Raw genomic sequence first — 72089 nt, forward strand, 5'->3', positions numbered from 1 at the left:
TAATGAACACAGCGTTGTCGTAGCAAACGAAAAATATGCCTATTCAAAAACTTTGATAAAAATTCACTTGACGCCTTTCTAAGAGGCAGTCTCCACTCTTTCCAAAATAATAATGTAAGTGTAGAGATATGTGGCTTGAATTCAAAGAAACAGTTTCGGCAGCTCACCCTCGTTGGTACACAAAACGAGTCAGAACACTGTTGTAGAAAGAACGATAAAAATATGCCAAATGTAAATTGACGCAAAGTCTCCAAGACTGGCGATCTTTTACAGAAGGTCGAAATTTAGCGCGGACTTCAATGCGAGTTGCTTATAGCAGTTTCCACAACTACATTTGTCTCGAACCCCTGCAGAAAATCCAGAGACATTCTGGTCGTATGTGAGGTATGCGAGCGGCAAGACACAATCAGCGCCTTCTTTGCGCGATAGTAATGCAAACATTATCAACGACAGTGCTGCGGAAAAAGAATTACTAAACACAGCCTTCAGAAAGTCCTTCACCAAGGAAGAAGAAGTAAATATTCCTGAATTCAAATCAAAAACCGCTGAATACTTGAGTTACGTAAAAATAAATGCCCACGGAGTAGTGAAGCAAGTTAAATCACTTACCAATAGCAAGTCATACGGTCCAGACTGTGTACCAATTAGACACCTTTCAGAGTATGTTGATACAACAGAAAATCCTAAGATATTCTAGTCGTATGTGAAATATGTTAGCGGCAAGAAATAATCAATGCCTTCTCTGCGCTTTAGCAATGGAGATACTATCGAAAACAGTGCTGACAAAGCAGTCACTAAACGCAGCCTTCCGAAATGCCTTCACAAAAGAGGACGAAGTAAATACTCCAGAATCCGAACCAAGAACAGCTGCCAAAATGAGTAACGTAGAAGTAAATGTCCTCGGAGGAGTGTAGCAACTTAAATTACTTAATTAAAGCATGTCTTCTGGTCCAGACTGCATACCAATTAGGTTTATTTCAGAGTATACTAATGCATTAACTCCATACTTAACAATCACGTACAACCGTTCGCTCAACGAAAGGTCCGAACCCAGTGACTGGAAAGTAGCATCGGTCACGCCAGGATTCAAGAAAGGTAGTAGGAGTTATCCACTAAATTACAGTCCCATATCATTAACGTCTATATGCAGTAGGATTTTGGAACATATATTGCTATTGACACACCGTCAACACGGATTTAGAAAACATCGTTCTTGTGAAACACAGCAAGGTCTTTAGTCATACGAAGAGCTGAGTGGTATTGACGAGGGGCTATAAATTGATTCTGTGTTTCTAGATTTCCATAAGGCTTTTGACACTGTAGCACAAAAGTGGCCTGTAGTGGAATTGCGTGCTTTTTGGAATATCGTCTCAGTTATGTGACTGGATTCGGATTTCGTGTCAGAGAGGTGCCGTTACGCGAAGTCATCGAGTAAAACAGAAGGGATTTATGGCGTTCCCCACGGTATTGTTACAGGCCCTTTGCTGTTCCTTATCGATATAACGGATTTAAGAGACAATCTGAGCAACCGTCTTAAGTTGTTTGCAGATCATGCTGTCAGTTATCGTCAAGTAAAGTCATCAGAAGATCAAAACAAATTGCAAAACGATTTTTAAAAGTCATCTGTATGCAAAAATTGGCCATTGACCCTAAATAACTAAAAGTGTTAGGTCGTCCACATGATTGCTAGACGGATCCTATTGAACTTCGATTTCACGATTAATCAGTCAAATCTAAAGACCGTCAATTCAACTAAATACCAAGGAATTACAATTACGTACAACTTAAATTGGAAGGAACACATGAAAAATGTTTTGGGGAAGGCTAACCAAAGACTGTGTTTTATTGGCACGTCATTTAGAAAATGTAATAGATCTACTAAAGAGACTGCCTACACTACGCTTGTTCGTCCTCTTTTAGAATAGGACTGACGGAGTGCATCGAGAAAGTTCAAAGGAGGGCAGCACGTTTTGTATTGTCGCGAAATAGGGGAGAGGGTGTCATTGAAATGATCAGAATTTAGGGTGGAGATCATTAAAACAAAGGCTTGTTTCGTAGCGCCGGAATCTTTTCTCGAAATTTCGATCACCAGGTTTGTCCTTCGAATGCGAAAATATTTTGTTTTCGTTTTTTCAGCGTTATTCGAGATCGTAATAATAGAGAATTATTGTGAAGGTGGTTCGTTGAACCCTCTGCCAGGCACTTAAATGTGATTTGCAGAGTAATCATGTAGCTGTAGTTAGATATATTAGCCCTTTGCGGTGCTGGAGATATTGGCTAGTCTCCGTGTTCTTTTAATCTACCTGTTAAAATATATCGATTAACAAATACCGAACTACACTATTTTGAGACAGTGTAGAATGCGTCAGTAAAATTATGTTTTGAAATCATTTTCTTTGTAACATCGTGATCACAAGATTTTATTATTTCCTTCAGTCATCGTTTTATTTCGTTGCCAACAGCTCTGGACAATATGTCATAGGAAGCAATGTGTGCACACGTCTTCCAGAACGATATGTGATACAACTATTGTGTTCCACCGTACACATAAATTAAACAAATTTTTTAAAGATTCTACCACATTCATCACTTGATCAGCATGTCCCTTTGAAAGAACATACCTTCTTTGTACTTTCCATATTACACTACTGGCCATTAACATTGCTACACCAAGAAGAAATGCAGATGATAAACGGGTATTCATTGGACAAATATATTATACTAGAACTGACATGTGATTACATTTTCACGCAATTTGAGTCCATAGATCCTGAGAAATCAGTACACAGAATAACCACCTCTTGCCGTAATAACGGCTTTGATACGCCTAGGCATTGAGTCAAACAAAGCTTGGATGGTGTGTACGGTACAGCTGCCCATGCAGCTTCAACACGATACCACAGTTCATCAAGAGTAGTGACTGGCGCATTGTAACGAGCCAGTTGCTCGGCCACCATTGACCAGACGTTTTCAATTGGTGAGAGGTCTGGAGAATGTGCTGGCCAGGGCAGCAGTCGAACATTTTCTGTATCCAGAAAGGCCTCTACAGGACCTCCAACATGCGGTCGTGCTTTATCCTGCTGAAATGACGGGTTTCGCAGGGATCGAATGGAGGGTAGAGCCACGGGTCGTAACACATCTTAAATGTAATGTCCACTGTTCAAAGTGCCATCAAGCGAACAAGAGGTGACCGAAAAATGTAACCAATGGCACCCCATACTATCACGCCGGGTGATACGACAGTATAGCGATGACGAATACACGCTTCCAATGTGCGTTCACCGCGATGTCGCCAAACACGGATGCGAGCATCATGATGCTGTAAACAGTACCTAGATTCATCCGAAAAAATTCGTGCACCCAGGTTCGTCGTTGAGTACACCATCGCAGGCGCTCCTCTTTGTGATGCAGCGTCAAGGGTAACCACAGCCATGGTCTCCGAGCTGATAGTTCATACTGCAGCAAACGTCGTCGAACTGTTCGTGCAGATGGTTGTTGTCTTGCAAGCGTCCACATCTGTTGATTCAGGGATCGAGACGTGGCTGAACGATCCGTTACAGCCATGCGGATAAGATGCCTGTCATCTCGACTGCTAGTGATACTAGGCCGTTGGGATCTAGCACGGCGTTCCGTATTACCCTCCTGAACCCACCGATTCCATATTCTGCTAACAGTCATTGGATCTCGACCAACGCGAGCAGCAATGTCGCGATACGATAAACCGCAATCGCGATAGGCTACAGTCCGACCTTATCAAAGTCGGAAACATAATGGTTCGCATTTCTCCTCTTCACACGAGGCATCACAACAACGTTTCACCAGGCAACGCCAGTTAACTGCTGTTTGTATATGAGACATCGGTAGGAAACTTTCCTCATGTCAACACCTTGTAGATGCCGCCACCGGCGCCAACCTTGTGTGAATGCTCTGAAAGCTAATCATTTGCATATCACAAAATCTTCTTCTTGTCGGTTATATTTCGCGTCTGTAGCACGTCATCTTCGTGGTGTAGAATTTTTAATGGCCAGTAGTGTACTAAGTGGAGAAAAAATTAAGTGACATTAACCTAGATTTTAATTACAAGTTAAAAAATTTAACTTGAGAATCTATGTTTACAAATCCTCCACCTCACAGTAACCCTGAACAGCACTTAAACTTAAGAGTGTATCTATTCGTTAGCAAATCATCAGCTCACAGCCATTGTGACGGTTCGTTACAAAAATGGACATTTGGAGAAAGGGAAAGATGTTTTTTTTTTTGTTTTTAATGAGACGTGTGAATTACAAATTATTCCAAGACTGTGTACGTGTGCGCGATGTGTAACAAATAGTAAAGAACGTAAGTTATTATTATCAAAACACAAATATCGATGAAATTAACAAAACACAGCTTTTTTGTATAATCTCTGAGTAACATAGGCCATGAAGATCAGAGAAAATTCTTGGACTGAACTAGCTCTCCTGTTTTGTTTCGTGTAGCGGTAGGCCCCCATTGTAGTGCTGTCTGATAATTAACGTAAGTTTTATCTGTATTTTTGAAAAATATAATAGAAATTGTTATTAGAAAGTGTGTATGATTGACTTAGTTGTCACCTCTCGTGATTGCAACCATTAATAACAAAGTTTTTACAGGACTTCGTAGTGGAGGGTGTTTATCCCCCTTGGCACGATTTAGTCAGCCATTACGCTGACGATTCATGTTATTAAATGTAAATGCGAGAGACCTCTCAGTTTTGATCTTTCATTAATTTCGAAGTTAAAATTAATTTCAGTTACCAAAATTCACAGCACTTAATGAGTTCAGTGTGTTTCATCTTGTCCGCCTAACGGCAGACGAGATTCTCTCGTTTTGCCTTGCAAATAATGAACAAGAAATATTGAAAATCATTACATTCCGCAATATCTCAGTTAAACTTTGCGTAATTTGGTACATAAATAACCAGTAGCCCTTAGACCCATATTAATAATTACAGTTTGCATAAGAATACGCATATTTTCTTTTCTAAATAGCAGCGCTCACGCAAACTATTTATTAGAAGGCGGTGAGTCGCGCGCTGTGTTTAAAAAATATTATATCGTACGTACTTCGGGGCAGCCGATGTCCGTACGAGTGTTATCGCGGTATAAGTTAATTAAAAGTTTAATGCTAGCCCAGATTATTTAAAGCCACCCCAACCAAAATCATTAAATATATAGTTACAAAAATAAAAATATACACTGATACCGTGATTAGTGGCGCCCAAGAACGCGGGGCTCGAATTTTTATGTACGATCACTATATACAGAAATATTGAGTACATAAAATTAACTGAGGTATAGTTGTATTTATAAAAAAATTGACCAAAATAATAGTAAATATTTACATATATGTAATGATGTGTATGATGCAAGAACTAATACCATGTATGTAAAATTGTTCCATGTACCCTATATACAAACTTTCTCCTGTATGAGACTGATGCTGAATCAATACATAAAATTGTCTCAACCAAGATATATTCAGCAGCAAGCAATACTAATCACTACAGGTAAGGGTATAACAGCATGAGCCTCTGGGCTGGAATCGAGAAGAGGAAGGAATCCGGGGGCCATACACTGTGCTAACTTTCTTGGCACAAATTTGTCATAATTGTGTATTACGTTCTTTTACCACATTGAAAATTTTGTCAGATTCATTTACTATAACTTAGTACTTATAAGTGAATCACTGGTAGAATTTGCTATACAGCGAATTGTATTTGAAATAGAGGTCACACAATCAGCTGTGTGGATTACAGATAAACTCAAGCCCAATTAACAATAGGTTCACTTGTGTGTGTACTGACACCAAAACAATATTTCTGTAGAGATATATTTCTTGCATTACACAAGAAGTATTTGAAAGGATTACGTCATAAAGTGAGTGTAAAAGGGTAGGTGATAGCTTCATTTGTAGTAATTAGTAAGCCTTAATTAGATTATTTCAGTATTTTTGTGTGTGTTTTGTATATTTTGTGTATTTCTTGTGTGGGTGACATTTTGGGGGAAACAGCTTTCTGTGTATATTTGTGTCCAGTTAGTCAGTGTAAATTTGTTCAAACATGGTTAAGACACGGTTGGTTGGTTAGTTTTGGGGAAGGAGACCAGACAGCGTGGTCATCGGTCTCATCGGATTAGGGAAGGATGGGGAGGGAAGTCGGCCGTGCCCTTTCAGAGGAACCATCCCGGCATTTGCCTGGAGTGATTTAGGGAAATCACGGAAAACCTAAATCAGGATGGCCGGACGCGGGATTGAACCGTCGTCCTCCCGAATGCGAGTCCAGTGTCTTACCACTGCGCCACCTCGCTGGTTAAGACACGGAAGGATAAACTAGTAGAGAGCGAGAATATGTCTGGCTATGATATAGATGATAATGTACAGGAACTTCCAGTAAATAATCCACTCGAAATGTCAGGTTCTGAAATTCCTGGACAGGAAGGTGAGCAGCCAGTGACAGATAACGTATCATGCAATGCTGAGGATCAGGCCCAGATGAACAGAGAAGGTCACTCATCTGCTGAGACAGGGAAAGATGATGCTACTGCATCAACAGCTAATGTAGTTCAAGTACCTGCGCCAACAGCTGATTTCTTGACTGTACTTATGGCGCAATTAGATCTAAGGGAGAAGCAACGTGAAGAAAAGGAAAGACAAGAACGCCTTGAACGCGAACGCAGGGAACAGGAGCGTGACGCTCAGTTCCTAACAAAAATGAATCAAATGTTTGATCAACGTGACAAGGCGCTAGTGTCATATTTGTCACAGGAGATCCATGTGGTAAAACAACAAGTCGCAGTATTGGTTGAACAAATTAAAGACATTCCGCAACAGGTAACACAATTAGACGAACGCGTAGATCAATTAGACAAAGCGTATAGCGTCTTAGAAATTCAAGTGAAGGATGTTGTTAAAACGGTGGACGAAATTTTATGCAATTTAGATCAAAAGATTGACGATTGTGTCACGCAAGCTGTGGCTCGGCTGGAGGTCGAGGCATAGTCATCGATCGACGCGACACCTAGCAACAAAACACATTATGGAAATATACCACTTAATGTGGGGTAGAAAAATCAGACTGTGACAGAATGAAACCGCTCTCGCCGATGAATTATACAGGTCGCTGCAAACGAGGCTGGAATACTACCAACCGTAGCACAAGTAAAACATGAAGAATCGTTAATCAATCACCAGCAATTTCAAACATTTAACGTTGAAAAGAAATGCGTACATCCCGTGATTATCGTAAAGAGTTATAGAAACGTGTTACTTGTTTCATGGACTGAACATCAAAAAATTCAGATCGCGATTTAATTTATTACGGGAGACGCAGCACAGTGGGCGATGGAGATCGCGGAACGATGTCCGACGTTCTCGGAATTTGAAAGCAAATTCCTAGCCAGGTACTGGTGTAGATCTGTACAGCAGAGGCTACGTAAACAGGTGTACAACCCTGAACCCTTTAACCCTCGCTGTGGAAACCTAAGGAAATACTTTGAACGATGTTTGAACAAGACGAGGTATTGGGATGAACCCATGCCCGTGACAGATGTTTTACGAATACTAAAAAGCAAATTACCATTAGCGATTAGGGAAAAATTAGTGCACGTACCTGATGCCGACCTGGAACTGTACATGGCAACAATAGATTCTTTGGACTTAATACATGAGAATGCCCAGCAGAATGAGCAAGGGAACTCAAATACCGGTCAAGGTAATAATAAAGCAAGAAATCAGGGTAATAATAGCCCTCGTAAAAATGGTAATGGCAAAAATAACAAATATTCGCATGGAGAGAAGCTCTATAAGAAGGCGAACTCAATTAATAATGGGCCGCCTGCTAATAACAAGTGGAATAGCAATGGTTATAATGCGAACCAGTGTGCCAGCATGAATCTGTCTCCACCAAAAAAGTGGGGGGAGAATTATAACCGAAAGAGACGGGGCAAAGGGAGAGGAAACTCCTACTTCGTAAACAAAAATATGAGAACAATTAATGACCAGTGGCAACGGACAGGGCCAGTGAATTGACAGGCACAACAAGCCAAGCCAACAGGTCATGTGCCTGCCAATCGTATTAACGTTATTCCGATGGCTCCGCCCCCACATCAGCCACCGAATAGTCAGCCACATGAGTATGTCGCGCATGGTACATCACAAACTGTGACTGACGGGGTGTCAATCACAGGCGTGACAAACCGAGTATCGGCAGGGTGCGACAGACCGTCAAATTCTGGCCGACCTCTGTAAGTCCTTCCCAGACGGTCGGCAAGGTTAAAGAGGGGGGCAGCAGAATGTGGGTGTGCATTTACTCCGTTATAATGACGGAGGTGATGTGAGGGAAGAATTAATAGTTGATCCGCGATCTGCGGAGCAACAGGAGGTAGAACATGTACAGGCTCCATTCAGAGCAAAAATAAATGGCATAGAAGTGACAGTAATACTTGATACAGGGGCGAGTGCCTCTTGCATAGATGAGCTGTTATTTAAATGAATAGATCGTGTAAAGAAGTTACACAGTTTGCCAGAGGAAAATTGTAAGGTCGTAGATGCTCTACGGAGCAGAGTGCAAGTGATAAGGAATCAGGTGCAGGCTGAGATTGCCATGGAAAAAGAATCCATACTATGCTCATTCCCTGTGGTTAAAAATCTTACAGTGCCTTGCATCCTGGTACTTAATGCTGCCGGAAATGAAGGATAGAATTGACCTCTCCCGGACAAACTGCACTTTATCCTATCGCAACCGGCAAATTGACCTGGAACTGCTAAGGACTCCGGACGTGTATCTAAACTACTGCCTGAATGTCCGAGTAACTGTAAATGATCCAGATACATTGAATATCAATCACTGTATCATTAATCAAAAGAGTAATGAACAGGAACCCGATTGGGAGTCGGAAGCTGTCACTATCAAACAACAAATTGAAGGAAAAGTAACCGCATCATCTTACTTAAGCCTGTCATAACAAGCTGACTTAAATCAAGTATTAAGCCAATTTGTAAAAGTGTTCTCAAAGAAACCAGGAATAATTATGGGTATGAATTTGACATGCAGGTTAAGACCCATTAAACATTCTGTCGTGCTACCTACTCTGTACCATGGTATAAAAGTCCGACCGTAGGAAAGGAGTAAATACATAGTTAATAAAAGATTTATTTCATGTATGTTTAATTTTGTGTATATGCTTATTATATATGTGGTAGTTTTTAAGTATGTGTATAAGTGAGTTGCTTGTGAATTAATGTCATGCATTTAAATCAGTGCAATAAAACAAATTATTAGTAAATGAATCCGCATAATGGCACTTAGCACAAAGGTAGAAATGAGAGAGAGGCATTGTGCATGGTTGTCGGAAACGCGTACTAGCAGTGGATCATTTACCGAATGCCGGAAACAGAATGACGTATACTCTAAACAGTATAATACCTGAAGGTATGACAGGTAATTAACGCCTGCTCAGATTCCAGCTTGGATGCGCTTGCAGTTACACCCGTACAAGCAAGGCAACTGCAAACGCAGCAACAATATGAGCAATGAATCAGTGTTGAATGGATATAAAGAACATATGTTAAAAACCTACTGAACTCACGAGTCCCAAAAGACCAGTTGGTCGACACTTTAAATAAGAGGTACCAACTAGATCAATCACTTAGTACAGAGTGATAAAACATATCTAGAAGGAACTCTGATTTGTGTCACGTATGAAATACGATTGTGTAAAGTGAGAGCAATATTTCTTATGTAGCTCAAGTTATAGGTGATAAAATATGTTCCAATTTACAAGTGAGACTATCCGGACGCTTAGTTAGTGCAATATGGATAAACAGAATCACTAATTGGAATGTGATGGAAAAAGTGAACAGTAAACTGTGTGATAACACACTGAGTGTTGACTGTATTTAGCAGTGGACAACTGTTGTTTGAGTACAGTTAACTATGATATATAAAATTAACAGTATACGTGGTGGTGCCTTCCGCAAAAAACAATTTCATATGCGAAATAATACTGACATCCATAGTGTGGAAAAATATTTATGTGAAGGAAATACTCCCGGTGCACTGTGAATGGACGCTACGTGTAGCGCACAGCGAACAGCGGATTCTGGGGCCGACAACCGCACGCTAGAGGTGACGCAGGCCAAATACAGTGAAGTTAAAAGTGTCACAGCAAGGTACTAGCATGAACACTCACCACAGTGACAGTGAGTAGTGCTGAGTAGTGATCACTTAAAAAAAACAATGGTTAAATCCGAGTAGTGAAATGTGTGAGTTCGAGCCAGAAACTTATTTAAAGAACTGGACCTCGTACGTTTGTACATCGTATCAGTGCATACAAAAACAGTTAACCCGAATGACTGTGGAGTGCTTGAAAACCAACAACATTTCTTTCAGCACTTCCGCTATGTGTATTCGTCTTGTTTTGCTGATGAACTGATACGAGGTCGAATATTTGCAAGTTGCGCGAGGCGAGCGACCGGCAAATGTTCCTGACATGCACACCTGATGCGCCGCGCCTGTCGACTGATCGTCAGCTGTCTGCGTGGACTTCACAGCGGAGGTCAACGAACTGTCGCTAACAGTGACAGGGTGCCGCACACGCTTCTGTCGTCGCCAACAACGATTCACCGACAGCTCAACAATGCACCAGCGTCGCCGACTCTTACTTCGATGCAATTTCGAAATGTATTTATGGTTGACGACGAATTAATAAACACCGACTACAATGTAAATCTGTAACATACATAATGTACAAAGGACACAGAAATTGAGAAACTGATTACTTATGTCAGATCAAACGTATTGTATATGTAAAGACAGTGACTATATGTTTCTTATTGTGATGTATATGTGTACGTGAAAGCACAGACAGACATTTTGCGCAAGGATGACTTAACAGTTCAAGACAAACGTACTGTGTACGTAATTTCAATTAACATATATTTCTTGTTGTATGTATATATAGATATATACATTTTTCTTTGTTGATTAATTCAATGCGCATATCATCAGCATAAATAATATAAAGAGAGACTGAATGTCAACAATCCGAAGGCTCCGGGCGAGGTTTTTGACCCTTTTTCCTTACGCCTGCGATCCAAATGGGGGAGCGTAAGCAAATTTGTACCGGGTCTGTAGGATTCCGGATTGTTCACATTCCTGATGAAAAACAGAGTTGGAACTAGTAGATGAACTCACCTGTAATAGTGAGATCGAAACGTACCTAAAACATATGAACTATGTATGACTTATATAACTGTATATATAACTGTGTATTGAATTAAATGTGCCTATCTTAAACATGTAAACATGAACTCTTAAATTATGGTGTAAGACGATAGTGAGCTTGTACATAAAGTAGTAAACCACATTCAGTACACCCTCACAAGGGGGCCCATGTGACGGTACGTCACACTAATGGACATTAGGAGAAAGGGAAAGGAATTTTTTGTTATGAGACGTGTGAATTACAAATTATTCCAAGACTGTGTACGTGTGCGCAACGTATAACAAATAGTAAAGAACGTAAGTTATTATTATCAAAACACAAATATCGATGTAATTAACAAAACACAGCTTTTCTGTATAATCTCTGTGTAACGTAGGCCATTAAGATCAGAGAATATGCTTGGATTGAACTAGCTTTCCTGTTTTGTGTCGTCTAGCGGTAGGCCGCCATTGTAGTGCTGTCTGATAATTAACGTAAGTTTTATCTGTATTTGTGAAAAAAGTAATAGACATTGTTAGGAGAAAGTGTGTATGATTGACTTAGTTGTCACCTCTCATGATTGCAAACATTAATTATAATTAACAAAGATTTTACAGGACTTCGTAGTGCAGGGAGCTCATCTCCCCTAGCAGGATTTAGTCAGCCATTACGCTGATGATTCGTGTTATTAAATGTAAATGCGAGAGACCTCTCAATTTTGATCTTTCATTAATTTCGAAGTTAAATTTAATTTCAGTTACCAAAATTCACAGCACTTAATGAGTTCAGTGTGTTTCATCTTGTCCGCCTAACGGCAGACGAGATTCTCTCCAGTTTTGCCTTGCAAATAATGAACAAGAAATATTGAAAATCATTACATTCCGCAATATCTCAGTTAAGCTTTGCGTAATTTGGTACATAAATAACCAGTAGCCCTTAGACCCATATTAATAATTACAGTTTGCGTAAGAATACGCATATTTTCTTTTCTAAATAGCAGCGCTCACGCAAACTATTTATTAGAAGGCGGTGAGTCGCGCGCTGTGTTTAAAAAATATTATATCGTACGTACTTCGGGGCAGCCGATGTCCGTACAAGTGTTATCGTGGTATAAGTTAGTTAAAAGTCTCATGCTAGCCCACAATATTTAAATCCACCCCAACCAAAATCATAAAATATATAATTGCAAAAAATTGAAATAAACTCTTTTACCGTGAGACCATCATCAATGGCCTACATAATTTAATCCCATACTGTCTGCTGTGTGGTATAGCTGACAAATTTACATAAATCTGGTTAAACAGTTTGTACCAACTAGTTTTACTGAAACAAACACCAAGAAATTAATGTACTTGGGCATCACAGCGCTTCCGGGCTTGAAGACAGAAACACTTCTGGTTTATATACGCGTATTCAAAGAGGGATTAGAATCTTCATAGGCTCTTTGCTCCAGGTGGAAATCCTAGGAAAACAAGATAGGAATAGTACAGGTAGACGATAGGTCATTTCTGGTGTAATAATTTTAAGGAAGGCTCGTCACTTGAAATACTCTCGGTATTCAGAGGAATGCGTAACAAAATTATTTGAGATCGCTTTGAAGGTTGCCTGCATACTCCACCGACTCGTTGCTTCTGACAGCTAATAACTGCTGCATGGGTGTCGATGGCGGGCAGACGTCTTAAGATTTGGTGTGAGTGTAGTCTGGAGTTGGTGGGTGAACCTTTCACGTCATGAAACACTTAGCTGTTACCCATCCCGTGAAAGTGTGACTTACAAGATTTGCACAGACCACCTACGGAGTTTCGGCTCTGCACAGGCAGCGTCTGTCAAGGATTCGCCCTGGACAGAGTGTGTTTTTGTGGGCGGGAAATGCCTTCACTATCTCGAGTGACCGCAGCAGTGACTCTCTACCACACTATGTAGTACGTTGCGTGTGACATAAAGAAAATTATACAACTTGTTTCAGTTTGCTGTTAGTAAAATTTATCTTTCTACCATTTCTACCTACCTCCCGGAAACTGTTTACTGAGCAATGTAGCGATGTGTAGAAACGTTACTACTCGGATATTCCATTGCGTGTTGGCGAATATATTATTTTCTTTTACGTTCGACTTCTCTAGGGAATCATGTTATTGATTTAGCCGTTTTTTTTAATAAAATAATAATGTTACGCCGGTGGTGAATATGGGTGTTTACAGTGGAATTTAGGTATATTGTAATGTCGTCTATGTGGATTTGTCGTTGTTATTTACATGGGTACTATGCAAACTCTTATTGTAACCTCACACATAATGCATGGATAGTGACCAGGGTTTTAAAAAGAGTGCATTCGTCATTCAATGATGCTGCGCATCATTTAGTGAAGATTTGTGTATTTATAAACGTGTTTTTGAGGTACTGAGGGGTGTTCATGCCCAGGACTACTTCCAGAAAATGCCTAATACTTAGTTGGTAAACATGTTAATTGAGAAACTTCCGGGCAGATTAAAACTGTGTGCTGGATCGAGACTCGAACTCGGGACCTTTGCCTTTCGCGGGCAAGTGCTCTACCGTCTGAACTACCCATGTACGACTCAGATTCCGTCCTCACAGCTTTACTTCTGCCAGTACCTCGTCTCCTACCTTCCAAACTTTACAGAAGCTCTCCTCCGGAGCTTGCGTCACTAGCACTCCTGAAGGAAAGCATATTGCGGAGACATGGCTTAGCCTGGGGGATGTGTCCAGAATGCAGATCAGCTTCCAGTCCAGTCGAACCAAGCAATACCACGAGCCTTTAAAATCGAACTATTCATCTGCGACAAAGTTGAAATACCACCACAGCACATCATTATATCCACCAATCCATCACAAGCAGCATCGTCTACTTAAAGATGGTCGATGACGAGTTGTGAGCAGATGTGCGAACAGTCTCAAAAGAAGTGCTGCCGGACGTAATTACCACAGCTTTCCGACGATATGGGACGGTAATTAGCAACGTGACCGAAAAATGGAACACCTTCGAGACGTGCCCGGTCCTCAATGGCGTCTTACAAGTCAAACTTGATTAAACAAAACAACGTGCAGTCCTACCTCGTCATAGGTGGATGTCGAGCAATCGTGATATACGATTGACTGCCTCGTACTTCTTCTTGCTGCGAGGACGGTCATGGACGCTCGGCGTGTATTCAACGTCGGGATACACAAATCCCATTGAGTGACACGGCGCCACCCTCTACACTGACGAACCTCCCCCTCAGTTACGCAGGTTGACACGGTCGACTGTCATAGCAGACGAAAGACCTTTTGAAAGATTGGTACGTTAGGTTGCACACCAGTCGCACGTCCAGGCCGACCAACACAGAGATTGCAGAAAGCCGCCCATCGACTCCACAGGGAGATTCGGAAAAAGAATAGAGCTCGACGCTATGGTGGTGCTGTCCTCTGCTTTTCTCCCAGAGGGTATCCGGCGAGAGAACCACACACTCTTTCGGACACAGAAACCCACGTCCGAAAACAGAGGTCAACGTACAAACATAAAACGCAACGTCGTACACCGTCAGACAATCTTCTCTAGTTGACGGCACGGCCTATGAGACGGTAAAAAAGAATGACACAGGAGCGCCCCCACGCGTTTCTTACCCCGTATTCGCTCTCTCAGGCAAACAGATCACAAGCACAGCGCTCCCCCCCCCCCCCACTCCCCACCACCCTCCGGTTTACAGCCAGAAAGAACTGCGGATTCACCCTTGGTCACTCAGCTCACAAGTATCCCACCGCAGCCACGGTTAACTAGCGCACCTTGGGCGGACGACACTAAAGACGATTCTACACCTGCTACTGTAGATGAGGGGAGGGTCTATCGTCATACATCTCGGCCCGTCCCGAGTATCGTCAGATGACGGCGCGGACGCGACCTGCGTCTGAAAAAAAACTCACACACATTTCGTCTCAAGAAAAAACTTTTTCTACCAGTTTTGCAAAATACGCCATTATATCATTTATCAGACGCACCGAGTGGCCAAACGGTTTGGGGCAACATGTCACGGATTGCGAAGCCGCTCTCGCCGGAGGATCAAGTAACATGTTAGTAACAAGTCTACGATTGAAGCTTTCAGGAAACGATAGTATGCCAAGTATTCATGATTTTTATGGATTGGTGAATAATGTCACAGAATGTTAAGGAATGATGTGATGTGTTGCTGGTTCGCGATTAACAAGGTCCCAATATTTTATTACTAAGCTTCGCGTTAACTAATAGATTCTGATACCTTCTTATTAGTTTACTAAATGTATACTCTATAACATTCGATGTTACGTAAAAGTAAGTGCACTCTCTCTAAGCAGAGAGTTTGTTCGATTAGCTTAATCTATAAGAGAGCTTTCACACAGAAGATATTTGGCACTTGCATGTTTCTAGCCGGCCGCGGTGATCTCGCGGTTCTAGGCGCGCAGTCCGGAACCGTGCGACTGCTACGGTCGCAGGTTCGAATCCTGCCTCGGGCATGGATGTGTGTGATGTCCTTAGGTTGGTTATGTTGAACTAGTTCTGAGTTCTAGGGGACTTATGACCACAGCAGTTGAGTCCCATAGTGCTCAGAGCCATTTTGAACCATGTTTCTAGTTTTGTATTTCACAAGTTTCAAAGATTTTGCTACTGAATAGGGAAAGTGATCAAGTAAGATTTACATTAGGATTCCACTAGAAGTGAGAATGATGAAATATTTTGTATCATAAATGGAGAACTACTGCAAACGTGCATGGCTCTATTTGTAACGGAACTTCTCTAAGCCACTAGCCTCATTGACTGGGCATAGTACTTTCCTTTTGCCTTAGAACATGTGTATGGATATTGATGTTTTTATTTATGTATACTACAGATAGAACAATGTGACTAGCATATGGTCAAGGGATCAGATGTTCGTTTTAATTGATCTAAGACAAACTTTTACGCCCGTCTATTTCGTGAAAAGTGTGATCTGCGAGCCAGGTACAGCCGACAGAAGCCGACGGAATGCGGTGCAATCGCGTGTATCACGTTGAAACACACGCACAGTATGCGCAAGTCGCATCGTTTCTGAACGTTCAGCAGCACGTTTAGCTTTTTTTTTTTTTTCTTTTACTTTCCACAGGGCAGCCAACCCTGTGACCGAAGGCGCTGAGATACCCTAAAGCGCCGGCTACTGCCGTCGGAAAACGCCTCCCATCTAATCCAAGTTCCTGGCTTGTTGCACTCTACTATCGCAGCCCCACCTACCCATTAACCCCTCACTCGGCGTTTCGGTTTCCGAAGGGGCTAGGGCTTACATTCCGTACGTTCTTTAGAACGTGTCCGAAATAACACACACTTTAACATCTTATGTGATGCAGCAGCCATATAAATAATATTTCCAGATTCTAAGTCACTTTAGCCGCATTTGAGCATTGAAATGAATGAATGGCAGCAGGTCAAAATTCCTATCGGGACGGGATTCTGCAGCTGAAAGCACGTGGTCGCCTTAACCGCCTCGCCATCCGAGCGCACTTTCCATCTGATCTAAATTCCGAGCCTGCTGCAATGCTGCGGAACGTATATCACACACACACACACACACACACAAACACAAAAATGGTGTATTTAGAGTGTTCAAAAAAGTATCAAATAATTTGAGATGTGGTAGAACTCATTGAAAGAAACAAAATAAGTAAAATAAGCGTGGGTCTGGAAATGCATATTTTCTGCGATCAACAAGTGTTTATGGGAGGTGTTCAACGTGGCTCCATTCATTACGATGCACCCCTCTGCCCTCCGGCGTAAGGAATGACGCGCCGTGTAAAGTGTACCCAGATGTTGTACCTGCTGGCACACATTGAGGACCCGATCGTGTAGTGTCTGCACATCGTCGATTGGCGTGGCCTAGACCAGTTCCTTCAAGTGTCCCTATAACCAAAAATCTAGGAGATTGATGTCTGGGGAACGAGCAGGGCAAGTTGTGGGGCCACCCAAGACCATTCCAGCGGTCCTGAAACGTCTCTGTCAGATGTTCGCGTACATTGTGACGAAAGTGTGCTGCTGCGCCATCATGCGTGAACCACATTTGTATGCGTAGCTGCGATGGTACGGCCTCCAGTAAGGTAACAATACAGTAATGAGAAAGTCCAGATATTGCTCCCTCGTTAACGTCTCTGGAAGTACGTATGGCCCTGTTAATCTATCTCCAAGTACTCCTCTCCATACGTTGACTAAAAACCGGGGCCGATGCTCCATTTCCTAAATTGCTTGGGGATTTACATGCCGGTCATGAAAATCCACAACACCGTGCCTTGTGAACCCTGCTTCATCGGTAAACAAAATCTTGGATGCGAACAGTTAATCTGCAGCATACTTCTGCAACAGCCATTGACAGATGATTCTGTGGACTTACGGCCTGAACGCGGTGTACATGATATGGGTACAGAAATTGCTCACGAAGTACCCCTCAGATAAGAGAGTGAGACACGCCTCCTGCTGCTGCTAACCGTCGCTCACTGGTCCCAGGGGTTTCTTCCACCGAACATAGCGCACGCTCCTGCAGGCCAGGCGTGCGGACTGCGCTGGGCCTTCCGCTGCTGGTCTTCGAAGTGCAAGGGTACCTGCGCTCCTCAGACGCTGGAAATGTCTGCCGAACTGCTTATTACAGGGCACTCCGCGCTGTGGATATTTTTCACCGTAGAAGGCATCGTCTCGCAGCTACGTTCATTTGCTAAGCCGTTGCGGAATATCATATGCCCCATTTCACTTGTCGACTAGTAGGGTTCCATTGCTGACAGGTGGTGGAATAAACAAAACGTAAATATACTACACCATTTGTACGTACAAACATCGCAACAGCAGTAAACACGTAAGTGAATCCGAGTTTGGAAGAAGGTAAAACACCGTGATACGTACCCTCGGTTGAGTGTAATGTACAGTAAGGCACAGAAGCAAGACGAAAACTAACGTAGCTTATAGCTCCACTCGAGCCACGGTTAGTGTGGTATAGGTCAGGAATTTTATTTCGATGGGAGGCGTGCTCGAGTGGAACAGGCGGTTAAAGCTGCCGTTCACGTTGAGTGGGAAATCCGGATACGAGTCCTGGTGTGGCACAGATCTTCATCGGGCAACAGATACATTTCAGTAACCAAATACAGCTAATGCCACTAAAAAACATTAAACACTAACACGATGATAAAAATTTGATGTGCGTAGTTCATTCTTGGGCAGGCAACCTATCTACACGTCGCCTAATTATGGCATCCCATGACACTGTTAGATGTTGACATCCGACATAAGGTCCGTTTGCTACAGCGAGTTGTAATAAAGGGACCTATAATGAAAGTTGATTCTGCACAACTATTTCATTAGCAGCCGAAAATAGGTGGCTTTCGAATGGGAAGCGTAGACGTTTGATGACAAGTCCACTGAAAAAAACATTGGCTTTGTCATACACGGCTTAGTTATAGCATGTCTCATATGATAGGAATCTCTTATCGAAGCACCTAACTTGTACTCCTGGTGACTGAGTATGCCTCCTTGCCCGATTTAGGTCATCGTAAGAATGTGAATGTGATCACTTCCAAGAAAATGATGAAGTAATAGTTTGTCTTATAAGCTGCAACAAATGAACGTAAGTTTCACACTCACACCGTTTTCCTTGTTCTATGTCAAAAGAAACGTTTTCAAGTTGCCCCGTTTTTGATGTTGTGACTCTTGAATTCCTATGTTGTAATGCAGTTCACGCCCGTTTTTATTTGTTGTTTTCACTTCTGTGAGACGTTATGTGGTATCTCGCTGATCTCACATTTCATCATATTTAGTTGCAACGGTAATACATTCTTACCACATGACTCGTATTCCATAACCAATGGATAGTATGAAAACTGCCAAGACTACAGAAAGAGAACAAACATTTCAATCACTGGGCGGACACCACACAATTTTGTGAAAAAAATACAAAATAAATTTAAATGGCACAAAAGAGTTTTGAACAAGGGTCGTCGTCTGCGTAGCGATCCAATACCATTACCACTTTTCTTTCTGTGGGCATGGCGGTTCAGCGTGTTCGGTGAGAGGATCAGCTCCCCTGTGTACGATAACAGCTGAGTGAGTGGTTCAACGATGAACTTGAACGGATGTCATGGGTCGTCCACAACGAAAAATAACGAACAAAATATGATATAAAAAAATCTTAATCACGATGTCATAGCTCTTCCGTTGCGCTCAATGTTGCACTTGCTGTTGCTGACCTTGGACCGATCGCTGTTTCTATTTTGCTTCTTTTATTTTTTTCATACTTCAGTACACCATCCTCCATCCTTCAGTACGCCTTCCTCCTGTTTTCATACTTGATCTGTTTTCTCTTTCTGGTGAGCCACTTTACCACTAAATCTGTGGTCGGGGAGGGGGGGGGGGGAGGGGGAGGGTGCGATGGGGAGTTTCCCTTCTCATAGCGCAGTGAGGCTCCTACATTAACAACTATATACCGTGCCTCCCAGTCATGAGTGAGTTCGGAATTTGCATTTATCACTATAATTCCACTTGGAATAATTGGATATTCGTAATTTATATTCTAGCAGCTCAAATTATTAGGAGGCAAATAATTATCTATTGCTGTTACATATTAGAAATGATAAGGTACATTTACAAATAATTTCATGAAAAAGTGATTGTCTACATAACAGTAGCCTATTCAGTTTACTAACACAACTTTCTTTCGACACAACAGCGTAAACTCTCTGAGCTTGAGGCATGCAGAAGTACTGAAGTGGAGCTCACTGACTTGAATCTGCTTGATGCCTACTCCACCACCGCAGCACGGTTTGGTGTTACGCGCTAATAAATACATACCTTCTTCCTTCACACGAACTTTATGAATAGATTATTGGACATTGCATTCAAGTGCTTTGTCCACACTCGTTATCGTTGTGCACAATAACCGCTCCTAGGGACAACCGTAGCACTATCGTGATTGCACATTTTCTTCAGTACAGTTGTCTGCATGCAGCTCACTGTTTCCACTACAACCTCGCACCTTTTTTAATACACTGACGGTAGTGGAAAGTGTTACGTTAGTATCAGTCCGGTACTTACCAGAGCTTATGGGGATTCTCATCATACAAAGGGAATTGAGTAACGCCCAGGGCCGCGAACATTATTGAAATCGTTGTGGCATGGAGCCAAAGAGACTCCAAATGCCGCCTGGAGGAATTTCTTGCCCTGCTTGAGAAACGTGCTTCCAGTTCATTGACATAGTTTGCTGGAGGCGCATATTATTTTATACATCTCACCACTGTACCACAGTTGTGTTTTGTGAGTGACAAATCAAGGAGAGCTCGTGCCAATCAAACAATCGCAATTTCGTCAAAACTTATGTGGTGTAAACTGTGGTGTGGGGCATGAGATCTCGAGTTATCCTCGTGGGCTACACCATTTAGTATCCTGGATATGTTGGATAGTACAATAGGGTTCACCACTCTTGCCCTGTACTAGGAAGCTTTTAGCATCACTTGAACACTCATGAAATCAGTCCCACTGTCATATCCAATAGCTCCATACACCACGATTCCAGCAATTGTATAGAGGTAATGCTCTCAATAATCGCTGCTTCGTCTAACCTTTCACCGGATCGTCTGCGGAGACGTTGGTGCAAATCTAAGCACCACAGGCTGAGGTGAGACTCATTACAGACTCAGTGTTCCAAATGACTTTGGCTGTACATCAAGCACGTCTCTGTTGACTGCGGTATAGTGTCGGTGGTAAAAGCCGCATGACATCTTGGATCTGAATCCAGATTCCAGTAATGTGTTCCTGACAGTTCATGATGACTCCCTGCCTGTACGTCTACCCATATTACATTGGTTGTCTTCCGCCAGTTCGTCAGAGTTAGTCTTACAACCAAACGCTCGTGTAGCGGAACAGTTCTTCTGGAAGAGCCGGTGCCTAATCTTGCTGCACTGTTGCCAGAGTTTATTTCGTAAGCAGTCGTTAAGCTGTCGTATGCTGCCGTCCACTAAGTCTGATGCTACATCGTCTCTCATGGCAAAGGTTCACCTGTGCTCAGAGCCCAAAAAGGTAAACATAAGCTGCACGTACACGTCATCTGATCATTTTGTGTTTTCATTGTGACGATACAGTTAAATTCATATTGAAATGTAAAAGAATTTTTGTTTATGGAAACAGAATCAGTAAAATTATCGATCTCGTACCAAAGGCTGGTGTTAAGGAAACCTCTACAACTACGTCAAGATGTAAAAGTGTTCTTTTTTGTGATAAAGTTCGTTGGAGGAAGAGGGTGTTTTTGAAAACATTAATAATTTTATGGAAAGTAAAATATGGAAATTAATATAAATTATAGATACACTGACACTAACATTCTAAGAGTATAAAAACAAGTAATTCATTTAAACAAATATAAATCATGAAGGTAGGTAATCGACTATGTGTTTCGACCGACAGTTTTTTTGTTGACTATGGCACCAGCACTGCAAGAGAGGCAAAGAAATGAAAACCAGAAGCAACTGCTGTTAAGACTTGGCAGCGGGCGTATCGTGACGTGCCATGTCTGGCGTTGTGAGGGTTAACCAGTAAAAAATTTGGTTTAAACGTGCTTAATATTTGGTTTGGAAGTGGTTTATAGTTCCTGAAGTTGTCTCCAATTTATTTTGTGTCGAAAAGCAAGAGGATCCGACTGGCTTTATATGACGGAATATGGAACCGATGATACAGGATGTTGACATGGCTACTGCGTGGGTGTGGTAGTTATAAATTAATTCCATCACTGGAGACGTGAAGAGCCAATCCAAATATTCGTACAGCAAGCAACAACGCCAACACCAATGCGACTACAACCTACAAGGCGACGCACTTTCGTATTAACAGTATCTAGCAGTGTATCAGGATGTCACAGTTAACTCCTTGGTTCGTCAAGGTTTTAATTTAGTTTTCTTTTTAAGTTTTTGTTAGAATCATTGTCCCAAAGTCATATACCGATCCTAAGTTCCCTGTAATTTTCTTGAATGTAATTTTGGTGTCATTCCGTTTGGTTAAAAGATCGCAGTTCATTCATTTTGGCGTTACAACGGTCTCTCAGCATGTATAAAAGTAACTCCGAAGGATATTTGTTTACTTTCATTTTGAAGGGATAAAAGTTGTGGCCACTTCGATATGTCATTTTAAAGTTCAGTTTTATGAGATTTATTACCCTTAAATATGCTTTATCAAAATATTAACTTTACATAATTGTTCAAAGTAAAGGACACACCAATTAAGACATGTTCGAATATTTCAATCTGCGTCCATAACGTTTCCAAGTAAAATTGTTGCAATAAAAGATATTAACGTAAATTTATTTCTGTTAATTTAAAGTAATCAATTGAAAGAAAGCACTGAAATTCCTTCTTCAGAGTTGGTGACAGAAACAGTCTTCGTAGATTTAGTTTCCTTTGAGTGGATCTATCATACTACAAGGTTACATAGCTCCAAGCTGTTTGCTACGAGGGTGTGGAGAAGACCAAATCCAGGTAGTCATGTAAAGTGTTGTGTGTGTAATAACTTGTGGGCTGTACCAGCCCTGAAAATCGAACTACATTGTCCATATTTCGCTTTGAAGAGATTTTTACATCGTAAATAGGTGTCTTACTAGTAATAGTACTCAGGTAACACACGTATTAAGTAGTGCTAGAGATTATTCTTAATGTTAGAGAACATAGTGTAATGTTGCACAGATTTAATGAAAATGCTCTACTGGTGAAACTAAAAGTTGTATTTTTCTAAGAATCGCCACGTAGTCAACGCGGAAGGGATTAAAGTTTTAATTTTTTTTTCCCAAACGGATTCACATTTCCTAGAGCAGCCAACGCCGTGTTTTCACATCTGTAGGGATACAAAAATTATTCAGCACATTATTAATTCCATTTCAAGCAATACTAGCAGGAAATACCGCTAAATATTTTCACGTTCATAGTGAAAAAGCATTCCTTTCCCTGCCACAAAACGTTAAAGAAAGTTTCGATTACGTGCGATTAGTACATTCAAAAGCACAGAGGCGACTCGGTCACATGTGGATTCGCCATGAATGCTTACACTATCTCCAGCTGGATATTTCCAGTAGCGTTAGGTACATTGTATTCCCGTTGGGTACTAACACTATTTTTAATCTGTAGGAATGGACGTTTTTACTGCAAATAAGCTCGTGTAAGGAGACATGCATGATATGTGTACTGTAATGTTAACAAATATTATAACGAACGTAAGAAACACGATCAAGCTGTACTTGATGTTATTGTTTGTAATAGTATAATGCTATTTCACATTCAGTTCTAAGAAATTTCTTCGACTTAAGACGTTTACTATAAAAATATAATTTTTTTTATTAATGTTCCTTCTCCTCATAGCCTACTGAACCAGTCACAGCCAAAAGTGAACTGTGTTATGTTTAGATTCATATAAACCATTAATATGTAAGCAGCTTTAAATATCTTTCGTAAGAAAGATTTTACATCATTGTACATCCTTTTGGCAGAAACTGCTGACGATTTTCATTATCGCCTGCTTATCGCATCCTAAACAAAACATTCGAAAATTTTGCTGCATGTATTTTTGTTTGATGCTCAGTCAAAAACGTATGGTCGAAATATCAAGGCACCTTATCACAGATATCCTGAGAAAAAGGAATGTAAGTGTCAGAATATGTAGGTCCCAAGAAAATGAAATTAAATATTAAATTTATGTATTTTTTTCAATCATACCTTCTCAGGATATTCCTGAACTGTACCTATGATCTTCTTTGTCCCCAATATTTGTCGTGCATCTTCTTGCCTTGTTTCCTTTCCTACGTCGCATTTAGCTGTCTCAGCACAAGACATACGACGGCAGTCAGTTTCCTCAAGAATTTTTAGTGCGAATGCTACAGCTCTGAAGCTCCAACGCTGTAGCACTTTCGCTCTCAGTGTGTTTTGATGATTAAAACCAATTACCCAAAATATATTGTAAGTTTTATAACTGTATGCGATTAGAATATTGGCTTGAGGCAACGTTTCCAGACAGGCACATTCCGAGACTTACTTGAATTTTGGGTTTTCCTATGAACACACTTCCTTAGATAGTCAGTACTTTCCAGGACCAAAAATGTGGGGTTGATAGCATTCATTATACATTCAGAAATGCAGTGATATGCTAAATGGAGAATAGCGCAAGAAACAATAAACTCCATTTTTATAACATATTCGCGTAGTTCGTAAAGTAATATGAATGTTTTAGTTGGACCACATTTTTCGCTTTGTGATAGATGGCGCTGTAATAGCCACAAACGTATGAGTACGTGGTATAACGTAATATTCCGCCAGTACGAACGGTATTAGCTTCGTGATACATTACCCGTATTAAAATGGACCGTTTACCAATTGCGGAAAAGGTCGATATAGTGTTGATGTATGACTATTGTGATCAAAATGCCCAACGGGCGTGTGCTACGTATGCTGCTCGGTAACATGGACGACATCATCCACGTGTCCGGACCGTTCGCCGGATAGTTACGTTATTTAAGGCAACAGGATGTGTTCAGCCACATGTGAAACGTGAACCACGACCTGCAACAAATGATGATGCCCAAGCAGGTGTTTTAGCTGGTATCGCGGGTAATCCGCACATCAGTAGCAGACAAATTGCGCGAGAATCGGTAATCTTAGAAACGTCGCTGCTGAGAATGCTACATCAACGTCAATAACACATGTACCATATTTCTATGCACCAGGAATTGCATGGCTACGACTTTGAACGTCATGTACATTTCTGCCACTGGGCACAATAGAAATTACGGGACGATGACAGACTTTTTGCACGCGTTCTATTTAGCGACGACGACTCATTCAGCAACAGCGGTAACGTATATCGGCATAATATGCACTATTGGGCAACTAAAAATCTACGATGGCTGCGACAGGTGGAACATCAGCGACCTTGGCGGATTAATGTATGGTGCGGCATTATGGGAGTAAGGATAATTGGCCCCAATTTTATCGATTGCAATCTAATAGTAGCAACGTATGCTGATTTCCTACGTACTGTTCAACCGATGTTACTACAAGATGTTTCACTGCATGACAGAATGGCGATGTACTTCCATCATGGTGGATGTCCGGCACATAGCTCGCGTGCGGTTGGAGCGGTATTGCGTTCACAGAAATGATAAGTTCACAAACGTACATGTATCAGATTGGAACAACCGAAACGAAATGTTCAAATGTACCTACGTTCTGTATTTTAATTTAGAAAACCTACCAGTTACCAACTGTTCGTCTAAAATTGTCAGCCATATGTTAGTGACTATTACAGTGCCATCCATCACAAAGCGAAAAAAAGTGGTCCAACTAAAACATTCATATTTCTTTACGTACTAAACGAATATGTAATAAAAATGGGGGTTCCTCTTTAAAAAGACGCAGTGACATCTAGCGGGCCAACCATAGCGCCATCTGGTTTCCCCTTCAGGCTAGACAAGCTTCGTTCTTTGTAGTTTATTCGGTTGACGATTATATATATATATATATATATATATATATATATATATATATATATATATATATATATATATACTCCTGGAAATGGAAAAAAGAACACATTGACACCGGTGTGTCAGACCCACCATACTTGCTCCGGACACTGCGAGAGGGCTGTACAAGCAATGATCACACGCACGGCACAGCGGACACACCAGGAACCGCGGTGTTGGCCGTCGAATGGCGCTAGCTGCGCAGCATTTGTGCACCGCCGCCGTCAGTGTCAGCCAGTTTGCCGTGGCATACGGAGCTCCATCGCAGTCTTTAACACTGGTAGCATGCCGCGACAGCGTGGACGTGAAACGTATGTGCAGTTGACGGACTTTGAGCGAGGGCGTATAGTGGGCATGCGGGAGGCCGGGTGGACGTACCGCCGAATTGCTCAACACGTGGGGCGTGAGGTCTCCACAGTACATCGATGTTGTCGCCAGTGGTCGGCGGAAGGTGCACGTGCCCGTCGACCTGGGACCGGACCGCAGCGACGCACGGATGCACGCCAAGACCCTAGGATCCTACGCAGTGCCGTAGGGGACCGCACCGCCACTTCCCAGCAAATTAGGGACACTGTTGCTCCTGGGGTATCGGCGAGGACCATTCGCAACCGTCTCCATGAAGCTGGGCTACGGTCCCGCACACCGTTAGGCCGTATTCCGCTCACGCCCCAACATCGTGCAGCCCGCCTCCAGTGGTGTCGCGACAGGCGTGAATGGAGGGACGGATGGAGACGTGAAGCCTTCAGCGATGAGAGTCGCTTCTGCCTTGGTGCCAATGATGGTCGTATGCGTGTTTGGCGCCGTGCAGGTGAGCGCCACAATCAGGACTGCATACGACCGAGGCACACAGGGCCAACACCCGGCATCATGGTGTGCGGAGCGATCTCCTACACTGGCCGTACACCACTGGTGATCGTCGAGGGGACACTGAATAGTGCACGGTACATCCAAACCGTCATCGAACCCATCGTTCTACCATTCCTAGACCGGCAAGGGAACTTGCTGTTCCAACAGGACAATGCACGTCCGCATGTATCCCGTGCCACCCAACGTGCTCTAGAAGGTGTAAGTCAACTACCCTGGCCAGCAAGATCTCCGGATCTGTCCCCCATTGAGCATGTTTGGGACTGGATGAAGCGTCGTCTCACGCGGTCTGCACGTCCAGCACGAACGCTGGTCCAACTGAGGCGCCAGGTGGAACTGGCATGGCAAGCCGTTCCACAGGACTACATCCAGCATCTCTACGATCGTCTCCATGGGAGAATAGCAGCCTGCATTGCTGCGAAAGGTGGATATACACTGTACTAGTGCCGACATTGTGCATGCTCTGTTGCCTGTGTCTATGTGCCTGTGGTTCTGTCAGTGTGATCATGTCATGTATCTGACCCCAGGAATGTGTCAATAAAGTTTCCCCTTCCTGGAACAATGAATTCACGGTGTTCTTATTTCAATTTCCAGGAGTGTATATATATATATATATATATATATATATATATATATATATATATATATATATATATGTGTGTGTGTGTGTGTGTGTGTATTAAACAAGACACTGAACAACATAGTTAACAAAAAGGAAATGGTGAAAATATCAGCTTAATTAACAATGAAGTATATAAAAATAATAATAACAGTTTTCTTATAATATAGCGACAAAAATGAAAAAGAAGACTCTAGTATAAGCATATTCAGTAATTGGTATCTTGACTATCTGCAAAATAACTAACGCTTCTTCAGATAGGACTCACAATTAGAGTGAAATATATATTAGCAAAAATTATTGTGCTTTGTAGCCCAGCGAGACTTTCATGTCAAAAAACTTTTATGCTGTTAACAGACGTAGGAAAATGTGTGAATCTCTATATCTAGCACTATATCGCTATCTGTCCTTTTTCTCTAAGTTTGGTAGACCACCAAGTCAAATTTTATTATCATTATCATAAAATCTGATATGTAGACATACAAGTAGTATTATGAAAACAGTTAGGCTAACATGCCAGTATTCAAACATATCCTGGAACTTTCCACTATCGGACATGTCAGTCTTCTCCAGTACGCAAGCTGGCAACGACTACGCTCAACAAAAAGGCAAATTACTAAAAATCCTCGATTAGTACGAAAGCCTCCTCTGGCGCCTCTAGCAGGGTCAGGGCAGGGTGGGACCTCTCCTGACGCGTGACTTCCCTCCACACCAGGAAGCGTCCTACTGCTCTCAACAACTGATCGCTGGCTAGCACTCGCGATAATAATATCTCAGACACAGAGTCTGTGTATGCACGCAACAGCAGAATCACTAGTCAATTTTCCAGAAAAAGGACTGTGCCAGCCACTAAATTCGGAATGACTCGAAAAAGCACAAAAAATACCCCGGTACCATTCCTCGTCATCTTTGTCTAGTCCACCATATAGTTCACACAGATGTTTGCCTCTGCTGTGTTTTGCTGGATGGCGCTGTCTCTAATAGAAGTGCTATTACAAACAACACTGATCGCATTTCTTAATTCACCCGCCGTTCAAGAAGCTCTCTGTGCTTTGCGGATTTAGGTCTTCGGCATCTGAAGAGAGTAACCCGTTCTTATAAAAATTATGTATTATGTTATTTTTACTTTCATTAAACAAACTTTAACGTGTCTCAGTTAGATACCAACTTTCACTGGTTTAAACGACGCACTCTGCCTCTGTGCGTAAATTTACTCTAACAAACATGGGTTATATAAAACTATAGTTACACACTCGCGCTTTGCTTAATACTAATATAATCGTGAACGCTAATGTCCAGATATAGGCGTAACAACAAAAACTTCTATTTTAACATAACAGGAAATGGCTTACCTTTTAGAAACTGCAGATCACGTATTAGAACAATCAAAGACGAAACATAATCTTGCTTCTAGATCCGACAACTGGCACGTAATGGTTCCCGCGTTCTGCATTTTTGTATATATAACTGAGCATCAGATGGCAGTGCCGATCAAATAAGACAAACTCTCATAGTTAAAGGCATATTGACGTCCGTCATTTTATCTGCTGTGACAAATCCCCGACCCCCCTTCCCACACACTGGTAGAACTTGACAATCTGTATAAGTATGACGAATTACGTTTAAGAGAATTGTTCTTGAAAATTATCGGTAAAGAGCGTCACTTAGCTGGAGATTAGATTGTTTGTGCTCCTGTAAATAGGCTTTCACTCGCAAATCCAATTGTTTGTCAACAGCAGCAAACTGGGGACGCGTGTTTATTTTGTTTGCTAGCTGAGTCCGAAGCGACTCTGTAGCAACGCTGCGAAGCACTCAGAAAGCAACTGCAGTCGTTATCCGTGTTACAGGGTTCACAGCAGTGATACCGATCGTGAGAAAGGCTGCAAGTATCTCAATAGCAGAAACGAAAACTTCCTTGCAGTGGGAATTGTAACAGAGCGAGTCGCTACCTAGGCCAAACAGAGGTAGTGACCGTGCCACTACGCAACGAGAAGTATTTGAAAAACGTGAAACTTATACGTTTTCGCAATTTTTGACATAATATAAACCAAGCGTTTCCAACAGATAATAATAGAACCCGAATCAAAACGAGTCAACAGATGTTTCTATCATTTGAAAAGTCAGTTTTTTAATTATTGGCATGTTATGTACATCACAACTGCGACATTCAAGTACGATGTACAACGAGTTGATTTTACAATTATAGTGCATCTTCTTTGTAGAAATTATGGAACATCCTGTCCATTTGAATAGCATTCTAAGGTTTTTAAAATAATCTTTCTTCTCACATACATACAGTATTTTCACTTAACTGCATTGAATGTATGTCTCTCCCTGTATTAAAAAAAAAAAAAAAGAATACACACACACACACACACACACACACAAATCCCCTTTATTGCATCCGTTGTAGTTCATTCGGTGCACATACTTTACGAACGTCTCCATAGAATGTTAGGCTGCGTTTTCTGGTAATGGCTGTGAGTATGTCCGTGTGTTCGTATAATTCATTGGTTGCTCTCTTCGTCCATGCACCATCTCGGTGTACTGCTCCATAGATCTTGCTGAGGGACCTACATTCTACTTATTTCTGTCTCTGTGACGCCTGATGCTCCGATTGTAGTTGTTTCTGAGGCGTAGAGTTCTTCCGTACTATGGTCACTTAAGTGACACGCCACTCTACATTTTATATCCTCTCTACTTCGACCATCGTCAGTTATTTTGCTTCCTAAATAGCAAAACACATCTACTGCTTTTTCTCATTTTCTAATGTAATTCCCTCAGCATCACTTGACTTCATTCGACTACATTCCATTATCGTCGTTTTGCTTTTGTTGATGTTCATCTTATATCCTACTTCAAAACTGCTCATTCCGTTCAACTGCTTTTCCAGGTCCTTTGCTGTCTCTGACAGATTTACAATGTCATCGGCAAACCTCAAAGTTTTTATTTCTTCTCCATGGATTTTAATACCTACTCCAAATTTTTCTTTTGTTTCCTTAACTGCTTGCTCAATATACAGATCGAATAACATCGGCGATCGACTACAACCCTGTCTCACTCTGTTCTCAATCACTGCTTCCCTTTCATGCCCCGTACTCCGATAACTGCCACCTGGTTTCTGTACAAACTGTAAATAGCCTTTCGCTCCCTCCATTTTACATCTGTAACCTTCAGAATTTGAAAGAGAGTACTCTAGTCAACATCGTCAAAAGGTTTCCCTGAGTCTACAAATGCTAGAAACATAGGTTTGACTTTCCTTAAACTATCTTCTAAGATAAGTCGTAGGGTCAGTATTGCCTCACGTGTTCCACCAATTCTTCGGAATCCAATCTGATCTTCCCCCAGTTCTGCTTCCACCATTTTTTCCGTTTGTCTGTAAAGAATTTGTCGTAGTTTTATGCAGCCATGACATATCAAACTGATAGTTCGATAATTTTCACACCTGTCGACAGCTGCTTCCTTTGAGATTGATATTATTACACTCCTGGAAATGGAAAAAAGAACACATTGACACCGGTGTGTCAGACCAACCATACTTGCTCCGGACACTGCGAGAGGGCTGTACAAGCAATGATCACACGCACGGCACAGCGGACACACCAGGAACCGCGGTGTTGGCCGTCGAATGGCGCTAGCTGCGCAGCATTTGTGCACCGCCGCCGTCAGTGTCAGCCAGTTTGCCGTGGCATACGGAGCTCCATCGCAGTCTTTAACACTGGTAGCATGCCGCGACAGCGTGGACGTGAAACGTATGTGCAGTTGACGGACTTTGAGCGAGGGCGTATAGTGGGCATGCGGGAGGCCGGGTGGACGTACCGCCGAATTGCTCAACACGTGGGGCGTGAGGTCTCCACAGTACATCGATGTTGTCGCCAGTGGTCGGCGGAAGGTGCACGTGCCCGTCGACCTGGGACCGAACCGCAGCGACGCACGGATGCACGCCAAGACCCTAGGATCCTACGCAGTGCCGTAGGGGACCGCACCGCCACTTCCCAGCAAATTAGGGACACTGTTGCTCCTGGGGTATCGGCGAGGACCATTCGCAACCGTCTCCATGAAGCTGGGCTACCGTCCCGCACACCGTTAGGCCGTCTTCCGCTCACGCCCCAACATCGTGCAGCCCGCCTCCAGTGGTGTCGCGACAGGCGTGAGTGGAGGGACGAATGGAGACGTGTCGTCTTCAGCGATGAGAGTCGCTTCTGCCTTGGTGCCAATGATGGTCGTATGCGTGTTTGGCGCCGTGCAGGTGAGCGCCACAATCAGGACTGCATACGACCAAGGCACACAGGGCCAACACCCGGCATCATGGTGTGCGGAGCGATCTCCTACACTGGCCGTACACCACTGGTGATCGTCGAGGGGACACTGAATAGTGCACGGTACATCCAATCCATCATCGAACCCATCGTTCTACCATTCCTTGACCGGCAAGGGAACTTGCTGTTCCAACAGGACAATGCACGTCCGCATGTATCCCGTGCCACCCAACGTGCTCTAGAAGGTGTAAGTCAACTACCCTGGCCAGCAAGATCTCCGGATCTGTCCCCCATTGAGCATGTTTGGGACTGGATGAAGCGTCGTCTCACGCGGTCTGCACGTCCAGCACGAACGCTGGTCCAACTGAGGCGCCAGGTGGAACTGGCATGGCAAGCCGTTCCACAGGACTACATCCAGCATCTCTACGATCGTCTCCATGGGAGAATAGCAGCCTGCATTGCTGCGAAAGGTGGATATACACTGTACTAGTGCCGACATTGTGCATGCTCTGTTGCCTGTGTCTATGTGCCTGTGGTTCTGTCAGTGTGATCATGTGATGTATCTGACCCCAGGAATGTGTCAATAAAGTTTCCCCATCCTGGGACAATGAATTCACGGTGTTCCTATTTCAATTTCCAGGAGTGTATATTCTTCTTGAGGTCTTAGGTTATTTCGCCTGTGTCATACATCTTGCTCACCAGATTGTAGAGTTTTGTCATGGCTCGCTCTCCAAGGCCATCAGTAGCTCTAATGGAATTTTGTCTATTCCTGGGGCCTTTTGTGACTTAGATCTTTCAGTGCCCTATGAAATTCCTCACGCAATATCATATCTCCCATCTCATCTTCATCTACGTCCTCTTCCATTTCGATAATATTGCCCTCAAGTACATCGCCCTTGTATGGACCCTCTACATACTCTATCTTTCTGTTTTCCCCTCTGTGCTGGTTTTTCATCTGAGCTTTTGATATTCATACAGGTGGTTCTCTTCTCTCCAAAGGTCTCTTTCATTTTTCTGTAAGCAGTATCTATCTTACCCCTAGTGATATATGCCTCTAACTCCTTAAATTTTCCTCTAGCCATTCTTGCTTAGCTGTTTTGCACTTCCTGCCGATCTCATTTTTGAGACGTTTGTATTCCTTTTCGCCTGCTTCAGTTACTGCATTTTTGTATTGTCTTATTTTATCAATTAAATTCAATATCTCTTCTGTTACCCAAGCATTTCTCTTAACCCTTGTCTGTTTACCTACTTGATCCTCGGCGATCTTCGCTATTTCATCTCTCGAAGCTACCCATTCTTCTTCTGCTGCAATTTCTTTCCCCTGTAGTTATTAATTGTTCCCTAATGCTCTCTCTGAAACTCTCTACAGCCTCTGGTTCTTTCAGTTTATCCAGGTCCCATCTCCTTCAATTCCTACCTTTTTGCAATTTTGTCAGTTTCAATCTACAGCCCATAACCAATACATTGTGGTCAGATCCACGTCTGCCCCTGGAAATGTCTTACAATTTAAAACCTGGTTCTTAAATCTCGGTCTTGCCATATGGAAGCTTCCAGTATCTCCAGGCGTTTTCCACTTATACAACCTTCTTTCATGATTCTTAAACCAAGTTTTAGCTATGAGTAATCTGTGCGCAAAATTCTACCAGGCGGCTTCCTCTTTCATTCCTTACCCCCAGTCCCTATTCACCTACTACTTTCTATTCTCTTCCTTTCCCTACTATCGAATTCCAGTCCCTTACTACTATTAAATTTTCGTCTCCCTTAATTATCTGAATAATTTCTTTCATCGCATCTTACATTGGTATGATGGGTAGTATCCTTTGCATATCATGGGAACATAAGGACATGAAACTCCTTATGTTTGTTAACGGAAAGGGGTTTTATAATATCGACGAATACTATGATTGAAAGCTCTGATGTATTATGCTGAGACCTAAAATGTGATTCCCTAAGAAAAAACAAAATGCTGTAGTAGATTGTGGTGGGTTGTAGAGTCACATGTTGAGGCTGATAGGGAAGGTGATGGAGAACGCGATGAATTTGGTAGTTCATGTAATGAAGATAAGTTGAACTTTCCCCCAATGTCGTGTTGTCCTCCTTTATTCGGGTCTAATAGGGTGATTGTTTCATAAGCGCCTCCAAACATATTCAGCACTAGTAATGACCGTTTTACGATATTTTCATTCCGCTCTGTTACTTTGTGTTTCATTAAAGTGGGAACAGGTACCGCTGGTCCGCCTTGAGGACACTGTCTCCCGATGTGAACGCCGTGTCGTGCTACGAAACTAAAAATTATGTCGTTGAGTATAACGTAACTTGGAAAATACAGTGTTTTTCTATTTTCGTGTAGAAATCTAGCCTTAATATGGAAATACGGAAAGATATTGGAAACAGATTACACTTTATTACTTCAAATTTCGTTATTTATGCAGAGAACAGAATGAAGAAAGAAAATCATCTTCACTAAACACATGTTTGCCTACTAATCTGCGCACTTCTTTCACTGAAATAATATTCAAAAATATCCAGTCGAATTTTAATTCACAGTACACTGATGGTTGCGGAACAAGAATCTGAAACTCGTTTTAAGATTAAAGAAATAATAATAACAATAAATAAATTGTAAGAAAAGGGCTATGGGTGATTGGAAGATACCTTAGTGTTAAAGACTTTCTTGTTTAGATTTATCTATATTTATAAATGTTGTAATACTTTAAAATAATCGTTGACTCGTCAGTGGTCTATGACTTTTGTGAACAATGAGTACATTCTAATAAGCACTTAGAAAAAGTAACCCGTAAAACAAAATCCTTTTCTTAAATATTGATACGGCTCGGAAACGCAGACAGTGAAGTATGACTTTATGGTTTGTAAATGTGGAGTACGCTTCATTACTACTCGGAGCAGGAACCCGTCTGAGTGTACTAAGAGAACCAATGAACTAACGTAGGGATCAGGTAAACAAATCTTATAGTCGTGGTGATGTGTTATATCTAGTTTCACTATGGATTTCATTGGTATGTGTCGGTGAACTTCGTACTGGAGTAAGATACTGCTAGCATTGGTCACCTAGGCGTAGTTTAATCAAATATTTTTACTACCGAAATTTACCACATTGCAACGTTGTGATTCTGTACTGCGTTTTCACGAAACCTTGCCACTGTCATGTGCAATTTTTACCATAGTAGATCGTCTTCACGAACTTGCCAGGAGTCTACTGGGGCACATTTGTATGTGGCACACTGAAAATGATTTTATAAACGATGTATGTCTTTGATTGGCTTTATATCGCCAACTGTGTAAGACCACAGAGCCAGAGATACTGCTAGTGTCAGAGTAAGAGAACGCTTGGCGATTTGGCGCAAAGTTGTAGGTAGCTGTGGTGAGCGAAAGGCGATAGAATAGGCAGTTTTTGTGGTGTGCTGTGTGAAGCCACCAAGTGTTAGATTAGTTTAGGTGTGTAAATATTATTGAACTTGGAAGCAGAAGTCTTCATGCAAGTAAGGTAAAGATTTAAATAATTATGATTTCTGTTTTTGCTAGCGCATTAGTATAGATGAGTTGGCCGATAATTTGTAATTGTTGAGGAACCCCAGAATGTTCATGAACCGTTTCGAAAAAAAGGTTAGTTGAGTTACATTGTGGCTGTAATTACCGTATGGCAGCGAAATGTGGAAATTTGCTACTGCGTTAATGATGGACCGATTTACGCTGGAAAACAATTACTGCCAATTGTGGCCAAACAACAAACGATTCGATTCAAACTACTCGTCTGTTTCCAATTTCACTGCGCCCATGGACCATTGCTACACTACTGAAACTTCCGCCATTATGACAACTCCAGACACAAAAATTTTGCAATATTACACCTAGCATCTCCAATATAATTCTTCAGGAACACTACCACCGTTAAGACAAACCAGATAAGAATCTTTAGAATACCTTCGCGAAATTTGAACAATCCTCTCAGTTTGTTACTGATAATAGTTGTTCACTACATTTTTGAGATAGATAGTGGTTTGCAGTCCATCTCAATATACTTAATTTTCTTTTCATTAGCACCTATTTTAAATTTTAAATTACATTTTACTCTATTTTACTGACAAGCGGTGTTTGATAAGCAAACAATGTTTACGAATATGAATCTGAACACGAAATACTAAACTTTTGACTGCCTACACCACAAACGGATATAGAGGCAATGCTAGGATAGAGTCATGGTAAATATCGAATATAAGATACTCCTCTACAGGAGGTATTCATATGAGCGTATTCATATGAGCTGCACCACTAAGAAACATCTTGATGAATCAAAGATATCTGAGTTGATGATACTGGCTCCAGATTCCCTCTCTAGTTCTTAGAAATACATTCTAAAATTTTCTATGAAACATATAGCCTTTTTAAATATTGTGCGTCTGTAGTAAAGTGGTACGGCATGAAAGGCTGGGAGACCCCGACGGGTAGTGTCAGCCGCCTAACTGGAAAGATTTTCCCTGTGCTTCGCAAGCGCAGGCATCTTTCCTTCGCGAAGTATGGGAGCTGTTGGCATAAGTGTATCTGTTCAGGTTAGGTGACTGTAGTGAATGTGTGCGAAATGTAGGGTCATGTATGTGTTGGAGATGATCAGAGATGGAGTAACTCGGTGCCAGCACTTAGCCTACTCCTCTTGGTGAGCACCAAGGAAACCGACGAACTTAACGTCTCCAACCGACGGACGGATCACCATCGACGGTGTCGCCAGTGCCTCACTTCATGATACACGGCTAAGAGGTTTGGAATTTAATCGAGGACATTGACGATCAGGAACTTCACGACACTACTCCTCCTGTCATTGTCAAAAACAAGCGTTGCCTCCGGATGGTCAACCATCCATACAATGGCCTCTCCCACCTGTGATTATCTTCTGCGATGGATTCACGGGAAGTGATGCATCCAACTGTTTATTTTCTTTTCCTCTTTTTGTTCGTCACTGCTGTCGTCATTTGGTCTGGACGGACGCGACTTGACACCCCTTGAAGTTCATCGACGAACATGTCACTCAGGTTTTTTATTACAGGGAACACTCAGCCCTCTGACCGAACATGCTGAGCTACCATGCCGGCTGCTCGGCACGGCCGTTGACCGTCTCTGCTGTGTAGTTTTATACACGCAGTGCGTAATATCGGAAATTGTTTGTTCATATAACTTTTTTAAACTTCATTTACATTCAGAATAGCTTGTACGTCCGTCTACAAATGTCCGATGAAATTAAAAAAAGAGAAAGTGAAAATCGTAATTCGTATGGGACTTTATAAATGACGTTAAAACTTTGTTGGAGGAACAAAAAGTCTGTGTCGCTTCGACTGTTCCGAGCTACATGACGTCCTCAGAATCTGAGATAGAATGAAACTATTTACTTCTCGTAACTCAAGTTTATCGTACCGTAGTAACTTTAGTCGCACAGGATTATATAAACGTATTTTCAGATCGATAATGCGTGCGCGCATGAAAAGCGGCGGTGAAGCGTGACAGAAAGTAATTGCCTTTACATTTAACAACGATTCAATAGAGTAGTTATCTTTGACCCGGTCGAGTGAGCCGGCAATACGGAACGAAGATGTAGTAATAGACTATGGCATACCGGTAAGCTCAATACGAGTAAGCAGTATGCAGTGACGCAATATCAATGCTAATTTTAAATCTGATACAACCTGGAAAATTTAGTTGCTGGTGTGCGAGAAAAAACATGAAGAAATGGTTGTACTTTAACGCGAAAAGTATGTTAACGGGGGTGGAAGGGATGACCCAATAAAGTGAACATTTCAATTCCAATGAAATTTTTATTACAGGGAATTAACCAAAACAATCCCACTTAAAATTTGACAAGCGCCACTCGTCCACGATTATTTAAGAGACATTCAGTATATAAATCATGAGCAAGTTAATAAATAACTTTAACAAATAACTCTATTTAAGACGCATTATCTAAGACCTTTTCAATTAATATTACATGTAGCCCACGATTTTCGGCCAAAAGTGAGAGAAGCCATTGAGGCTGAGCTCAACTATAACTTTAACAAACAATTATAGTTAAGACATTATTTAAGACTCTTCCAATTAAAACCTTATATTACATGTAAAATAACATTTGACAGACAGCCTCAACTTTAACACGAATACTTAAAACATGTTTATAACTTGGTCAGTCTTACGGAGCGACTGCGAAATTATTCAGATGCCCATTGTCCTGTAAGATGTACTTTTAGGGCATAGTAAGTTACAACTTTGTACAATGATAAATGTGTAACAACATAAGCAAGGTACACGGTTGTAAGGCCGAAGTTTAACTAAGAATGGTGGAACGGACTGAGGGAAGTAAACTTAACTTCGGACCAAGACGTGGCTCCGTTTGTAACCCCACATCCAGTAGGCCACCAAAATGTGAACCAAGCAAAAGCTACCGAAGAGGAACTCATGAGCTCAGGCGAAGTCCACCGCCTATAAGCCAAACTTGTAATCTAAAGCGAAGCAATGCGCTTCGGTAGCCCTCTGCCTCAGCTCACAGATACACAAACCACACCCGACAACGGAAGGCAGAAAAACCTTTCTTAACCTTAACATTTAAGACTAACCAGTAAATTAACTTTATAAAATCAAGGATAAACAACAACTAATTTGACTAGGAATTGCTTCCTTTAACTGAAACAGTACTTGATAAACAAACTCTAAAAGTGGGAAATGAACTGGTTCACGATAACCGGCACTCACTAAAACTTAATGACACACATCTGCAAATACATCAGTATTATGCGGAAGCAGAGCACACGCTTAGTTGTTGTTGTTGTGATCTTCGGTCCTGAGACTGGTTTGATGCAGCTCTCCATGCTACTCTATCCTGTGCAAGCTTCTTCATCTCCCAGTACCTACTGCAGCCTACATCCTTCTGAATCTGCTTAATGTATTCATCTCTTGGTCTCCCTCTACGATTTTTACCCTCCACGCTGCCCTCCAATACTAAATTGGTGATCCCTCGATGTCTACAGAACATGTCCTACCAACCGATCCCTTCTTCTTGTCAAGTTGTGCCACAAGCTCCTCTTCTCCCCTATTCTATTCAATACCTCCTCATTAGTTATGTGATCTACCCATCTAATCTCCAGCATTCTTCTGTAGCACCACATTTCGAAAGCTTCTACTCTCTTCTTGTCCAAACTATTTATCGGCCATGTTTCACTTCAATACATGGCTACACTCCATACAAATACTTTCAGAAACGAATTCCTGACATTTCAATCTATACTCGATGTTAACAAATTTTTCTTCTTCAGAAACGCTTTCCTTGCCATTGCCAGTCTACATTTTATATCCTCTCTACTTCGACCATGATCAGTTATTTTGCTCCCGAAATAGCAAAACTCCTTTACTGCTTTAAGTGTCTCATTTACTAATGTAGTTCCCTCAGCACCACCCGACTTCATTCGACTACATTCCATTATCCTCGTTTTGCTTTTGTTGATGTTCATCTTATATCCTCCTTTCAAGACACTGTCCATTCCGTTCAACTGTTCTTCCAAGTCCTTTGCTGTCTCTGACAGAATTACAATGTCATCGGCGAACCTCAAAGTTTTAATATCTTCTCCATGGATTTTAATACCTACTCCGAACTTTTCTTTTGTTTCCTTTATTGCTTGCTCAATATACAGATTGAATAAAATCGGGTAGAGGCTACAACCCTGTCTCACTCCCTTCCCAACCACTGCTACCCTTTCATACCCCTCGACTCTTATAACTGCCATCTGGTTTCTGTACAAATTGTAAATAGCCTTTTGCTCCCTGTATTTTACTCCTGCCACTTTCAGAATTTGAAAGAGAGTTTTCCAGTCAATATTGTCAAAAGCTTTCTCTAAGTCTACAAATGCTAGAAACGTAGGTTTACCTTTTCTTAACCTTTCTTCTAAGATAAGTCGTAGGGTCAGTATTGCCTCACGTGTTCCCACATATCTACGGAATCCAAAATGTTCTTCCCCGAGGTCAGCTTCTACCAGCTTGTCCATTCGTCTGTAAAGAATTCGCGTTAGTATTTTGCAGCCATGACTTATTAAACTGATAGTTCGGTAATTTTCACATCTGTCAACACCCGATTTCTTTGGGATTGGAATTATTATATTCTTCTTGAAGTCTGAGGGTATTTCGCCTGTCTCGTACATCTTGCTCACCAGATGGTAGGGTTTTGTCAGGACTGGCTCTCCCAAGGCCATCAGTAGCTCTAATGGAATTTTGTCTACTCCCGGGGCCTTGTTTCCACTCAGGTCTTTCAGTGTTCTGTCAAACACTTCACACAGTATCGTATCTCCCATTTCATCTGCTTCTACATCCTCTTCCATTTCCATAATATTCTCCTCACGTACATCGACCTTGTATAGACCCTCCTTATACTCCTTCCACCTTTCTGCTTTCCCTTCTTTGCTTAGAACTGGGTTTCCATCTGAGCTCTTGATATTCATACAAGTCGTTCTCTTTTCTCCAAAGGTCTCTTTAATTTTCCTGTAGGCAGTATCTATCTTACCCCTAGTGAGATAAGCCTCTACATCCTTACATTTGTCCTCTAGCCATCCCTGCTTAACCATTTTGCACTTCCCGTCGATCTCATTTTTGAGACGTTTGTATTCCTTTTTGCCTGCTTCATTTAGTGCATTTTTATATTTTCTCCTTTCATCAATTAAATTCAATATTTCTTCTGTTATCCAAAGGTTTCTACTAGCCCTCGTCTTTTTACTTATTTTATCCTCTGCTTCCTTCAGTATTTCATCCCTCAAAGCTACCCTTTCTTCTTCTGCTGTATTTATTTCCCCCATTCCTGTCAATTGTTCCCTTATGGTCTCGCTTAAACTCTGTACAACCTCTAGTTCTTTCAGTTTATCCAGGTCCCATCTCCATAATTCCCCAACTTTTTGCAGCATCTTCAGTTTTAGTTTACAGTTCATAACCAATAGATTGTGGTCAGAGTCCACATCTGCCACTAGAAATGTCTTACAATTTAAAACCTGGTTCCTAAACCTCTGTCTTACCATTATATAACCTATCTGATGCATTTCAGTATCTCCAGGATTCTTCCATGTATACAACCTTCTTTCATGATTCTTAAACCAAGCGTTAGCTATGATTAAGTTATGCTCTGCGCAAATTTCTCACAGGTGGCTTCCTCTTTCTTTTCTTAGCCCCAATCCATATTCACCTACTATGTTTCCTTCTCCCCCTTTTCCTACTCTTGAATTCTTGCCACCCATGACTATTAAATTTTCGTCTCCCTTCAGTACCTGAATAATTTCCTTTATCTCATCATACATACCATCAATTTCTTCGCCATCTGCAGAGCTAGTTGGCGTATAAACTTGTACTACTGTAGTAGGCGTAGGCTTCGTGTCTATCTTGGCCACAATAATGCGTTCACTATGCTGTTTGTAGTAGCTTACCCGCACTCCTATTTTTTTATTCGTTATTAAACCTAATCTTGCACTACCCCTGTTTGATTTTGTATTTATAACCCTGTATTCACCTGACAAAAGTCTTGTTCCTCCTGCCACTGAACTTGACTAATTCCCACTATATCTAACTTTAACCTATCCGTTTCCCTTTTTAAATTTTCTAATCTACCTGCCCGATTAAAGGATCTGACGTTCCATGCTCCGATCTGTAGAACGCCGGTTTTCTTTCTCCTGATAACAACGTCCTCTTGAGTAGTCCCCGCACGGAGATCCGAATCGGAGACTATTTTACCTCCGGAATACTTTACCCAAGAGGACACCATCATCATTTAATCATACAGGTAAGCTGCATGCCATCGGGAAAAATTACGGCTGTAGTTTCCCCTTGCTTTCAGCCGTTCGTAGTACCAGAACAGCAAGGCCATTTTGGTTAATGTTACAAGGCCAGATCAGTCCATCATCCCGACTGTTGCCCCTGCAACTACTGAAAAGGCTGCTGCCCCTCTTCAGGAACCACACGTTTGTCTGGCCTCTCAACAGATATCCCTCCCTTGTGGTTGCACCTACGGTACGGCTATCTGTATCGCTGAGGCACGCAAGCCTCCCCACCAACGGCAAGATCCATGTTTCATGGGGGGAGGACACGCTTAGTAGGAGGCCTCAAATGGAATGGAACAAACATAACATCACATGTCGTGCAACATATTACTGTACCAACAGCGATCACAATCACAGTTAACTAAGCGCTCTTAGTAAAAGCGTACTTAACTGGATGACTTGATGCTGGGGCGATTTTCCGAAGATGCCAGACCATCACGTCGCAAGACCATAACAGCATGTCCCTCCGAGGAAGCGGGCACACCCACGGCTGACGAGGTTGCCGGAGAATCCACAGCGCCGGCCATCTCCCGCCGACTCCAGTACAACCATGTGACGACCGCCGCCCCGCCTCAGGCACGCCGTCTTCGCTTGTGCCCGACCGCCAATCGCCGCCTTCCGTTCCCACCGCGTTGTGTCCTCTCCTCACTACTCGCGGTCGGCACTCCCTTATATCTCTAGCCGGCCCAAGCCCAAAGACAAACCCCTGCACTAGGAAATCAATCGTACTCACTTCAGAGATACTGCTGGCGCCAGTCCCGCCACGGCTCATATACTTCTTTAGATGAAATTCTTATTATCAAAATAAACGTAAAATATTATAGATAAAAGTGAATTGGTACTACCGCGACAATTTTGATTAGGACAGTAAGTGCGTATGAGCCTGTTTAATTCGCGGAACACTCATTCGCACGGATTTGCTTGCTGGTTAAAGCGTGATATTAAAATAAATTGTATGGCATTTTCTCACAATTAGGCTATCCCTTTGTACCCACTGAAGTAAGTAGCACTGCCGTCGGCAATTCCTTCCGTATTCCTACTGTGGGAACGTTATCATTTGATTTTTTGTATAAACACTGCAGCCATAGCGGACTTAGTACCAGGCAACTTTACAAAACTTGCAAAAATGTCATACAATGTAACAACGTATTTGATTCCTCCATAGGCAGTCCGGTATGGACAGGCAACATCAATAGCCACTATTCGTAGTGGTTTGCTAGGCAAAATTTAGTGCAGTTCAGTACTATAAGTTTTTTTGGTGGATTTTGCTTTCTGACTGATAACACATGCTATACTTCTTCTTGCACGTTGGGAAAGTAGCTGAATAATTAAGTTTCGTTACATATTTTCGGTGCAGTATTGTCCCCAGGAACACCCACATCAATTCATCTACACTTTCATACGGAATGCATACACGCCAAGAGTTAGTGTTGGCATGTCTTCTATAGAGCCATGCACTATTCTGTATGGTTTAATATTGTTACAAACTGCTTGTGTTATTCTGTTACAGATGTGTTCTCACTCTGTGCCATTTTGGATCTGCTTATTGTAGTCCTTTAATGTTACTACACCTATGGAAGTAGTCAGTATCACGAACGTTTCGTCTTCCGATAGTCTGTTACTTGTTCCAGTATTTCTGAATTTTCGGTTTGACCTTGTTGCAATCAAGGCAATGTGTCAGCTACAATGTTCTGCTTTACTGTTACGTGAATTATTGCAAAAGAATGTCCTTATAATAACATTGCCCGTGGCACAAGACTTGGGTGTAATAATCTACACGACATGAAGAACCTGAGATCTTGGTGATCAGTTTATACCTTCATGTTTTGACCATAAATGTAATAAATGAAAATTTTTCTAATGCACATACTACTGAAAATATTCCTACTTCTGTTTCTGAATATAACGTTCACATTCAGTGAACGTTCTACTTGCAAAGCTAAAATTTTTACTTGGTAATTACCTTGTTCTTAATCAATATGAAACAGAGACGAGCCCAAAACTATGTATGAGGCGTCTGTACTGACACAAAAGTCTTTTCTCACATCAGGATGACGTAAGATACCTGAAATAAATGATCTTTCTTTACTGTGTCATTGGTGCATTCCTATGTCCAACTCCACAGACCCTGCTTCTTGAGCGAACCTAGTGGAGCCGTTCTATTTAGTAATGGTCTGGAACGAAATTCCGAAAGAAAGAGCAGAGACAGAAAAATGTTTTAACTGTTTCTAGATGTCTGGATATGGGAAATTCTTGATTGCACTAATTTTATCAGGAAGTAGAAGTATTGCTTGTGAAGATATTACACGGCCCACAATTAGACCTCCTCACTTGTAAACTTAAATTTTTGTAAATTTGCCGTTGCTCCTGCTTGTGAAAACTTCCCCAGTGTTCTTTCTGGAATATGTCGATATTCTTCCCAAGTACTTGTTGCTATTAGAATACCGACAGCATTCTGGGTTACACTTTGCTGCAATACTGGACCTACTACCATGTCTAAAGCTGTGATGAATATTCCATAGCTGACATTAAGTCCGAATGGCAGGATGAAAAGTTGTGCACCTACTGCAGAGAAAAAGAGACTCCATATTTTCTAGATTCTGGCGTTATTTTTACCTGCCAATAAGAACTTTTAAAACGATATTTTGAGGTATTTGATACTATGCAATTACTGTAATTGCGTATCGAGTTTTTCAGGTCTTGTGTTTATAGGTAAAATGATTTCATTTATAACTCTTGCATCTAACATGAGAAGAATACTTCAATTACGTTTGGTTACTGTTACCAGTGGGGTACGGTATGATGATACACATGGTTGAATTATATTCCATTCTAGCATTTGCTTGATCCCATCTGCCACTGCAGATCACTCTGACCAGAGGATCATATATGTGTAATGGGTACATCACGGGTCGAGCATCCATATTGTAAAAGTAGATTTTAATATCACCTGGTTTTCGTGCAAATACCTGTCATTTGTGCAATTATAAATCATATAACCTGTTGCTACTATGTGGCTCCTGTAGATTGAATGCTTTTATCGCATACTAGATTCTTTAAGAGTGATATCTCACATTTTGTTATGAGATGTCTAAAGTGATGGCTGTCATCATTGTCTAAGAATTTTATAGGATAGCGCTGACGACAACTGCCGTGATTTAACTTTTGTACGTCCAGAATTACTTCAATGTTTTTGCCATGGTGTGGCAAGAAACATTTTCATCCGTAGAAATCGATTATTGCGTATTTCTCCCTCCTGCCTATTAGGCAGTCAGTAACAAAATGATCCATTGCTAGGAAAGATCAATCCATTACTTCGTTTCCCAGCTTTATCGTCACAAAAACTTGTATTACAGGCCGACATGACGTAAAACCAACTACTCTCACGAATCAGCATTTCTGGACACGAAAATGTGAACTGGGGCCTAATTCCCTCAGCATCTTACACAAAGTGTATGATGCGGCACATTGCTACAACAACTGTTTTTAGCGCTCTATCCTTAACAGCCTCTGCTGTAAGCTGAATAATTTCTTTCTATGGACAATTAAAGTTATACTTTTTTCTCCCTCTAAAACAACACAGGAACCCCCTGATTACTATTTTTTTTAATCCCGATTCCTTTTATTAACTTTCTACAGGTCTAAGACGGTACCAAATCTGTTTTGAGTGGCCGTCGTTTAACGGCTGTGGCTCATTCGCTAGCTCTGTTACGGTTACATGAAGATGATTTGTTCTCGAGTCACCTTGGACCACACGACTTCACGTGTTATTTTGAGAACTATTCTATCTGCTACTGTCATTGTTATTATTATCACACGAGTTTCCAGGAAAATTATTAGTGTTGTTTAGTGGCTTCTACTGCGATTGTCTGCTTCCGTAATTATTGTCATTGCATCATTAAGGCTATTACCGTACTTAAAGCTGGCATTATCATTTCTGTTCCCATTCCAGTTGTCCTGTCTGTTGTGATTACTATCGTATCCTTGATGAAAAAGGGATTCCCTTTCTTTCTTTTATAACTGGTCGAATTCGGCTCATTGGTGTGAGGAGACGGGTTCACATTTTGCGGCTTAGTAGCTGGTAATACACTGATAACAAAGCTTTCACGGGGCGAAATGTTTTGGCTTTACTGTCGCGACTGCATCTTGTGGGCTGTCTGACCACTGATATTTCGCTAGCCTGTATGTCTTCCCAGATTAAGTCCAGTGAGACGATTGAAAATATAAAGTTTCCTATATCTGTCTTTGTAACTTGCACAGATTTTTCACGTATCTCAAATAGTAGTTTTGCTTTTAGAATTCGTAAAACATCACGTTTGGAGACAGGGTCATCACAGTAAGGCACATTTTATAATCATCACTTTTGTCAGAAAAACAATTTGACAGTTGTACGTTTGTAGCCAAAGAGAACAAATGTGTAATGTTCCTAAGTCACTGCAGAGAGCATCAATGTAAATGAAAGACGTAAAAACAACATTATTATTCCATAGTGAATGTACATCAGGAAATGATTGTCTTGACCAGAAGACAAGAACAGACCTCTGGAAGAGACCATTAAGAAGGTAGTATTTTGTCCCGTAGACAAACATATTGGGTGTAGTATTTTCTCAATAACATCACAACTTCATGGAAGACGGATATGATAGAAACAGAACTTTTGTGCTGTTGAGAGTAGAATCAACAAGCACGCTCCTCAATAAAGTTCTACAAGCCACTGCACGTTCGGGAATTTCCAAATAACGAGCGAAGATTGCGGCAACTGGATCACCAAAAGAAGACGCTTAATGTCTGCACATTTATAAGACTGTCAAGTCATCAATCATTCGCCAAATGCAAAAAGAAATATATGCATGGAACTTAGGGGAGTTCTCGTGAACAGTGTTAGTTTCAATGAGCAAATATTCTGCTGAGGATCGATAGAACTGAGAGTGAGTTATTCAACTCCGGAAAATTATAGCACACCTTATCATACTGTATTTCATATTATACTAAGATAAAAGTCACAATATCATAATAAATACTTTATTATTCATTATGTGTAACCAACCCCTTCAAAACTTTATAATTTTTGTTTAAACATTTGGTACTTGTTGTGAGGTAGAGGTCTTACATACCCTCTCGTGCATTTGTGTTAGTCCAGCCACTCATATTTCCAAGGGTTGGATAAAAAGTAGTTCACTGCCTAGCGATGACTACTTCAAACAGTACAGCTCTAATGAATTCTCTCTTAAATTAAATATCTTCATTCTGCTTCGGCTTGATAATTTTCCCTTTATAGATTTGTTTGCTCATTTTACTTCTTATTAATTCTTTTGACTCCCTTTTAGATTCCGTGTATTACGTATGTACGTGCAATAATGCTTTGAGCGATCGCTCGAATATGAAAGAAAAACAATCAGAGGCTTCAAAACAACTACTATTTTGTACAATATATGTTATTTAACAACTGTACGAACGCGGTCGCATTGTGAGTTGGCTTGCACCTCACTAAATGAATTCCAAAGTAGTTTAAAAAAGCACGTTGTAATGGACCCATATTAGTGTTGGGTCCAGCGCAACTAAAGATATGGACCGATCGAATTTTTGAAAATGCAAACTGCATATCACGATCTGTACACTTTCAATGCTGTGTAATTAGTGAAAGTTCTCGAACGTCTTCGTCGAGGACTGTTTGTTCAGGCTATAAGATAAAAGAAAAATTACAGAAAAAATCGGTATTGTGTTGCGTCTATCACAAAGAAAAGCTAAAAATTCAACTAGTAGGATAACAATTACCAACGCAAATATGAGGAAATCAAAAAATATCGGTACTACGCCCAGGTGTTGCGTTTCTCCCACAAAACAAGCTAAAATGTCGAACAATTATTAGACATTATTCTGAACTACAGACAACGATCTTACATGACTAGATCAGGCTCGTAAAAGGCAAGCCAGGAATCTCCTAGCTGCCATCGAAGAAAAAATTGAAGGCTGACCCCTAGTTTCCTTGTATAGAAAGTATAAGTATGAATACTGCCATACGGACTCTTTGATCCGGAATCGATATATCAGTTATATCTTGCTTTACACAAGCATACAAAAAATTTTACACACAAAAGCCGTATTTTACAGTAAAGCGGTCTTACACATTCTAGATCACGGTACAGTCTACTGTTGCAAATCCTTGGTCATACATTTGTAGAAGAGTTTACCAGTATATTTCGCTTAGAGACCACGAAGAGGTAGCACCTTCCATTTGATAAATAAATTGTGGTTGAGTAAATAAAATATTTATTGTTATTGTGGTCCAGCGCCATACCGCTCCCAACACATTTTAGCTCTCTACCTTCTAAATGCAATTTGAGCGTGATTCTGTTCGAGCGGCGAGATTCTCATCTCTTGTATTAGGTAAAGTAGTGTTGTTTTGTGTGAATATTGTGTGCACTTTAAGTTTTTGTTATAGGTTGCTGTTAATCGAGGGAGATAATGAATGAGTGGGGTGATTTCGTTATTTCATACTGTACCAAATCTCAATTTTAGTACGATTTGGCTGCAAGAAGCGCAGGCAGCTTTGCTGATTTGGTACAGTTCATGTGTGGGGCGCTGGATCACGGGTTTGTTGTCATTGCGGTAGCTGTGGGTGACGTCAGTACTACTCATTCCGAATGTGAAAATCTTTTACCTGACGTACAATGAAATGTAGAACTGCTGAAAGATAGTGTTTCCACTTCCACCGAAATTTTCCGATTCTATGGCTGAATGGGCAATTTGGTAAACTGTGGGCAGGAGCTTCCTGTAGTCAGTACTGACCGTAAAATGAGCGATTGAGAAACTGCGTAGGAGACTAACCAAATTGCATGTAGAGGGGAATGTGCTCTGCTAACAAGAAAATGAAAGTCAGAAAGAGGACTCAAATCCCATATGGTCAAGGGGAGGGATGGAAGTTCTTCAGTAAGATTCCTAATCCACTTTGGTTCTTGGTGTAGAACATCACCAACTTAGCTGTTGACATTAATGAAAAGATAATTCTAATCTTGCGGCTATTAGTGCATCTGGAAGATCAACCTGAGGTACAACACGTTCCAGCCTCGGTAGTTACCCAGATTATGTATCCGTTAGCTCGGCAGTAATTGTGTGGATTGATTTCAGAAGCACTTAGTGGAGGGCGAACGTTGCGTGTGTTAAGAACCTATTTGCTCGAGCTGGACCTGTCACACTGATGTTTTTACAGCTTTCTTAGGCAACATTTTTATCGAGTTGAGAGAAACTGTGAACCACAGGTACAGTATACTGAAGGCGACTAAATCGCCGTGAAGCTTTTGTGTCTAAGTGTGTCAAAAAATGCCATTAAAAATATCCAGGAAGGAATATGGTCAGAGGACTGATCATGGGTATTATATTGCAGCAAACCTCAGACATACTTCCATCTCAACCAGCTAATAGCTAGCATAAAAAATATGTGATTGACAAATGGGAAGCAGACTGCCCCCGCGTCTGTCGTTGTCAAATCTGAAAGTCATAACTCTACTTTTAGGCCTAATTGCGCAAGGTCTTGTTTCTTGGTGTAACGAGGTGTGGCATCTATTCTGTTACTGCTAGCTGCCACGTAACAGGTGGCGAGGGGGGAGAGGGGAAAGGAGTTGTCACCAGCAAAACACAGGTCGGATTACGAGCCTGCGTTGTTTGCTCAGCTGTTTCCGGAAAACGAAGAGTACGATTGACGGTAATTTACCATTTGTCTGCACCATTGTCAATCATGAGTTGATGGGTGCAGTTATAGACTCCATCAGCTACGTTTCACATATTACTCACGAGTGGTACATTAAAATATTCAGTTTCTGTAAATTTCCTAAAATAAGGGGCACAGATATGAAGTGTCATGGCGCGTAGTGAACTGGAAACCCCTACATGTCGTGGGCAGGGTGCGGTATGACCTGGTATATGGTGGTTTCTCATGAGATGAAGAGTTCTCTGTTATTCAGGAATCAGTAGTTAATGTGAATCTAGGCTGTGATTTTGTGATGTCCACTGCGTGTATTCTGAATTATGTAGATATGGTCTTCACATTTAAAATCAAACCTATTGGAAGCCTCCCATCACGAAAACACCAGTGCAAAGGGTAAGTATGCTCAATAAGGTCATGGAAGTTGCCTTTTCACATATCTCAGTTAAATGAACAACAAGAGCACATGTACCTATAAATGTTAGGGCATTATGGCAGAGTCCTCAGGGGTTGGTTGGGGGAACCTAATATAATCGAGTATAAGATCTCTTTAGCCGATAAATTATCTGTGCAGCAATAAGCTTATTGGTTGTCTCCATTCCAGATGAGGGAACTACGAAAAATAATTGATTAACAGCTGGCAGATGGAGTAATTATACCCTCAGTGTCACTTTATTCTTCACTTGTCTACCTTATTCTCAAACCTAGTGGGGAGGGTATCGTCTGGATGTAGGAGTACAGAGTGCTCAATGAAGAGGTGATTCAGAAATCAGTCTCGCTACCAGATCTTCACAACTACTTCACGTAGTTCTTTGGAGAAAAATACGGTATTTCACCGTCCTTAATATACATCATGCAAATCTTCATGTTCCCCCTGCCGAGGAGTCCAAGCCCCTGACTACTTTAAGTATGGAGTGGACATATTTGAATACAACAGAATTCCTTGTGGGCTGGCAACAAGAGTGGGTAATCTATCGCGTCTCTTGGATTTGGTGCTTGGAGACTTGAAATTCAGATCTGTTTATAATTATTTCGATGATGTTTTATTTAGTGAAGCAGTTTTGCGCATTGGATCACAATGGCCACTGCTTCAGCAGCGTCAAGAGACTGAGGTAACTAAAAAGCCTTTTAAGGTAAATCTTATGTGTATGGAGATTTTGTTTCTTGCGAGAAGGGGTAAGATCTGAATTATGACCGATCCAAATTCTCAGCGACAAAAAGGATTGGAGGGTGAGCCGTAGCAGCTTGAATTTTGGAGAGCATAGAAATCCGCTGGCGTCACTAACTGCTTCGTTTGCCGATATCGATCTGATCAATTGTCGGGAGGTAGAACAGTGTGTTGTTGATTTGACTGACCAAGTTGTAGCTTTTGGAGGACTTAGGTTGACCGGTTCATGCCTGGAGAAGCAGCGAGTGGCTACTTCGGTCTGAGGCAAGCCTTCCCGACTCGCTTAAGGATTGTTAGCGGGAAGAGCAGCGGACGTTACATGCAGCCTTGTCAGCGCGTTCCCGGCCTACTCTGCAAGCTTAAATTTTATGGCACCTCAAAGACCACATGAACGGATTGGAGGCAATATCACCCCGGTTTGGAATCCTGGAATTCATGACTTATCCAAATGTGAATGAAGTTTGTTTTTCTTATATTTTGGATACTTGACATTTCAAGGCCACGTCTGTGCCAGTGTGGAATAGGACCTGTTACATTAACATACCTCCGGGTGGTTATGTGTATCATCACAGGTCAGTTCGCAACTTGTCTTCCAGCTGTCAGTCCGTACAATTATACGAGTGTTCTCTGTTACAAATTAAGTCGACTAAATTAATTTTGTAACATAATCTGTAACGCACGTGACGAACCCTTGTAGATGACTATGTCTTAATCATTTTATCAGCAAGTGCTGATATTTCGTCTCCTAACTTACAAGTAAAGCTGTGTTAAGCTTGTAACTAGTATGTGTAGTCGCTTTCGCAATAAGTTGAGATTTCCTACATCTTATCCATTCTCGTCTGTAGCCTGATTTGTTCAGAACACTGTTCCCTTCAGATGGGTGCTGGCAAGGTAGCTTTGGCAGGGGACAACGTGTTCCTGATCCTGGGCCCGGAGCAGAGACGTGTTTGTTTTCTGCTGCGAGGGCATTTCCTACGTCGCACGACGTCTGGGTTGGCCGGCGGTATGGTGCCTCTACCAGCTGTGTCGCAGTGGCTCAAGTGAAGTTAAGTTGACCGTTTGATGCGTGCCATGGTCGAGTGCGCCTATTAATCGGGATCAATTAGTGTGTCCTATTTGTTGAATTCCGTAAGCTCCCGAGGTTTAAAGTGTGTTCTGGAAGCACAAAGTTCCTCCTTACTGTGCCTGACAGTTAATTATTTGTTTCAACCTTGCGCCCTTATTGCTGCTTATTGAGCTCGTTATGTTTTTAGACCTTTCACCTAGGCATATAAAATTGTAGAACTTTTCCTTTGATCCACAGTCATTAGGTAACTCCATTCATTGTGAATCTTGCCCGCTTGTTCCTTGTTGCCTGTGATAGCCGTCCGCTTACCTTGTGTTTTGGGAAATAGTATATTTATTACCGGTCTTCGTCAACATTTCTGCTGGTGTGTGCCAGTTATGAATCATATTTAAATTGCATGTACTCCTAAATTATCTTGTATTTTGGGGAACTGTATTCTTATTAAAGGCCATTGTCTACTTTTCTGCTGGTGTATACCAACTGGGAGTCACGTTTAAATTGTATTCATTCCCAACTTTGCCCTTATTTTCGGGGTTTGTGTATTTTATTTCTTAAGGGACTTTTATTTCGGCTTATACATTGTTAAGAGCTTTCCAAGAGCCACAGTCATTGGTGTGGCTAGTTACCTTTTCTGTATTTTGGATGGCCGTTGTCCCCTTCTTTTACGTGTTACCTCGTCTTGGAATCTGTTCGTACATTTAGTGCCCGTCATTGTAATTCATTATAATGATAAGATTGTTTGTTGAGCCCGCTTGTAGCCACGCCTAGTTGGTGTGACTTCTTTTTGTACTTGGGAACTGTATACTCTTGGTTTCAAGCTCTGCTCTTAATGGTATAAATTGTTAAAATTTCTTGTTAATGAACTGACCCTGTTGAAGTTTTTAAAATGGTAGGGAGCGTTGTTATTCTCTTAAAAGAATTTAAATTGTAATAATAATGTTGTATTTAAACAATAAATGTAATCGATGAAATAACGAATGGTGACATGTGTAGATCCACCATCCATGCGTTTTTCCTTAAATTTTCCCCAGCCGTGCCTGTGAGTTGTCAGAAGCCTTATCAGTGCGGTGAATTTCTTTTGCATGTGCATCTTGAATTTCGCCCAACTAGACGTACCCCTTAACAGCCTGCAGCGTAAGGGTGATCCCTTTCTTTGGGACGATTCTCGGAAAGCACCTTTCGATGCCATAGAGGCCAGCCTGGCCAGTGCACTGGTTCTCACGATGCCAGGTTTTGAAAGAGATTTCACTTTTCAAACTGAGGACTCTAACTCAGGAGTCATGGCCATGCTTCTTCAGGATAAGGAAGGAGAAAGGAAACCTGCTGCTTATGCTTCTCAAGGCTGTCGGGCTCTGAGAGCAAGTATCTCATGTATGAATCACAATATTTGGCGATCATGTTCGGGATGGAGTGGTTTAACTTCTAACTCGAGAACAAACCTTTTCATTTAGGTAGTGATACTCAGAAACTGATGCGGTTGCTGGCTGGGCCATGGAGAACTGCCAGGATAATTTCAGGTTTTCGTTTTAGTGTTTTCCACGTAAAGGGGGCCACTGACACGGAGCCATACGGTTCAGGATAAGGCAAGAGTTTCACTGTGTCAGGAAGACACATGTGAGTGCCACCTGACTGAGGCCTCACAGTTATTCGGAAATTCGGCTGGAAAACAAAATCCTGATCCTCGACTGCAGGATATTAAGTTTCAGATTAGGGGTGCGGGAACTTGGTACCACTTATTTCGTTCACAAAAGTCAGCTCTGCTTTCGTACTCGGTCTGATGGCAAGAATATGCTCTGCCTTTCCCACGAAATGGTCGTGGTGGCATTCAAGCAATTACACTGATCCTTGTGCAGACACCACCTGGGGATGTTCAACATAAGTAGGCTTATCAAGGCGCGTGTGACCTGACAAACCATCAATGTGGCGTTACGAATTCAGTAGGGAAGAGAATTTATAAAGACTAAACCCAAACTGACCACCAGGATGGGAAGGTTCAGCTTGGACCGTGTGGAATTCTGTACGAATACGGTGTTCATTTACTATTTGGAGCTTTTTCCAGAACGAAACAGAGCATTGGGTTCATTTTCGTCCCAGTAGACAGTTTCTCCCACATCATGTGGTTGTCGCCCAGAAGAGTGGGTACTAATAAAATGACAAACATTTGGACAGTGTGCTCCCTATATTTGGGACCCTGAATCCCCTTGTGAGGGCTGATGCTTCGGTATACATGTTTTGCGAATTTAAGAAATTGTTTTTTATAAGTGCTACAACCCATGTTACCACCACAATCTGCTACCATTTCAGTTATGCGCACTTTGGTCCCAGAAAATTCTTTCATAAATTACGAGAAAATTGCTACTTCAGTAATATGGAAAAACGTATTCGATCTGTTCTTGCCAAATGCAAATTATGTCAACAGGCTAAGCCGCCAACTGTTTCTCACAGAGAACCGTTGTTTCCTATCATTCCAGAGAAATTAAAGGACATGGCTGCAGTCGATTTGTTCGGTCCAGTGGTTCGTTCTACTAATGGTTTTGCGTACATTTTTGTAGCAGTGGAATTGACATCAAAATATGTGTGTTTTACACCGTTACGCAAAGCAACAGCTCGTTCAGTATCTAATGCTTTCATCAAACATTTTCTTAAAGAAGTTGGTCATGTTGATAAGGTTATATCAGATAATGGATCACAGTTTCGCTCTAAAATTTGGCTTCGTACTCTACGGCGTCGTAAGATTAAACCAATTTTTATTTCACTTTTTCACCCTCAGTCCAACGCTTCAGAAAGATGGATGAAAGAAATTAATAAATTATGTCGTCTTTATTGTCATCAGAATCACAGAACTTGGGATCAGTATCTTCATATTTTTCAAAACATTCTGAATGAACTTCCTAATGACTCAACTTCTTTACCGCCTCTATTGATATTAAAAAATAAAGTACCAACAAATCGCATTTCTGAAATCGTTCCTTTTCCGCCTTCACAGAAACTGCGGCATTCTGAAGTTGTCAACCTGGCTCTACATAATATTGCATCTGCGGCTGCTAGAAGAGAGAAATCAGCTAAACGTTCTGGTCGTTTAAAAATCTTGTCAGTTGGTCAGAAGGTGTTAATTAAGTCTCATCGTTTGTCTCATAAAGGAAAAGGCTTGTGTCGCAAATTTTTTATGCTTTATAACGGTCCATATAGGATTCGCAAAATTATACATGATAATACTGTGGAAGTAGAAACTCTTAAATCTCGGCGCTCTAAGGGAATACATCATATATCGAACGTAAAAATTTTTGTGGAATGACATACTTTTGAGAAACCAACAGTTATACGTAAACAGGTGGAGAATGCAAGGATACCGCGCCGTGTTCCGGCGGCGGCAGATACTCAAAGCAACAGTGAAGTCTGCGTGCCGCAAAAGGCAGTCGTTGACCGCAAACAATTACTTCATACGTCACGCGCCTACAGCTGATCGAGCGCACAGTGTGAATGCACTGACAGCCGTAAACAAATACACAGTCTAATTTTTCCGATTAAATTCTGTATAAGCTATGGTGACTTTATAAATTATGTTATTAACGTTCAGTATTTTTCAGGATATGGTTCTATAAAATATTTAAGAACTTCAGGTAAATTCTGTGCGTGTCCGACGTTAAGACGACTTGCTATTGAGATAATTTCAGGAAGAATGTCATTTCGAAGAAGAAAGTAATAAACAAAAAAGGTAACGATTAATTGAGTTTATTTTTCAGGTAACATATTTCCACTTAGGTACGTACTTTAGACGTAATTTGCTGCTTGCGATTACGTGACTCATACTTTGTGCTAAATTTCATGTTCTATGAATTTACTTGTGAAGCGACGTGCTTACGCACATTAACTGATTTTGACGATGATTGATTAATGAACAGGCTTGTTATTTGTATATATTATGCATCGCTTGGCTGCACTGCTTTTTCACTGATGTCATATTTTTCTATTATGTGCCTGCTGTGCTTATTTATTTAAATTATAATTGTCACCTGATTAATTGTGCTGACTGTAGTTAGGTATGTAGGTTACACTTTGTGATTTATCTGCTTGCGCCTTCATGTTTACTTATTAAGATTACATATGAACATTTATTTGCTTATGCTGAATGATGCTAATGACTTGTTTATTATGTAAGATATATGTTTGCTGCTGTGCGTATGGATTGCATATTTACACACTTCTGTTTTGTTGTCATAACTATAAGTTGGTATATAGAAATGCTGATATACTGTGTACAAACATAGAGTTTAGATCACACTATGGTATTAATTACAGATTGTTCGCTTGGCAGAGCCTCGTTGTAGGGATTGTGCTGCATCCACTTGTTGACATTCTGTTCTCTACTGGTATATTTACTCGCTATTGCATGTTTTGCTTACGCTCAGTGCCTTATATTTTTAAGATAAGAAAATGAACTGCTATAATTCTACGAACGACATTGGTACAAAAAACTGCATAGAAGTCACATGAGCTGGAGGTTTTATGGAAGCTGTATAAATTTATGCTAATAGGAAGGAAGCTAACGACATGACATACCAACACTAGGTTTAGACCATTGACAGTTATTACACTGCATTCTTCGTGAGCAATTGAAATAGGAAGTGACACTTGACACGAGAAATACTCCACATGTTTGCTTCTGTTTGCCATAATTTTTGAAGTGGTGTACACACTGAAATATCAGCATCATTAACACTTCGTAATCGTACTTACTTACTGAAAGTTATTCAAACTAAAGTCTGTTAGAGGTCATGTATGCATTTCTTTTATTTAACGATGGACAAGGAACCAAAATGTATCTTATAATTTATAATGAGTAGAAGATTTGGGTCAGATGGATTATACAGAGGTTGTGTGTGGACACTGTGTCTTCGGATTGTATGGGATGCTGAATTGAAGTTGCACTAGGATTTTGTCTGTACTTGTTCGAGGAGACTGACTAGAGGAAAGAGTTGTTATGGAAGTGAAATGATATTGGTGCTGAGGTTTATATGTATCGACGTATTATTGAGGTATTGAGATTATGTGAAGTTGATGATTATTGGAGTTTCGTGGACAAGAGGTAAGGTAAATGAGGTATTATTGAAGTATTGAGATTATGTAATGCTGATGTTTATTGGAATTTTGGTGGATAAGAGGTAAAGTAAGTGAGGAGCATATTTTTTTTTGTTGGTCCATATGGAACAAGGAGGATGAAGATGGCAGACTAGAACACTCAAGTAGAAGGAAGATTGTCTACACACACACTTTGTTAAATCACTAACCAGTATATACTTTTTTTTGGGAGAGAGGAAGTAATTGCATATCTTGGCTCACTGACAGTTGTTCAGCAACTGTACATTTTGATCTGGCTTGGCAAAGATTGGTCTTGACATGATGACTATGACGTTGACTAACTATTATTGACTGTTATACATTGCTGCCACTACCACTTGATACACATGATGAACATAAAATTTTGACAGAATTGCATTTACACAGTTAACACTATTCAACTACACAGTAGCACTAAATGTGGATGAAAGATGAGTGAGTGTGTTTTGTGTGTTTTCCTTTTATAATCCCAGAGAAGTGATCCCAACCTATCTCCTAAATATTATTTTACTTGTTTGTTGTGGCTTGCACTGACACCCATAAATATTATAGGTTTACTGGTATTTGTGTATTGTAATAGTTAATAGGACAATTATCTGATATCATTTGTGTGTTTGTTATGATTTGTATGTTTAGTGTAAAAGCATTGTATGTGTATTCAAACTATTGTTCATGCCTGAACTGTCTGATTAGTGATGGTGCTGCACTTTTCAACATGGTGGATGCCACCTGGACATGTTTAATTTCTGCTGATGAACTGTGTGATTAGTGATAGGGAATATTATGAACTGTTATTTGCACTTTTTCTACATGATTGGTGCCACTAGGACATGTTTAATTTCTGCTGATGAACAGTGTGATTAGTGATAGTGAATTTTATGGACTGCGGTCAGCACCTGGTCAACATTACTGGGTGCCACTGATGGACTGCTTCTACCGAAATGGTGTTACTTGTTGATGTCTGCACCTGCTCAACATTGCTGGGTGCCACTGATGGACTGCTTCTACTGAAATGGTGTTACTTGTTGCTGTCTGCACCTGCTCAATATTGCTGGGTGCCACTGATGGACTGCTTCTACTGAAAAGATGTCACCTGTTGATATCTGCACCTATTCAACATTGCTGGTGCCACTAATGGAACTGCTTATACTGAAATGGTGCTACTTGTTGGTTTTTGCACCTGTTGACCATTGCTGGGTGCTACTGCTGGAACTGTCAACTACTTGTTTCTTGGGCTATGGAAAGCGTTTATGTGAATATTTGTATAAACCGATTTTTTGTGTATTACTGTTTGTGAAAAGTTATGAGACTCTTACCTGCACATATTCGTCATTGCTGACGCTATTGATTGAACTGTTTAACCACATAATACTTGTGTAAACTATTATGTAAAGTCACATGCATGAAAGAATTTGTATTGCTTACTGTATTTTATATATTAGGTTATTGAAAGGTCAGTGCAAAGCCAAAATTTTATCTAGTTATATGATATTTACGCATGAATATTATCTTTTATTTTTGTCTGTATTTTTTTGACGAATTTGGTGGTATTTTCACCACCAATGCTGGCAAAAATACCATCAAATTCTAGCCTGTGGAGGAAGGGCATATGAAAGGTGGCTACACTGAGCCACAGCGCCAGAGATCGCGCTAGAGAGTATTGTTCCGCCGCCTCCACTGGCAGTGATTATTGAGAACTCGTAGTGGGCAGTGCTTGGGGAGAGCTCGTAGTAGACAGTGTGTGTTGAGATGTGCTAGTTGGCAGTGTTTGTCGAGATGTTGTTCCATGTTTTATGCAGTTGTTTGATGGGATAGACAGCAGTTGGTTCAAATGGAAATACAGTAATAATCAGAGTGCTTTTCGTCAATATATATATGAAGGTAAAATGTGTTGTTCTTCATTATTTCAGTGTTTTAAATAATGCGTCATTACAGGTTCAGTCAACAAAGCATCTGGCTTGTGTTCTTGGATTAGAGTGTAATTCTGGTTTTCTTGAGTAATTATGGTATTTCTATTTTCTTTAATTCATTCAGTATAAATGTTATTTAAAATTTCTTGTGTTATTGAAGAAGAACCGTGCCAGATGCGTACGTTGAGTCATACTTCCACACACAGAACAGTTACACTTGGGCTTTGGTTTCGTAGGTTTTATAGTTGCTGGGGACTTAATTAATTCATTGTGTTAATGAAAATTTCCATTTCATTCTTTGTTGTTGTTCTTTGCAGTCAGATAGCGTAATAATACTAGTCAGGGCCAACCGTTACGAGACTTCGTAATCGGACATACAGCTACTAAAGCAAAAAATTAAAATTATTTTCATTGTATTTTAATTAAGCCCCCATGCACTAGGCATATACTAACACGAAAAGTCACAGACTGAGGGAGAAGTCCTTCGGCTGGCTAGATTTTACGTTCAGCATGGCTGCTCATGATAACCGGAAAAATACGACAACTAAATTGTTGTTTACGATATTGTTCAACTGTCAAATTTGTGGGGAATTTATGGTCATCTTCCTGAGAACAACGACCCAGAGATAACTAAAGACAGATGGAAAACTGCTACTAATAATTTGAAGTTTGCATTCTAGAGGGATCAGCTTTAATAAAAGGAAGGCGTAACATGTCAATGTGACCGGGAGATCAAATATATCTGAAAAACCTATTGATACAAGAGATGAGACGCCAAGATATTACTGCTGAAACGTTACCGAATTTAGTCGAAATTTAGGATAATTAAGGGTAAGTATGGTCACAAATAGGGCTTTTTTTGTGTATGATCAGTCATCATACTAGTTCGATGCGGCCCGCTGCGAATTTCGCTTTCATGCCAGAGTAGCACTTAAAACCTATGTCCACAGTCGTATGCTGCATGCATCCAAATCTCTGTTTTATTCTGCTGCTTTTACCCTCTACAGCTCCATCTAGTACAGTGATTCCCAACTTGTGAGTAGTTGCCACCTGAGGGGTAAAATGAAATTTTCTGAGGGGTGAAAACGGAAAGGGTTTGTTTGTGGTTATCACGAAATTAAATTATTTTCAAACTATAATATTGGTTATTGGGTTATCAATAATTACTATTTCTCAATAATTACTTTTTCTCAATTACCGCCGGCCGCGGTGGTCTAGCGGTTCTGGCGCTGCAGTCCGGAACCGCGGGACTGCTACGGTCGCAGGTTCGAATCCTGCCTCGGGCATGGGTGTGTGTGATGTCCTTAGGTTAGTTAGGTTTAAGTAGTTCTAAGTTCTAGGGGACTTATGACCTGAGATGTTGAGTTCCATAGTGCTCAGAGCCATTTGAACCATTTTTTCTCAATTACCAGCATTAATGTTTGGCAGTTTGCGGTGGAGATCACTGGTTATACACGTAGTCCACTCACTACATTTGTACTTTGAGCTTTCTAAAATGCTTCGTTGACGGGGAAAAGTTAGAGATACACGTAACAAACACTGTATGTTGTTTAAAATATGTTCTCCATATTGTGGGCAATTCCTGCAGTAGGCCAGAAATTGCGTTATTATTGACTTGGAAACAGATAATGAAGTGATTGGTAGCACGAAACAGCAATAACAACATAAGGTTACTGTAGTCCTCTACACATTCTGAAACGTCCCCTTAGAAAAATTTATACAATGACTGTGCTTAAACTGACACACAATATTTATAGTGCAACGCAATCTGACTTTCAAAATTCCCTACAAAAGAATGGCCCTGACTAACATTAAACTATACCTTTCACAAATCACTTACCTCACAAAAATCTTCGCTGCTCAAGCTACTGCAATACAGCGAGCGCCACTACTGCCAGCTAAATAAAAGATTCAAACTATGGAAGGCACTAACTACTGATAGGGATAGTTAGCAAATGAAAGATATTAATAGAGAACAAAGAATGTATTTACCTTGATATCATCATATATATAGCAGTTCATGACAAATTACAAAACTCCGCCATCTCTCTCCCCACATCCACCACTGCTGGCGGCTCACCTCCAACTGCGCAACGCTACGCGCTGTTCACAGCCAGCTGCCTAACACTACAATGGCGAGTATTACAACAATGCAAAGCAGCCACAGACTGCACACAGCACAGCCAGTGATTTTTTTATACAGAGGTGGCGTTACCAATAAAAAAACCTAAACAGCCTACTTACATAGCCCCCATGCTCCCCACAAAACATTTAACAAATTTTGTTGGGCACTGGCCAATACATATTTGTTAAAAATTTTTTTCACAATTACAATAGCAAAGAAATCAAATGCACACACTTATTGATACAATGTTGGTCAAAAGCAAAAATTTTCTCACAGTCCATAAAGACAGTCCTAATCGTTCATTGTAAAACTGCCGTTTCTTTTCTCAAAGTCTGAGCAGTAAAAGAAAATGCACACGGAAGTACTGGATTTCCATGCAGTCTTGAAGAAGTATCGTTGTCCTTCCAACGGAAAGAGTGTTGACTCTTGACATGCAGACAGGTCATGGGCCACAACAGAGTAAACCCACAGCGGAGTCAATCGAAGTTTTGAAGAATATCGTTTGGTAGGTCATCACAGAGCAGACCCACTGTAGTCCTGGCAGAGATTACGGTATTGGTGGGCCACCAGAGGTGCAGACCCACTGTAGTCCTTGTAGAGATAATGGTATTCGTGGGTCATCAAAGATGCAAACCCACTGTAGTCCTTGTAGAGATGGCCAGCAGCTATCTGTTGTGACTGTGCAGGTGCACAATCACCATTGAAGAGTCTTGCGGATAATTTAGCAAGTCCATAACCACCACTTGTGCACTCACAAAGTTTTCTTTTTAATTGTCCTTAGAACCAGCAATGCTGTTATCCAGTCCCTTGCTGAATTATTAACACACGTGCAAACACTAACAGTCCCTACTTCTCACATATTGTCCATATACTATGACCAACAGAAACGTGTGCAGTGAAATGTAACTTACAAGTTAATAATATGATGAACTGGTGTCAATTACAATTTTATAGCATAAGAATACAATAACAAAGGTACAAAACACATCAGTAAAGAACATAACAATACAGATAACATTTGTGGTAATACAGGCTTTACAAAAGAATAAAAATGTATACATCAGTGTTACATAAATAATGACATAAGCACATACATAAAAGATCAGAATAACCCTTGAAACATCAACTTCACACATGAGCAACAAAACAGAACAGATAAATAATGTCTAACATCTCTACAAAGAAAATAACATATTATTAATGCCAATTATATTTGAGGATAACAGCATTCCTCATCATAGTGAATGTAGCTTAGTATTAGAAGAAGAAAAAAATTCTATGAAACCACACAGAGACAGGAAGAAAACAAATACACAAGGGTACACAAACACATAGTGGGATAACACAAAAGGAAAGGACAGGGTTTGTTTTCAGTGTATCATTTGGTACTGCAGTCCAACGCAAAACTTCATTCTGTAGACCTTTCGTCTTATTTCAACCTTTGCTTCCACCAAAAAAAATCCTATTCAAGCATGCTTTCTGTATATATATGTTCACATATTTCTTACCTCATTATTTATTTTCCATTATCTTACTTCATCATTTATTTCCAAGAAAATCCTACCTAAACCTGTTGTCCCTAAAACCTACTTTCAAAATACTGTTTTGGCCAAACCATTTTCTTATAGATTTTCAATGTATTTCTTCCAATTCATCACAACTTGTTCTCTTATACAGTCTACCCCCTCTTAAGCTAACTTAAATCTACTGAGCTCAGATATATATACCAAGGGACGAGGCAATGCAGCATCACATAAAACAATTAATATAAACAGCTATGAAAAAAACGCAGATTTGCGAAGCAAGCAGCATTAAGAAATTAGCAAAGCAATTGTAATATTACAACTAATCTAAGGCAACGTGCAGCAAACAATAAAAATAAATCATTAGTAAAACTGGCTTAACAGCGTAATACAAAGTCAAATTCAGTAACATTATGCCTGGCAAACAGCAGAAGCAAAAGCAATAAATTATATCTAAACATGACAACGCTCAAGCAGAAAAATATTACAGTAAAGACAACAATGCAGATAAGGGAAATGTATAATCACATCTTAATGTCTAAGTAACTAACGTGGTGCACCACAAGAAGTTATTCTACCAAAAAAAATTACCCAGTAGTTGAAAAGAAAATTCCGTATGCAATTCCTGTGAAGGGAAATATCTTTTTATGCTCCTTCGTTTTTTTGAATAGATCATAAAATTATTTACTGGATCTGGAGACAGAAAATATTTATATTAGTACATCTACAAAATTTTATTTTAACCAGTGCTGCAGTGCAGCTAGAAACTAGATATTAAACAAAATGAGTAAATAAATACATAAAGCAAGCCATATGGCATTTCTCTTAATTCTCGTAGATAGACACTTGTCCTAATCAGGTGTGCAGATGTAAGAATGTTCCCAAGTTATTATTAGCGTCTCGTATTTACGATGCTTTCTACAAAGGAACGTCAATAGCGAGGATAATGGCCTCCCCTTTTTTTTTCTACCTGTGCCGCTGGAAGGCTAATGGCTTTTTTATTTTTTTCGGGCCGCTGTCGCCCAGGTGGGTGCCCGCGACGCATTACGTGCGGGTGGTCACTTAACTTTCGTACGGAAATATTTACGACAGCAGTTTCCGCTACAGTGGCAGTCTTATATAAAAAAAAAATTCACAGGTTGAGAATTTGCGTTACCAATCTGTAGAAACAAAATCCTATAAATATAAGTGTCCAAAAAAAATATTCATCAGCATTGTGATACATTCACGCATTTACACACATTTCATAACTCTTAAAGTACAATTCTTGGTTTCCAACATCCTTTTTCCCTAACCACTACTCATTATTCCTTACTTTATTACACATATACATATTCGTCGACACGTCTTCAATATTTCATCTTAGAAATCCGTAGCATAATCAAATTCCTCATATACAGTAGCATCATCTTATTGATCATAAACATATCTCAATAGCATAATACACATCGTCGTCGTGAAAATAACATCATAACACCTCAGTCAACTCTCAAAATCGTCGTAGCTTCCTCCAATAGTTTCTAAACCTAAAAGAATTCTCTGCTCATGTCAAAAGTGTCATCTACCTCAAACGTACTTTAAAATCATGATCCCATACCAAATACATCATTCAAAGCTCACATAGTACCACAATGGCTACGAAAAAATATTAACATTTCACAAAGTACAGACAAAATACAATTTCATAAGTGTGAAGTTATCCAACAGTATAATTACGTAAACATCTGTCACTGAGGTAGTAAAAAAATGTTTGTTTCTCTCAGGTAAATAATCAGATAGATGTGTAATTTGTGTGTTAGAGAAATATGGTACCGATGTGTAAAGTTGTATAAGCAAATACCACATTAGCTAGGGTTTCTTGTGCTTGCAAAACACATGGTACACAAAGTAAGCGTGTACCCCCCTGAGGATTAATGTAATTATACCCTCAGGTGTTACAGATTACAGCAATGGAATGAAATGTATCACGGAAAACCTTCTTTGCAATTCAAAAATCTTGAAAAATAAATGGCTTAAGTACAAAATTAATCTCTCAAATGCATGTCCTGTAGCGCTAAATGTGCGTCTTGCTGTAAGATAATTCTGTGGAAGTGTCGTAGTTATCGTCCTCTGTAAGCAAAATTCTGCTGAAGTCAATGTACTTACCTCATGATAAACAAAAGTTAAATGTTTTGCGTATAGATATCGTAGTTATTACGCTTATTGTTGTGATGAAGAAAGTACTGTGCTGTAACGTATTGTTGTGCCACGAAAAAGGCTGTCTCATTGTTGCTATACCACAAAAGTTACTACTAAAACATGTTTTACTTTCCAGAATAATACAGAAAAACTGTGCAGATATAAAACAGAAACACCACAAAAGCAACATTGTAAATTGTCACTCATTAGTAGCGTCGTGATAAAATCGTGTAGCTGTCACATAAACTAACCACTGTGCCATCTGGTATCTCACTGAAAGTACTTTAAATCCAGAATGTATTTTCAAGTAAACCAAAATGTTGCATTAGAATCTCATTAGCAGTACCAGTATGTGTCCTAAGCATGTAAGCCTGATAGTCATTACGTAATCGTGCAACTTACAAGCAAGAATGTACACACACAATAACACTGTGTCGTCTGTTCACTATAACAATGCATTCGTAATTTCTGTTTAAATAAGTTCTCTTGGTTCTTGATTGGATATTTAACTTCAAACATTGTTGCATGTTAACAGTTCTAAGTCTGACAAAGAATACTAGCAATGTAAAGTGAAAAATTTTATAGCAAAGACTAAGTTAAAAAACAGATTATCTTTAAATAAACGGTTTTACATGTGAAGTGTGGTGCTATCCTTTACTCTTCATAGTACTCAAAGTTTGATTTGAATGCAATTGTCATGCGGTATACGTCGGTAAAGAATACTGGAATTTTTCTCAAGGCTAGCGTCTTATGTTATTTTTCTCGGAGCCAGCGGGCGCACGCGGCTGCCTGGTGTGTGAGTCATTGTCTGTCTCTTTGTTGGCGCGCGCCGTTATTGGGATTAGGAGACCTAACTTCTACAAATTCACTCTGACGAGAAGGCCCTGCCCTGTTTAAACCCCCCAGTTCTGATGCATTTCAGGTCTGTCGTTACGAATATATCGTCTGTCGTCATGTCGGTAGGTTCCGTAGTTTCTTCCTTGTCCGTCACGTGGTGGAGAATTTCTCCCTGAATTATCACTGCACGGTGGACCGTTGCATCTAAAGTTATTCTGTCTCCCGTAATAATAACTGTTTTGGTTTCCATATTGTCTGTTCCTCTGATTGTCTCTGTGATAGTCATTACCGCGGAGAGGTGACCTTTCCCTGTAATTATTACTACTCTGCCAACGGTTGTTATACGGGTGGTGTCTGTTTTGGTAACGATTTATGTTGTGAGAATAGCCTTGTCGCGTCCAGTTATTATTTCTTTCATCGCGGAAATGTGACGGATGTGACCTGTAATTGTTGTGCTCCTGTTTTCGCGTTCCGCGACTGTCAGTGTCAATTTCCAGTTCTTGTAAGAGCCCCTGAAAAGCTTCAATGTCGTCCTTGCAACGTCCTGCCAAAATAATATGTCGTAAATGTTCAGGTAATTTGATTAAGCAAATGCGGATGAGTTCTGAGGGGCTGTATGGGTTTGACAGGTACTGATTCTTGTGCAACATGTCTTCAAAATATTTCACAAGACTGGAAAATTCAGATTGTTCGAAATGTTTCATCATTATGATGCTATGTTTTACTCGGTCTTGTGTAGCTTGAGACCAATATGCTGAGAGGAAGGCATGGTAAAATTCTCCTTCACTGTGACAATCGTGAATGACCGATCGCATTCTTTCAGCTGGTTCATTCTCTAAATAGCCACACATAAATTCTAACCTGTGCTCCAATGACCAGTTGGGAGGAAAACAATGAGAGAATTGATGGAGCCACGCTTGTGGATGAATGACGTTGGCAGAATTCTTAAATGTTTTGAATTTACGTGTAGTAATGAACAGCTTATAGTCAAAATCATCATGTCGGCGAGTCGCATGTCGGTCATTGTTACGTCGTGTCGGCGGTTCCATTTCAAAATTCAGTTCACCTTGCCAATTTCTTTCATAATTTCCGAAATGCCCTGTGTTATTATTTTGTGGTTTTTCCGTATTTCTAAGTTCCTCTTCCCGTGTTGGAGCGCGAGTGTCCTCTGAAATAAGTAATTCTTGTACTACTTGTGCCAACTGATCTTGCACTTCCCGGATTTCTCTTTTGTATTGTGTATTGATTTGATTTTGATTTTGTTTGAATTTTCTAATTTGTTCGTACTCTTCAGTGTCAGTGAAGGCTACAGGTGTTGTGTCATTCAGATCATCATCTACCTTTGTAGATAAGTTAGTGACCTGATCCGCAAGTTCGGCTACTTTCTCCGATAGTGAGCACATTTCCTCAGTGTGTTTTTCTGAACCAAGTTTCAGAGTGTCCATTTGTGTTGAAATCGAATCTACTGTGTCTTTCAAGTTTTCCTGAGTTTTTGCAAGTTGCGTAATTGAATCGGTAGATGCAACTGAGTCCATTTTAGCCCACAAGGTCTCATGATTTTCATGAACAATGGTTTGCAGTTCTTTTATGGCTGCTTCGTGATTCTGTAATGCATTTTCATGACGCGAAAAAATAGGTTGAAAATGCTCACAAATTTGAGTTTTTACGTCATTACAGACTTTTTGACATTTCAATTCAATGTTATGTAACTCAGTAGTTAAATCTTCACGTGTTTGTTCAAGTGTGGTGTCTAACTTTTTAAGATTTTGTTCCACTGTGTCTAACTTTTTAAGATTTTGTTCCATTGTGTCTAACTGTTGCTGTGTTTGTCTCTGGTATTGTTCCATTGTGTCTAATTTTTCAAACTTTTGCTGTGTTTGTCTCTGGTATTGTTCCATTGTGTCTAACTTTTGAAGCTTTTGTTGTGTTTGTCCCATTTGTTGTATTAATTGTAATAACAATGCACTGGTGTCTGGAACATGTTCCTCAGTGCTTTTCGGCAGTGAATTTGTACCGGAAACATTCATATTTTGACAAGCAGAAAATGTGTCTTGACTTATTTGAGAAAACGGTGAGGATCCAAAACCTGAATCTACAGTATTTGCGAGATCGTGTCGTGTCATTCCGGATTCCTGAGCCGAGCTATTGCCGACCGATCGATCGATAATGCTTCCCTGCTCACTAATTGTTTCACTGCCTACGCCATTGTTTGCAGCCCGCTCCATTTCCCTATGCACAGTTACCAAATTACTACTTTGAACGTCTGTTAATTCATTACACAGTGGTGCTGGCAAGCTACGCTCGTCGTCACTATTATTTCTCAGTTTGCTTTGGAGCCTAGTGTTACGTTTTACACACGCCATTATTGTCACAATATTTCACACGATAACACAGAAAAGCACAATTTGAAGAGCAAAAATAAGAGAACACATTAACATAACACTGAAAATAATATCTAGTTAATTGCAGCTGCGAAATACTTGGTGCAAATCTACATGCATGCCACAACTGTTTTACTGTACAACAATGAAAGACTGCAACTACAAAGGAGATTCTCTCTACAAATACGCGCTAGCAATAAACAAAATCTACACTAATTACACAAACTACAAGAAAAAATCAGAAGATTCCAGTGAGTTATCCTAGGCTAAGGGTCGACATATGAAACGTCCCCTTAGAAAAATTTATACAATGACTGTGCTTAAACTGACACACAATATTTATAGTGCAACGCAATCTGACTTTCAAAATTCCCTACAAAAGAATGGCCCTGACTAACATTAAACTATACCTTTCACAAATCACTTACCTCACAAAAATCTTCGCTGCTCAAGCTACTGCAATACAGCGAGCGCCACTACTGCCAGCTAAATAAAAGATTCAAACTATGGAAGGCACTAACTACTGATAGGGATAGTTAGCAAATGAAAGATATTAATAGAGAACAAAGAATGTATTTACCTTGATATCATCATATATATAGCAGTTCATGACAAATTACAAAACTCCGCCATCTCTCTCCCCACATCCACCACTGCTGGCGGCTCACCTCCAACTGCGCAACGCTACGCGCTGTTCACAGCCAGCTGCCTAACACTACAATGGCGAGTATTACAACAATGCAAAGCAGCCACAGACTGCACACAGCACAGCCAGTGATTTTTTTATACAGAGGTGGCGTTACCAATAAAAAAACCTAAACAGCCTACTTACAATTCTTATTATCATTATCACATTGGTCAGACTGAATGCATTAACAGTCTGAAATCTACAACTTTCTGACAGCGTAGACCTAAGGAGTTCAACAAAGTGATTTATAAACAGTAAGTACAGGGCATATATTTTAAATTAGGTAATTTTGAATTGGGGTGCACAGTTCAGGTGAAGCAGTTATCGCTAGGGCGAAGACTAGTGCTCGGGAAAGATGTTTTGTAACAAGCGTCCACGCTCACTGTGGATAGTCAGCTACATCTACATCATACTCCGCAAGCCACCTAATGATGTGTGGCGGAGGGTACCTCTAACCTCTAACTGATTCCTCCAATCCTGTTCCACTCACGAATAACGTGTCAGAAGAATGATTGTCGGTAAACCTCTGTATTGGCTCAAATTTCTTGAATCTCCTCCTCATTGTCATTATGCGAGACGTATGTAGGGGGAAGTAATATGTTGTCCGACTCTACCTGACAAGTGACCTACCGAAATTTCAATAATAAATCTCTCTGTGATGCACAGCAGTTCTTTCGTAACCTCTGACAATGGATTTTGTTGAATATCTCGCTCACGTGCCGACTGACTTTAGTGATGAAACGTACCGCTCTTCGTCGGACAAGAATGTGTCGAAGAAGCGACTTGTAAGCACTTCCTTTGTGGAAGAGTTACATTTCCTTAAGATTCTTCTTATGAATGTGAGTCTGGCAACTGATTTTCCTACTTTCTGTTTAATATGGTCATTCAAGATCACCCCGGGTGGAGATATTTACGACAAAAACTGCTTCCAGCTGTTTGTCATCAGTAGTGCAGCTACACAGTAGTGGATTTCTTTTCCTATAAGTATAAATTTATTTAAGTTCAGGGCAAACTACCAGAACCTGCACCATTCTCTGGAGGTCATTCTGCAAATCATTACTACCCTCTGACTTTGCTACTTTATTATAGACAACCGTATCATCTACGAACATTCTTAAGGAGTATTCGACGATTTCTACTAGATCATTTACATACGTTGTAAACAGTAAGGGCCCTAACACACTTCCATAGGGTACACCGGAAATTACCGTTACCACTGTATATTTTGTCCCGAAGCGATGTGTTGGGTTCTGTCTGCAAGGAAGTCTTGAATACAGAACATATTCTAATCTGAACTTAGGATTTTGTTTTCATTAAGGTCCGGATTTAATCAATTTTCTGTTTCTCAATACTATCTCTGCTTTCTAACCTTCAGTAAACGATACTAATTCTGGGACCTTTCCTTGGTTGTTCCTTTAGCTTACTAAAATTGTATTAACCTTCTCCATTTCTGATCTGCGACAAAGAACGTTCTCTGAGGACACTGTGTCTATCAGGCAAATCTTATTTGATCCCAAGGGAGAGTTTCTCTAACCTAAGAAAGCACCATTTGCACAACAAACGTATTCCGCTACCTTAGTAGCTGCTTCCTGAGTGAGAGCATACCTGATCTATTAAGGGGAACCCTGAAATTCTGTGCCCTATAGCAGAAGTCGAGAAATTCGCATCAAATACCGTCGCAAAGTCGTCTGATCCTCTGATTTAGACCTTCTACTCTCCTCCACACCAGAGGATCGCGATAAATCCTGGGAACGAAGCTACAAATAAACAGCTTACCCTGCACTCGGCGTGCAATGCTAGTCATCCGCCGAAACGAGCTGAGGATCCCCTCAGAAGGCAAGCGTCAGGCGTTAATCGTGGCGATATGTGCCACTATGTACAGTCGGTTGCACCTAGTGCGCTCTATACCTGCCGGCAGGACCTCTTCCACACCACCGACGAGACCCCCTGCAAACATACCAAATACGCGCTGGCATTCTTTTCCGTCTTGCCCGCTAGTTCTTCCGGACTGAGAAGGAAAATCGGATGCTGGCCCAAGAGGAGAGGCATCTCGTGCTGGCACAGAGTTGTCATCAACACTGGGTAGCACCTCGTACCTGTTGCTAAGGCTTATGGAGACATCCGTGCGACCCGCTTGTTCTTTCGCCTTTCGTCCAATGACAAGCTGACCGACCACTGTCACCCATTCTCGAGTGAGAACTGACTGGCCAGATGTTGCGAATCAGATGTCGCAGCAACATCCGTGACACCAGGGAAGGGGATTCCAAAGGCACTGCCCCGATGCCACCGCAACTTTGAACATTAGCCAGAGGCATGTCAACGGTAGACAACGCTGCTTTGAGCTGTTTACCGACAGCATCCAATTCTCTTTGTTTCCGTTCGCAACAAGCGCAGTTCCTAGCCATATCGTAATGTGTAAAAATAGATATAAGATCTCAAATGGCGCTACTGAGCTAGGAATATGGGCAAAATAAAGTGAGTAGAATAAATAGAAACACTAAAAACTGCCCTGCAAACTTCTCACTAAGTCCTGAGATGACAGCCTCTTAAAGAGAAATAAAGTTCTGTACTGAAGTGGCCATATCTACAGTTACCTGTTACGAAAAACTCTGCTAACCCGAAAGCTACTGCACGATATAAGTTTGCAAAACTAGAATGAACCGCTTTAAACTCTATGCTATGTACCAGTACGAGATTTAAACTTAGTGGGGTGACGTGGCGGTCTGACGGCGGGAGAATTACACTTAGAAGCTGCCTTATTCAAGGATATGCACGCAAACAAGAAAAACTTACAAAAATTTTCTAACCACATGAAATGTGTGTGAAATCTTATGGGACTTAACTGCTATGGTCATCAGTCCCTAAGCTTACACACTACTTAACCTAAATCATCCTCAGGACAAGCACACACACCCATGCCCGAGGGAGGATTCGAGCTGCGCCCGGACCAACAGCACAGTCCATGATTGCAGCGCCCAAGACCGCTCGGCTAATCCCGCCCCAAATTGAGTAAGTCATTAACGCACTGGCCCTTATATAAGCATTTATTCGACCTGGTATTGATTTATAGAGATGTCGGAAGTCCTCTGAAGGCATATTTGCAAAATTCTGACCTAATTCTAATCATTCAGCGTGCCACACCGTCAGGATTCTGAGTTGGTTGAAAGTCCTGCCCATAATGATCCTCCATATGTCCTCAGTTGGGGATATCTCCGGCAACATCTCTGGCGAAAGTAGTATTTGGTAAGCACGAAGTCAAGCAGTAGAAACTCTCACCACGTCAAGGCGAGCATTAGCTTGCTGAAATGTAAGGGCAGGATGGCTTCCCATGAAGGGCGACAAAACGGAGTGAATAATATTGTAGATGTACCACTGCACTATGAGGGAGCCGCCGATGACAAACAAAGGGATCCTGTTATTAGAAGAAATGGCAGCTCAGACAAACACCCTTGGTTGTCAGTTTGGCAGCCCATCACCGTCTGGGCCGTCTCAGACACGTTTCCCCTGGTTACTGGGGCTCTGTTAGATGCGGGGCTGTTCACTGAAGACAGATCTACTCCAGTGACTGAGATTCCACCCATCACATCATGCTGAGTTTCATCTTCTGACTTGTGATATATCTTATCGTCTCATGTGTGTCACTCTTTCTTTTTTTTCTTTTTCTATTTGTTGTTAGTCTTCTGACTGGTTTAATATTGGCCACAGCTTCCTCATTATTTGCTGAATATATTCCAGTCTCTGCCTTCCTGCACAGCTACACACTTTGTCTTCCCCTCTAGTAACATAGTGGATATTCACTGGTGCCATAACACATTCTCATATGTCCCATTCTTCAACGAACCTGCAGAGAACGTGTTCATCTTTTATCTTATAAGCCCACCAAATTTTCAACGTACTTCTGTAGCACCCCATCCCACACTCTTCGAGTCTCCTCTGTTCCGATCTTCCTGCTGTCCACAGTTCATTACCATAAAATGTTGTGCCTAAACGTACATACTTATAAATTTCTTCCTCAAATTGAGGCCTGTGCTAGATTCCAGTAGAAGTCTACTGAATAAGAAT

Source organism: Schistocerca nitens, chromosome 4 (genome assembly GCF_023898315.1).
Source record: "Schistocerca nitens isolate TAMUIC-IGC-003100 chromosome 4, iqSchNite1.1, whole genome shotgun sequence".
NCBI classification, from domain to species: Eukaryota; Metazoa; Arthropoda; class Insecta; order Orthoptera; family Acrididae; genus Schistocerca; species Schistocerca nitens.